This window comes from Lontra canadensis, unplaced genomic scaffold (assembly GCF_010015895.1).
Source record: "Lontra canadensis isolate GAN:19392208 unplaced genomic scaffold, GSC_riverotter_1.0 scaffold94, whole genome shotgun sequence".
Classification (NCBI taxonomy): Eukaryota; Metazoa; Chordata; class Mammalia; order Carnivora; family Mustelidae; genus Lontra; species Lontra canadensis.
Window position 1 is genome coordinate 1,371,333 of NW_022631088.1, and position 71,593 is coordinate 1,442,925.

General features: G+C 47.3%; 1 protein-coding gene across 2 annotated transcripts; it reads right to left on the reverse strand.

Annotated features, from left to right (window-relative positions):
* Window positions 1-29,010: 29,010 nt before the first annotated feature.
* DET1 (DET1 partner of COP1 E3 ubiquitin ligase) lies at window positions 29,011-51,340 on the reverse strand. 2 transcript variants are annotated; one of them, XM_032836825.1, is made up of 5 exons: window positions 51,233-51,340; window positions 43,563-44,655; window positions 40,390-40,577; window positions 32,526-32,717; window positions 29,011-29,314 (listed from the first exon to the last, which is right to left on the reverse strand). In XM_032836825.1, the coding sequence occupies exons 2-5, from the start codon at window positions 44,643-44,645 to the stop codon at window positions 29,125-29,127; spliced, it is 1,653 nt and encodes a 550-aa protein (XP_032692716.1). In that variant the 5' UTR covers window positions 44,646-44,655; window positions 51,233-51,340; the 3' UTR covers window positions 29,011-29,124. The 2 variants fall into 2 exon arrangements, with proteins under 2 accessions (XP_032692716.1, XP_032692718.1); XM_032836827.1 differs by lacking the exons at window positions 29,011-29,314; window positions 32,526-32,717 and adding an exon at window positions 39,609-39,959.
* Window positions 51,341-71,593: the final 20,253 nt, after the last annotated feature.

Sequence of the window (71,593 nt, forward strand, 5' to 3'; positions counted from 1 at the left end):
AAGCCATCCCCTCTAGAACCCCCTACAGGAGCAGGAACAGTTCCCAGAACTGGGCCACGAGGCCAAACCCTGGCCTGGCTGAGAAAGGAGGGAAATGCCCTGACTGTTCCCACCCTCCAGTCACCTGCAGGTGTCCCGGTGGCCGAACCCAGAAGCCAGAAGGGAGGGGAGCAGGCTGGTGTGGTCCTGGAGGGTGAGCCTCCCAGGCCACAGAATGGTGGCCTCTGTCATTCCGGAAACCCTCCATACACTGTAGTGTCAGAAAATGTTCTTTAATTTACAGGAGGGCTTTGAAACAGAAGGGAATGCTCAAGCACGGACAGGACTCTGGGAGCCACACAAGATCAACGGTCTCAGGCCCAGAAGCAGACGGCTGGCACCTCCGCCAGCGCCCACGGTCGAGGTGCTGGAGAACACACACTGCCTTATGGTGAACTCTTGGTGCCACGTCCAGGCTCCGAGCGGCCAGTGAGGCCGGGGCGCTCTGAAACTAGTGCCTCTCCTTCATTAGGTCTTAGTCCGTCCCAGGGAAAACTGAGGTACATTCGCCGGCCCCTGACCCACTAAGGCAGTCATCACTGACTTAAAATGCTGGCCACCCTGCCCCCTGCTGCCACAGACCCTCCCCTCCTCGCAGCCTTGAGAACACAGGGCCATGTGCTTGCACCTGCCCCGGGCAGAGAAGAGGGCAATGAAGAGGCAGAGCTGGGCAGGGGAGCCCGAGTTTGCACAGAGTGTTGGCATCAGCTTGCGTAATACATCCCTCCCTCCCTCCCTCCCCGGCACCCGGGCCTCGGATTATTTCCACGAGTACATGTGCAGCTTTACTCCCACAGGCTCGGAGCTGGTGGCCCAGGACTGGCTACATCAGAGAAGCCTCTACGTAGCCAAAGGACAAATACGGCTTCTCTCCTTTCCGCACAGATGCAGTATTTTCCCTTCTTTGAGCCAAGGTCGTCACCCGACCCGAGAGGTACCGTCACCACCAAAATAAGCCTGCTTACCACTAGAGTCCCTGGATGCACGTACCACTGCACGTAAGGGGAAGCCCTTCTCCAGTCGCCTCTACCTGCGACCGCGCTCTGACATGTCCATTCCAAAAAAATGCATATATCCCTTCCCCCTGGGCTCCTTTATCCTTTCTCTCAATTCCTTTCTTCCTGTACTGGCTAGACACATTGCTTTTTAGATCTGAGTAGTATCCGTGCCAAGTGATGGAGAGCAGTCACCACCAAGGCAGAAATTGTCCACTCAACCAAATTAAGCAAACAGGTTATTTTGCACAAACAGGTCAGGCACTGCTTGACTGTCCTGTATGCAGCTCACAGTCTGAGGAAGCTGGACAGACATGGGGCCGAATTAGAAGTTCCAGGAAAGAAGCACGAATGGCCCCCTCAGCTTAAGGGATGCTGGGAAGGCTTTCTGGAGGAGGTGGCAGGCAAAAGAAGCAACTGGATCTGCGGGCGTCCTTAGGCTTGGAAGCTGGCGAAGCAACACGCCCAGGTGAAGCAGGGAGGGGTTATTGGCTTACAGGGTATGGCTTGGTTGGCATGGAGGGTCCTGGGTTCAGACCAGACAGGGAGACAAATGGAAAGAAAAGCTAACCGAAGGGTGAGAGAACAGGAAGGAGTCAAACACCAAGGATAAAGAGCAGGTTCAGCAGATGTGGAGAAGGGGAAGTGGGTGTGCAGAAGTTTCTAGACAAGAAGGGACGGGAGCGTTAGGGACTTTCAAGCTCACTCCTTTACAGGCGATGAAGTGAGGCATGTAGGCATCTAAAACCAAGTGGGAATAAGAATCCCAGAGGTTTAAGGCAAGAAACCGTGAGCTGGGGAAAAGAAAGCTGTCAGTCTTACTGCTGAAGCTGCAAAGGGAAGTCAGGAAAGGGGACAGAGAAGAAGGATGTGAGGTCAAAGGTCCCCAAGCAAAGCAGAGTGGCCGAGAGACAAGGATGGCGTGATTCCCACCCGTGGCCGCTGCACGTGTGTGGTGCAGAGTTGGGTGAACCGAGCTCTAGGGGCCAGGGCGGGTAGCTAGAATCCTGGGGTGGACACAGGCTGGGGCAGGGCTGCCTGATGCAAAAGGGGGTGCACACAGAAGGGCCCAGTTGTGCCTGGAGGGGGTGGGGACAGGGACCTGCCATAGCTCCAGTCTGCCCAGGAACCTAGGTCCCTGGCCTACACAGGAACCTGTTCTGCTTCTAACCTGCTTTTATAAGGAATACAAAGATCAGAAACCATGAAAACATGCTCGGTCTTGGGGTGCTCAGTCAGTTAAGCTTCTGTCTTCAGTTCGGGTGATCCCAGAGTCCTGGGATCCAGCACTACATCAGACTCTCTGCTCAGGGGGGAGCCTGCTTCTCCCTCTCCCTCTGCCTGCTGCTCTGCCTGCCTGTGCTCTCACTCTTCGTCTCACCCTCTCTCTCTGTCAAATAAATAAAATCTTCTAAAAAAAGAAAAAAAGATGCTCAATCTCACTAGTAACCAAGAAACGGGAATTAAAATGCATGACCATCATTCCCCAAATGATGCCAATTAAAGCCACTGTAGGGGTAAGACTGCCCAGGAAAAGGAGAGGCTGAGTTACAAATGCCAGAGGAAGACAAGGCTGCAAACAAGGTGGGGACAGAGTGATCAGAGAGGCAGCAGGTGGTGTCTTCGAAGTCGAGACACAGAGTGTAGGCTGTGGCTGAGAGCTCTAGCCAGATGAGGACCCGGCAAGGCCACCTGCACTTGGCAACACAGAGGTCACCACCCGCCAACGGGAGAGCGACTGGGAGAGAGTGGGAGGGGAGGAAAGAGACCGCGCGAGTCTTCCTTCCAGTAAAGGCTGTGTCATGGTGACAGGGAACGTGCCAGGACACCAGCACTGTCCCCTGAGACGTGGCAGGGCCGGGACTCAGGGTGGGGAGGTGCCCTGACCTCAGGGAGGAGAGGGAGGTGGCTTGGATCTGGGAAGAGGCAGCCCTCAGCACAGGCAAAGGAAGTCAGGCCTCAGTGGGGAGACTCCCAGTGACAGGCGTGCCCCCTGGAAGCTAGGGACAGCAGGGTTCAACTGGTCACCAACAACAGGAACAGAACATCCTTGCAAACAGCACCCAGGGGACGTTGCTTCCCCCACCCCCTCCACACACACATTGCATAGATGCATAGGTGCCTGAGCTCGGACTGCGGGAAAGAGGCTCGGCAGTGTCTGTCACCATGTCAGATGCAGGGATCCCCTCTCAGAATTTATCCTACAGGGCGCTGCTGTCCCAGAGAACCCCCTGGGCCACAGAAATGAGCCTCCCCACAGCTGCCCCGTAAGCCAGCAGCCCCGGGGGCTCGGGAGCACTGAGCTGTGGCCAGCATGACTGAAGAGCCAAATTTTAAGTTTTCTTCAGTTCACTGAAGCGTAAATAGTAACACGTTGCTGGAGGCTACGATATCGGAGAGTGCAGCTCAGATACTCTTTCCAGTGTGGAGCAAGGATTCGAAGGTGCGTGTTTCCTGGGGCTCCACGAGCAATGGTAAAATACTGCGACCTCAGTGAGCACCCATGGCGGGCCAGTTCAAGACATTAGGGCGCTTCCATATAATGGAACGTTAGCCCTGAAACAGGACAACAGGGATTGCTAAGTGAAAAAGAAAAAGGTTGCGGGGGGTGGGGGTGGCAATGTGCAAAGTACAGCCATTAATTTGTACACAAAGGACAGGATATGAGTCCATAAATATATATGCATTGAGTATCCGAAAAGATATATCCCAAAACGGTAGCATCTCTGCGGGGAAGGAAACCGTAACTGGAGAGCAGACTTCACTTTTTACCTTTTCCATCCTTACAATAGGGTGCCTTGTGACACATTGGTGTTTATGGAGATTAATTAATGAACCATCTAAAATAAAGTAAAAATAGGGGCGCCTGGGTGGCTCAGTGGGTTAAAGCCTCTGCCTTCAGCTCGGGCCATGATTCCAGGGTCCTGGGATCGAGCCCCACATCGGGCTCTCTGCTCAGTGGAGAGCCTGCCTCCCGCCTCTCTCTGCCTGCCTCTCTGCCTACTTGTGATCTGTATCTGTCAAATAAATAAATAAAATCTTTTAAAAAAATAAAATAAAATAAAATAAAGTAAAAATAGAAATGAAGGACTGGCTTGTAAAAAATATTGTACAGAAGCTGCAGAGTTGGACATTGTATAAATTATCTGCTAAAGTATGCACATAACATTTTTCAAAAGATACTTAAAAAGACCCTGTAATGCCCCCCACCCCCATCCTGCTGGTGACTTGGCTTGGAAATTTGTTCTGGTAATTAATCTGGCTTCTCCCCTCTGCCTGCCTGGGTTCAAATTAAATTGTGCCCATGCTCTGCGATTTAGCATCACAAGTCTTGCCAGAGAAGCTGGACTCTTTATTGCTGGGCTGGAAGGAGGGGGCAGACAGCTCACTGCTCCGTTTCCATAGTGCCCCAAGGCAGCATAACCACCTTGGATCTGCGTAATCCCCTTGAGCAGGAAACGAAATGTCAACTAAGGGGCAGCAGAGTGGGGGGTGGGGGTGGCCTGGTCAGCGCAACAAATGTCAACAAGACTGGGGCGCCTCAGTGGCTCAGTGGGTTGAGGCCTCTGCCTTTGGCTTAGGTCATGATCCCAGAGTTCTGGGATCCAGCCCCCCCCACCCCAATCGGGCTGTCTGCTCAGCAGGGAGCCTGCTTCCCTTCCTCTCTCTCTGCCTACCTCTCTGACTAATTGTGGTCTCTGTCTGTCAAATAAAATCTTTAAAAGAAAAAGAAAAAAAAAAAGAAATGGCAATTGGAATGAGTTCAAATAAACTGAAAGGTCTTTAAAAAAAAAAAATGTCAAGACCCAGTTGAGCAAAGACTCCACATGCTGGCAACAGGCCACACTCCCCTTCCCCCATCAGTCCTCATTCTGCCCCTCTAGTCAAAGAGGGGGTGGAGTGGGATGGGGCTCTGGCCTCCCAGGAACGTGCAGGTGGCATATGGCCAGGAGGAAAGCCCAGGTCCTGGGACGCGAGGGACTGCACTTGGGGAGAGCCTCGGGGTGTGACAAAGGCCTGCCCGTGTGTCCCAGAAATGCCACGAGCTCTTCTGCCCCAAGCCGGAGCCTTCCCCAGGGCTCCTCCGGCGGCCCATCCCTTCTAGCCTGGGATGGGGGAACGGGCTTGGTGTTTGGAAACCAGCTCCGCGACTGTCCGAACCTCTGCTTCTTCCCCTCTGGGCGCTATTAGGGGCGTTTGTTAAGATGACCGGGTACTGCGTTCTGCACCACAGGTGCTCACACAGGGGAACGGCTCCCTCGGGCTCCGGGTTATGAGGACACGGCCACCGGCCACCGGGAACATGGTGATGAACGCAAGCGCAGGCCTGTCTTGCCACCCTCATCAGCATTCCTTTTCAAAAGCTTTTTTTTTCCCCTGTGATTTTAATCAGAAAATGTTCCCTAGGAGCCAATCACCTGTCCTCCTACTCCCTTAAATACACTCAACTGTAGATTAAGCCAGATTGTTAAAAATTTGCAGCCAAAAATTAAATCAAAAAGCCAGATGACTCAAGAGTCTATCCCTCAGGGGTCTCTCTTCCCTCCCCTCTTCCTCGAAAATCTACCAACATTCAGATACAATATGTGTGAAACCTGGTCGCTGCCCTAAGCAGCTTAGAGGCTAGTGGGAGAGACAAATTCTAGAAAAGTCCATTGTAATACACCAGTAGTACCACAGAATGGGGGCACCCATGTGTGTTTTGGGAGGTGGGGGTTGGGTGTATATGTGTATCAAGGAGCACTTCCCAGAGGAGGTGACACCTGAGCTGAAAATAAGAGTGCATACGAGAAGGGAGATGTTGGGGGTGAAGAGTGAAGGGGACCGTTTCCAGCAGAGGACGGCATGACCAAACGGCAGAGATGACACAGTCTGGGCAGTGAACCGCACACAGCTCGGAGCATAAAGTGAGGTAGGGAGGCTCTAGCGGGCTGAATCACGGTCCCCAGAGGTCTCAGGGCTTAAGCCTGGAACCGGTACATGTCCGCCTTGGTGCAAACAGGGTCCTTACAGATAGGCTTAACTTAAGGATCTTAATGCAGGGAGATGGCCTTGACTATCCAGATGGGCTCTGAATGAGATCACGCGTGTCCTTTTATAAAATGGGGGCTGTGTCTGGCTGTACCACACACAGAAGAGGGGAGGCCGGGCGACCACAGAGACAGAGAGGGGCGAGGATACAGCCACAGCCAAGGAGCACCTACAGTCACCAAAAGCTGGTAGAGGCCAGGAACTGGCCCCCCCGCTGCCCCCGCCCCCGAAAATGAGATGAGAATGTGGCGGAGAATGGCAGCATTCAGAACTGTGGGCAGGGCCCATCCGAGACAGGTCCAGGGGGCAAAACTGCTATTTCTGGGGGGAAGAGACAGAGAAGCCCCAAGGACGCCCCAGGATGTGTCTCACAGCAGAGGTCTGGGGGGCTGCAGGTGCAGAAGGGCAGAAAGGAGGGCTCCCTTCTTGGTCTCTGCTTCCCCGGCCCCCTGAGAATGGTGGCTCACCACCAGCCCCAGAGCTGTGTGAGCTGAGGACAAAGCTGCTTCTGGCCGAGGACAATCAGGGGATCCTGACAGCCCGTCCCTGGGAGCAGGCACTTTCTTTCTTTTTTTTTTTTTCTTGTCCTGTCAGGATTGGGATAATTGGAGCATTAACGGAAATGCATTTCTCACCTATTTTCTGTCTGATTGGAAAGTACTTTGCCATCCTTTAGAGCCCTCACACCCCCTATAATCAGAGCTCACATCGCTCTGACGGAAGCAGGAAACTGGGTCACCATGTGGGCCCAGGGCCTCCCAGGACACCACCAGCGCAGGGCAGGCCCACCCCCTCCCAGTCCTCCCAAGGACAGAGCCGTCTCTCGGTGCTGCCCCTCGGTGAGGGACAAGTTTCAGGAACGGGCTGAACTTGGATGGAGTCTGACAGGATCCGGTTTTATTTTCCTTTCATCACTGCCTCAAATCAACCATGTCAGGCCTCCCTTTCTACGCTGCTGAGCATCCAGCCCAGGAAGATGCTGTGGCTCTGTGGTTACTTAAAATTTTTCGGATTTTTTTTTTCACATCCAGTGTAATATTAGTGTCAGGTGTACACTGCAGTGATTCAACACTCCCACCCATCGCCTGGCGCTCATAATGACAAGTGCCCTCCTTCATCCCCATCCCCTATGGACTTGTAAGAATAAGGCCCATGTGGATAGTCAGCACTCTCTTTCAGGGATCCAAGGTCCAGCCAAACCCATAACAAGACTTCAATCTCATGGCTGTCCAGCGCTTCTTGATGCCCTTCTGTGGCCTCTCCCAAGCATGGCGGGAAGGCGGGGTAGAGATAAGATGGGGCTCCTTCCCCAGGGCCCACCGAGCCGCAGGAAACTTGGGGATGCCCCCACCCCACTCCAGCCCCATCGAATGCCAGCAGTGTGTCTTACCCAACCCTGGCCCCGCCCCCGCCCCCGCCCCCTTCCACGGGCCTCCCTCCCCAGGGCAGGAAGCAGAAGCAGGCAGCACTGTCTGTCCATGGATGTCCTCCCTGAGCTCCCAACAACTCTGTGTAGAACCTGGCCTGAGAGGGGGCTTGGAGTAGGTTCATAGCTTTCCCGCAGCTGGGCACTCTCCCACGGGCACCCCAACTCTGCCAGCCCCTCCCCCATCACTTGACTTCCAAGCCCAAAGTAGTCTCAGCCCTAAATAAGGTCTTACTAGATAGAAAATTTGGAAGGAAGAAGAGACTATCCCCACCCCGCTGTTTTGGCGGGGGAGATGTTGGTTTTTTTCCAGCTCTGCATGTGTTGCAAGGCGATTGTAGTAAGAACACTGTCCCCAGCCTGGGGTCAAGGAGAAGCAGGGGTCTGAGGTCACCCATGCCCACACTCTGAAAGCCCAGCCTTCCTGATGGGACATGGGCAGCAGCTCCCTAGAGGGTCTGCAGGGATGTTCTGGGCCCTTCTGAATGTTGTAAACACCTAACTTCCAGTAACAAATCCTTCTCAAATGAAAACAGCCAGAGTAGTTTCTGTTTCCTGTTAACTATACACCTTTCCGAATTTCCAGTCTCTTCCTTTCCCTGGATGGGGTGGCAGTTGCCAGATCTGTTTTGCTACCTTTGCTTGACTGTGTACACAGATCCCCAGGAGACCCTTGTTAAAATGCAGGTGTCTGATTCTGTGGGTCTTGGATAAGGCCCAGGAGTCTGCGTTTCTAACAGGTTCCTGGTAGTGCCTTTGCACTATGACAGGCGTCCTAAGGACCACAGCCTCAGACCATGAGGGTACTCAGCACCTACTGCCCTCGGCTGTGGGCCTTAAGCTGCAAAACCGAGGCAGCAGGAAGTGGCCCCCTTACCATCGTGCACAAGCAGGGCTGGGCCAGGTGAGTAGGGGGTACAAAGCTGAGTTAGACCCACTCGGAGCCCTCTAGGATCACAGCATGCAGCGCCTGGAGGGCGAGGGGGACATGGCCTCCTGCCTCCTCCACACCTTGTGACCGAAGTCTCACTTCCCAGACAGAGATCAGCAGTGATGTTGGGGTTTTGGGGAGCAGCACTGCGGAGCACAAGGGAGCAGGCAGGCATTTGGGCTGGGGCTGTGAGGGGGAGGGGCTGTGGCTCTGGGCCTGGTCTTCACACTAGTGACAGGGTGGAGGGCATCGTGGGGGTGGGGGGCAAGGAACAGCAGAATCACTGCTGAGGGGCAGGGAAAGGGGGCTGGCCAGCCACAAGCTCTGGAAACAGCCCCCCCCCCCCCCGAGACAGGGTGGGATGGGGTGAGGTGCAGGCAGGGCAGGGGCAGGCAGAGAATGCGGAGAGGAAGGATTGAAAGGGGCCCGAGGCCACGCTGGGAAAGCCACACAAAGGAGTTTGGGGTGAGCCTAAAGCCCCTGAGCAGAGCTCTGTCAGAGGCATGACAACTGTCCCCGAGCAGAGGGAGGTGGTGGCCTCAGGCACAGGGACACAGGATAAAAAGGTTCTGAGTTCACTTGTCCTCCGCTGGCCCGGGTTACAGGAGCCCGGCCTCATGGGCATTATTATGTATATTTTATAAACAGTCTATTCTACTCAGGTGGCTTTCACCTGTCTTCAAAAGTTAGAATACTAAACGGATTAACAGAAGGACGTGTTGTTGTCCGCTTAGATGACCTCTTAAACGTGTGCCTTTGAGGGGCAGGTGGAAAATACTGAACACAGCACTCAACCAACACGGGTTGTGTGTGTCACGTGAATGAGCGTGTAAGGCTAAAGCAAGCTGCCTGGGGAGGGGGTGTTCCTGGGGGAGTCCGGGTTGCCCCCATCAAGGCAGTGCATCCTGTCCCTTTGGGACCGTCCTCTCTGTCCCCGCACCCCCAGCCTCGAGTCAGCAAAGGCGACCGATCACTAAGAAACTGCAGATCTTCTCCCCGAAATGTCTAACAGCTATCTTGACTAACATGGCCAACATAAAACCCTTTCCCTCTCCCCGTCTCACCCAAGGCAGCTAATTCTTCCAACTGTAGATACATCTTTGATTCCTGTTCCTTACTCCGGTGTCAAATTCCTCAGCTCAACCTGATGGCCTCACCTCCAAATTAGGTCCTATTCTGACCTCTTCTCCCTGTGTCTGCTCCCCCCTCGTCTTGCCCGGCCTGCTGCCCAGCCTCCCCGTGTCCTGCCTGCCCCACCTTCCCTCCGGCACGACCCATTTCCCACCCAGTAGCCAGGGGGGTCTTTCAAAAATGTAAACTAGGGGATATCACTCGTTTGTTGCTTTTCTTGCTTAGCTTCTGCTTGTGAGCAGGAATGTAACTCCACAAAGGCGGGGGCTTGTGGATTTGGGGGGCGCAGGGAGGAAGAGAGAGCGGCAAATGATGAGTGGGGGTACCTCACCTCTGGCCTCAGTTACTCAGGGCTGCCCCCACCGGCTCCACACTGCAGGGGAACCCTACCCAGCTCCTGGCCGAGCCATTTTCCAGAAAAATACCATGAGAGTGTTGGAGGGCATTACATAAAGTGATTTTTACAATGGTTTTCTAGAATATTGCTGGAGAAACATTCCAAAACAATAAGCAGAAAGGCTTTGGATTACCAACAACAGCAACCAATCATAAAATGTTATGTAGGGGCCGATTCTAGAGTGTTACCCGGAATTCAAAACATTAGCCAGTGTCTGGTTCTGGAGGGACCCCACAGCAATGTTTCCCAAATGTGACAAGAGAATTTAGAAATGAAGGTAGGGGATGTTTTTCCTTCTTATCAGGTACTTAATAAATATTTACTGAATGAATCAGCTGCTTGTGTAATATGAAAAAGAAGGTAGGCCCAAAATGTGCTTCTGAGCTTTGCGGTGCAAGACGGATTGGAATGGCTGCAGAAGCCGTTGTTCTGGAAAGGGGTCACTAAGGAACCCTAGCGTTCCATACACACCTCTGGGGGCTCACACATGTATTCTCTGGCCCTGAGTTACACAAATATTTATTTTGTTGGCCTACTGTTTAGAATGTATTTTTGATAGCTGCTTCAAGCCCTCAGTGAAATGAGACAGGAAAGAGAAGGACAGACAAAACAAATGAAATCAGCAGACCCAAATCGAAGGTGACAAAAAGGCCAGGGATAGAGCAGAATTGAGAGCACGTCAGGAGACATGGTCCGCCCTGGTTATGGACTCCGGGCCCATCATCCTAGTTTTACATCTTCCTTTCTGGAAGGGAGAAGAGTCTCCGATCTAAAGCTCCCTGGCCAGCAAGAGGTGGGAGATTCATGGCGGGAGCCACAGCCCTGTCACCTCCTGCTGCCACAGGGACAGAGATTAGCAAGTGCTAAGCTCCCAGGGCTGGGAGGAGCTGGCAGGGCGGGCCAGAAGGGCCGACTGTGCGTCTCCACCTGATGGTCACTGGGCTGTTGGGTACACCTAATCCAGCTGTCACCATGCGCTCGCCCTACTCCACAAACAACACCTGGTCGGGGCTGGGCTCCACGGCTGCCCATCTGCCACTGGCCCTCCCCAGCCTGAGATTCACGGGTGTCTTTTAAGGCCCTCAACCCTTGGAGCATCTATCTCCCCGTGTGTCCCCTGGCTTGGATCTATAGCTCGGATGGGGATTTTCCATCTGTCCCACAGAGCTTTCTGCTGGCAGTGAGTCCCAGATATGCCATCTCCCCTCCTGTGTCCCACGTCCTTCCTCAGGGCCCCTCACCACACAGAGGGGCAAGGCCGTGACTGAGAGGCAGACCCTGCAGGCCACACTGCATTCCGGTTGCGGGTGTGTGACCTTCGGCAAGTTACTTCGTCTCTCTGTGCCTGGGTTCCCGAGAGAAGATGGAGACAGCAGGAGGCCCTCCAGAGAGCTGAGAGGATTAGTTGAGAGGGTTCAGTAAGTTAATACACACAGAGAAGCTTGCACAGTGTCTGGCTCACGTGCGCAAGAAAATGCCAGGTGCCCTTCCAGACATCCCCTTTAACTCAAGCAGGGCCTTCAGCTCTGTCTGTCTGTACTCCAGTGAGGAGAACCACAGCAACAGCTTTATAACCCTCTTCAGCACATGTCCTGAAACCTGGGACGGGGGGGACCTTAAGAATCCAGTGCAGAGACTAGGAAGCAAAAGGCCCGCCCCCTAGTTCTGGCCCTGTCGGGGACCCCCATGCTGTCCTGAGCTGCCCTCCCATTCTCTCAGATGGGTATTATTTTGCCTAAGCCTCATCTCCAGCAGTAGATTCTCAGTAATTGTTGCTCCTTCCAGATGTGAACTGTGTTTAAAAGAGGCACTTCTGACACCAAGACCTCAGTAGCTGGGACTCAGGACTGCCCTAGGAGGGGAGCTGCCCATGCGTCCCTTTTGCAGAGCTGGTCCCACATGTCTGGTGCAGGCGGGCCGGTTAGGAGAGCCTCGGTCGTGACGTCCCCTCACGGGAGCTGGTCCTGGCTCCCCATCAGAGTTCAGAAAATGTAGGATTTCCTCGAACCCAATAAGAGGTTCAAATGCTAGGGGCACCAAACAAATGCCAGTGTCCCCCGATGGTATGAAAAGCAGAGCTGTAGGAGGAACCTACTCACATCACTCAAGAGTGAATGAAGGCCTTGGACTTGAAACTGTCGGGAGGCTCTGAATTAGGAGCTGTATGAGACCACCCTCAGTTCTGTGACACCTGCCGCGCTGAGGGGCTGAGTCCAGCCACAACTTTGTATTTTGTCTGGAGGAGACACAACTTTCCACAGCCTTCCTCTGCAAGGCCACCACGCCCCCCACCAGCCAGGCTTCCTGTTGTCCTGTGGCTCCCAGACACAAAGCAAGCACCTAGACGATGCCCACAGGCTGAGGCAAGCCAGCCTTCGCCTGCACAGTGGGGGAGCCTTGAGGTGGTGGCTTCCTATTTTCACCTCATCAATAAGCAGCAGCTGGAAGGGAAGCCAGAACCAAGAGTTGTCTTCCCCCATGGTCTCTCCAGAAATGGGAAAAGCCAGACCTTTCCTTTCATGGGAGGGAGGACCGGGAAATGCCTGGTTAACCCTTCCAGCACGAGCTCGCTCTCCAGGCCCTCAGAGGCTGTCCGCTCCCTGAGAAGTGCTTTCCGCCACGTGTGTTGGGCATGTGGTCCCTCACTTCATCCTCACGACCCTGAAGTCAGTATTCTTGCGTCTATTTACCGGTGAGGAAACTGAGGCTGAGCAAGGTGACACACCAGGAGGCCAGAGACTGGGAGGGGTGGTGGCAGAATTCTGGAGGCCAAACTCGCTGCCCTCACTAGACTCCATCCCACCTCAGCCTTTCATGGGCAAGGTCCTCACCCCCTTCTCCTTCCCCAGCTGGCCGGGCCCTGCCTGAAAGCAGCTGGGGCATCAGAACCTGAGAGGACTGGATTCACTCGCTGATGTTGCCACGCACGGCGTGTGTTATTTGGAGCAAGTTACGTCTCTGGGCCTTGACGGGCTCATCTGGAAACAGGGATATGTTACTTCCTTCGCAGAGCTATTCAGAAAGGTGGAGGAGCATGGCAAAGCAGGACGGTTCGCAACCGAAGCTTTGGATGCAGGCCACTCGGGCTCACATCTCGACTCTTCCGCCCAGTGACCAAGGGCCAGTGGCTGAGCGACCCAGAAACAGAAACGTCTCCTCATCTCTCCTTCCCGGTCTTCCAGGGGCCGACTGCAATGGTGTCTGCTTTGTGAGGTTGTGGAGAGGATATAAGGAGCTAATGAGAACGCAGTCTAAAATACCATGCTTGGCACACAGTAACTGATTGATTTTCCTTTTCAACAAAGCACTGCCCAGGGTGATCCTGGCCCTTCCTTCCTGACCTCCAGTCCAGAGCTCTGGCCCTCCAGGCTCATTACCCAGCCTGCGTGGATGCCTCACTGGGTGTCCCTTAGCCCACCAGCCGTGTTTGATACCATCCCCTCCATGACAGCCTCTTCCTGGGTCTCCAATCTTGGATCTTACTATGTCCAATCTCCTCTGGAGCCAGAGTGGTCTGAAAACACAACTCTGACCAATGGTCCCTTGGCTGACACTCTGCAGGGCTCTCTAATCCCAAGCCCTCTGCAGGCCACCCCCTTTGGTGCTCTTGGCCCAGGGACAACCCTGGTCTCTGGTCTTGTATGCCAGTCCCCAAAAGGGCCCTCTGGCTGCGGTGTCCTTCTCTTCCCTCTTCCCTCCCCTCCTCAGCAGGCTAATCCCTGTCGTCCTTCGGGATTGGGCTCGGGTGGCATTTCTGCCAGAAGCTAGCCCGGACCCCACGGTGTGCATCCAGCACCCCGGGTTTCTGCTCCCGGGGGCCCTTGTGCACCCATCTCTCAGCTGCCTTCATTGAATCCCCAGCCTATCTCTCCTTGTCTGCCTCCCCACTGGGTCTGGAAATGCAGGACTTCAAAGGTCCCACGTTCCAGGTCCTCTCAGCCCAACGCCTGGTTCAGGCTCTGACATTCGGAAGCGGCTGGAAACGTTTGTGGAACGGATGAGTCACGACAAGGGGACCCATGCAGGTGCAGTCGCCCTCACCACTGTGGCTGCAGGGGGGTGTGGGGTTCCCCTACGCAACAGGCATGAAGTGGGGTTACACAAGCCAGACTAAAGGGGCCCCAACCATGGGCTCTGGGCCTCCTGATGGCGGCATGAAAAAGCAGGCTCTTTCACAAATCCTCAAAATTGTAAGAGTGCCATGTATGCCAAATAAAGCACCTCATCTCAAAACGTCCAGTTGCAGCCTCTACAGAAGAAGCATCTGAAGTCAGGCCCCTGCGCTGCCATCTCTCAGACGCCATGAGGAATGGCAAGTTCAGGTTCAGGGTGGTGGCTGTCACGGACACCTACCTCCCCACGCCCTCTTTCCAGAGCCTCAGGAAACCCAGAGCAGTTAGCAGGCCACTTGGGGTGGAAAGTGGAAAGGTTTTCCTTTTCCCCTTGTCCAAGACAGGGTGCTCCCAGGGTACCCCCAAGTCCATTCGGAAAGGCAGGTGCTGCCTCCTATGGGGGAGATCATTCTCTCCTCCCCAAAGTCTCTCCGCTGCACTTCACAATCCCAGTGGACCTCTCTAGACCATGCTGTTCCTCTGTGTTAAAACTGGTGATGTTCTTTCTGTCTGCTCTAATCATGAACTTGAAAGAGGGAGGGGATGGGCAGTTCAAGGGTCAAGAGGTTTAGGCATCACATCTGGCTCTGCAGGAATACCAGGTTCGAATCACTCACTTCTTTTAGAGAATCAGCCCTTGACCCAGGGACCCCTTGCCCATGTTCCCACCCCAGGCTGTGACAGCAGGTGGACTGGCCACCCCCCTTGTCTGGAGAGAAGCAATACGATGTGAGGGCTGCATGTTGCTAGGGAGCCACTGGCAACAGCTGGCTGCAAAATAAGTCGTGTCCTTGGGAAAGCATGTTCCTGGCCACTCATTAAATGCCGCTGCAGCATCTCCTCCTTCGGGGAACCATGGAAACGTGCTGAATTAATGCAGGCAGGCGCAGGCACGGAGCAGCGGGCGCACAAGCCCAAGAAGCACCCCCCCACCCCCATCTGTACAAAGGAGAGGCGGTGTGGGGGGCAGGAATTAAACTGCTCAGCCCCTGGGGGCTAGTAAACAAGATCCTGGCCTCAGATGACACTGCTCAACAAGCCCACAGCGTGCCCACCTCGGCTGCTACAGTGGAATTCATGGGCTAACTACTTTTTTAAAAACTTCATTAAATCCCACTTCTGGGTCTATATCCAAGAGAACTGAAAGCAGGGTTCTCCAAGATATGTTTGCATACTCATGGTCACAGAAGCACTATTCACAACGGCCAAGAGGTAGAAGCAGCCCAAGTGTCCATGGACGGACGAACAGACAGACAAAGTGTGGGTCACCATATGATGAAATATTATTCAGCCTTGAACAGGAAGGAAATTCTGACACAGTTACAACACGGACAAACCCTGCGGACATTATGCTAAGTGAAATCAGCCAGTCACAAAAAGACCCAGAAAAGGACAAATACTGTATGATCCCACTTACTAAAGTAGTCAGACTCACAGAAAGCACAGTGGCGGTGACCAGGGGTTGGGTGAGGGGGACACGGGCCCCCTGTTTAATCGGTACGGAGTTTCAGATCTGCAAGATAAAAAGCTACAGGGACTGGCCACACAGCAATATGAATACATTTAACAACACTGAACTGTATGTAAAGAGATAAGCTGGGGGCGCCTGAGTGGCTCAGTGGGTTAAAGCCTCTGCCTTTGGCTCAGGTCATGATCCCAGGGTCCTGGGATGGAGCCCCCATCAGGCTCTCTGCTCAGCAAGGAGCCTGCTTCCTCCTCTCTTTGCCTGCTTCTCTGCCTACTTGTGATCTCTGTCAAATAAACAAATAAAATCTTTTTAAAAAAAGAGAGAGATGAGCTGGTACGTTTTATGGTTTGTGCTTTATACCACAATTTTTAAAAAACTCATTAAAAATGTTAAGTAATATGTGACATTAAAGAATTACAAAGATAAAGGAAATTAGCTAAGAAGTAAATGCCCACCTTCCGTGGCTCCCAGGTCTGCTCTCCAGAGGTAACTACTGTTAAAAGCATCTTCAATATGCTTTCCAAAGTGTTCCGCGACTCGACGAGCATGTGTATGTTTCCATCTACACGGACTTCAATTTCAGTACATATTGTAGTTTTGGTTTGTTTTTTAAAATTTTTACAAAAAATGGCATGACACTAAACACAGTTGCTCAATTACTCGTAATGGCTCACAGGGCTTTCCAAATCAGTATGTACAGACCTGCCCTGTTATTTTTAGCAGCTGTATCAGATCCAATATTCTGGACATTTTATTATTTATTTTGTCTGTCCTCTACTGATGCACAGTTAGTAGTTTCTACTTTCTCATAATGAAAAAGCTGCCGTGAAATAGCTTGTCCATAGTCTTGCTCATGTGTGCTTAATACACAGAATTTAACTGGGTTTAAAAAATATGAGGATTTATGAAGACACCGCTCTTTTGTGCTTCAGGAAGTCTGAGTCAGCTTACTCGCCCACCAGCAGAGTGGGGAGAGCACGCTACGTTCTTGACAACATGGAGTCATCAAACATTTTAACCTTCACTGATCTGATGGGTAAAAAATAAATGTCACAAACATTTTCATATAGCTCTGGATCATGTGTATTTCTTTTTTCTGTGAACACCCTGCTATCAAGATTCTTTGCCCATTTTTCACTTGGGATTGTTTGTCTTTTCATTATATATTTTAAAAATGTTTTACACTAAGGTAATCAATCCTTTGGTAAATGTGTTGTCATTTGTGATTTGATTTTTGATAATTTCTGTTATGCACAAGTTTCCTTTTTTTTTTTTTAAGATTGATTTTTTTGTTGTTGTTTTTTTTTTAAGATTGATTGAACAGAGAGCACACAGACGGAGAGGGAGAAGCAGGCTCCCCACTGGGCAGGGAGCCTGATATGGGGCTTAATCCCAGAATTCGGGAGCTGAAGGCAGACATATAACCGACTGAGACGTCCATAAGTTTCCCTTTGTATAGATTCAACTTCATTGACTTATTCCGCCCCCCGTTCTGAAATAAACCAAAATCGAGACAAGAGCACCTCGGCAATCACGGGTTCACTTTGTGAGGGTCCCTGTCTTTCTCTGACCTTGGCCTGCCCCTCCCAGAACCCACTCTTTGCAAGACCCACAGAAATGTACCTAAGTCCCACTTTTCCATCTGCCTTTTCAAAAAAATCACTGTTTTCCTAACCCAACACTTTCAACCTTCTAAAACTCACCCCTCCTATTTGACAACCACGACAATCTCATGTCCCTCCAAGATTTTGAGATGTGTCTCCATTATCAATCTGTGTCTTCTGCATAACCTCATCAGATTTTTTAACTCTCTGCAATTTGTAATGTGAAAACTTACACATTTTTTTCATTCTCCCAATAAAAATATCAACTTGTCTTTTCAAAAGAAACTTCCCTCAAGATTCTAAGATGCCCACTACCTCAATTTTATCTGTAACCTACCCTGAGTTGACAATCATTTTTCAGATAAGCTTTATTCTTAAAAAGTTTAACCAGACTGACATTTAAAGAAAGAATTTTTAACAAGTGACTTTGGAAAACAATCTAGAGGCAATTTATTCTGAGTAATACATTCTTCCTTAAGGACAGATTTAAAACCTCAAAACCACCCCCGCCAAAAAAACCTTTAATGACAAGGGAGAAGAAACTGAGTTTGAAAATCACCTTTACTTTTCCTTCTGCATTCCCCCATTCAGAATCTTTCCAATCCCTTTTCTTCTTCCTTTTCGTAGAAACACAGACCCCTCTCTGTTCTTTCAACAATTAATTAAAGCTAAGTGACAGTCTCCTCTCCTAATCCTGGGAAGTTAATTCCTAACTTTGGAAGAGAAACCGTAGCCGACGACCCGGAGATCTCGGGTCTTGGGAAGACGGAGGGGACGTGCAGCACAGGGCTCCGGAAGCCTGCTGCTGGTGGCAGCCAGGCCTTCATCAGAGTCAGTAAACAAGAAGCAGAGAAGCCGTGGGCTCCCACAGCACAGCTGTCCACCCCTCGGCTCCTCCCTCTGGCTCTGCGCTCGGACACTGGCTACCCGGCAGCATCACTGAGGGAGCGATGGGTGAGCCAGAGTAACGACGGGGCACCTCTCTCTTTCCCAGGGAGAGGTGCGGGCACACCTCCCATTCTGCTACTTCTCAGATACCGCCTTTTCACACGGCAGCCCCAAGTCTAGCAAGTTTATTGGCACCACGGTTCTAACAGCTTTTGCTCACTTTGAGTCTCTGTATCACATTTGGTAATTTGTTCAATATTTTAAGGTTTCTCATTATTATTATATTAGGGTGATCTGGGACCAGTGATCTTTGATGGATGTAACTGTTTTGTGTGTGTTCTGATGGCTCCGCCCACCAGCTGTTCCCCTCTCTCTCCCTCTCCTCAGGCCTCCCTGATCCCTAAGACACACAGATATTGAAAGCAGGCCAGTTAATAACCGGATGATGGCTTCTAAGTGTCCAAGTGAAAGGAAGAGCCGCACATCTCTCGCTTTAAATCAAAAGCTAGAAATGATTAGGCTCCGTGAGAGGAAGGTGTGTTCAAAGTCTAGATAAGCCAAAAGCTGGGCTGCCTGCCCCAAACAGACAAGTTGTGAATGGAGACTAGTAGTTCTGGAAGGACCTTACAAGTGCAACTCCAGTGAACACACGAATGATGAGGAAATGAACCCGCCTTACTGCTGGTAAGGACAAAGTTTCAATGGTCTGGACGGAAGATCTGACAGCCACAACATTCCCTTAAGCCAAAGCCTAAACCGGAGCAAGGCCCTCACGCTCTTCAACTCTGGGAAGGCGGAGAGAGAGGACGAAGCTGCAGAAGGCAAGTCTGAACCTAGCAGGGTTGGTTCGTGAGGTTTAAGGACGGACCCGGTCCCGGTACATCAAACTGCAAGGTCAAGCAGCAAGGGCTGATGGAGAAGCTGCAGCGAGTTCTCCAGAAGATCTAGCGGAGATCATTCACGAAGGGGGCTCCACAGTCCTACACCACGGATCTGCAGTGTGGACGAATCAGCCTTCTCGCAGAGGAAGATGCCATCTAGGACTTTCACAGCTAGAGAGGGAAGGGCAGGGCCTGGCTTCAAAGCTTCGAAGGATTGGCTGGCCGTCTTGTCAGGGGCTCATGCAGCTGCTGACTTTAAGCTGAAGCCTGTGCTCGCTGAAAATCCTAGCGACCTGCAGAATTACACTAAACCCACTCTGCCTGTGCTCTACCCACAGATGACAAAACCCGGACAGTACATATGTTTACAACATGGTGTAATAAATATTTCAAGCTGGCTGTTGAGGCCTACTGCTCAGAAGATTCCCGTCAAAACATTACTGCTCACTGACCATGCACCTGGTCCCCCACGAGCTCTGACAGAGCTGTACAAGGAGACTGCTGTGGTTTGCACACCTGCTGATATGCATCCATTCTGCAGCCCATGCATCTAGAAGTAGTTTCAAGTCTTACTATTTACAAAACACATTTTGTAAGACTACGGCTGCCATAGACAGTAATTCCTCTGGTGCATCTGGACAGAGTAAACTGAAAACCCTCTGGAAAGGATTCACCATTCTGGATGCCATTAAGAACATTCATGATTTATAGAAAGAGATCAAAATACCAATATTATCAATATTAACAGGAATTTGGAAGTTGATTCCTACCCTCATGGATGACTTTGAAGGGTTCCTGACATCAGTGGAGACAGTCACTGCAGATGTGAACGGCAAGAGAATGAGAATTGGAAGTGGAGCCTCCAGATGGGACTGAACTGCCGTGATCTCGTGATCAAACCTGAACGGAGGAGTTGCTTCTTGTGGGTGAGCAAAGAAAGTGGTTTCTTGAGATGGGATTGACCCCTGGTGGAGATGCTGTGGAGACTGTTGGGATGACAACAAAGGATTGAGAATATTACATACACTTAGTTGAAAAAGCGGCTGCAGGGTTTGAGGACAGACTCCAATGCTCAAAGAAGTTCAACTACGGGAAAAAAGACTATCAAATGGCATTGCACGCTACAGAGAAATCGTTCATAACAGGAGGAGTCAAATCGCAGCTCACTTGATTGCCTTATTTTAAGAAATTGCCCCAACCTTCAGCACCCACCAGTCCAAGGCAAGACCCTCCACCAGCAAAAACATTACACCTCACTGAAAGCACAGACGATCGCATTTTTTTTTAGCAATACTTTGCACACTTAACAGACTATAGCATAGTGTAAACATAGCCTGTATAATGCACAGGTAAGCAAAAACATTCATTTGACTTGCTTTTTTGGAACATTCATTTTCTTGCCATGCTGTGGAAGGGATCCCTGAAGGGTAGCTGTATTTGGAAACATTCTCAGAAACTCAAAGGTTGGGGCTTATGACTTACAAATTGTTATGTTCCTAGTTCCTGGCATTTCACAGGTTCTCAATAAATTTGAAATACATAAATGAACAAATAAGCCAACCTACACACTAGTGTGAAAAGGGAGAAATGTGTGGAATATATTTTCAACCTCTAATAAAAGATATCTTTGTTGGTCGTGTCCCCTGTAAAGGAAGGAGTGGCACAAAAACATCAGAATTCCCTACTGTTACTGGTAATCAGTAAAATGCCAGTTGAGACCTATATAAACCCAGGATTCAAATGGCTTCTGACGCAGGCTGGATTACAGTTCTACATGCCATTAACTAATGATGATGAGCAAATCACTTAGTCTCTCTGAGATTAGTTTCCTTATTTATAAAATGAGGATAATATGGCATTTTTTCAAATACAAGGTGTTATATTGCAAAACATACCATCATTTATGTGTGTTAATTATAGATTGGTATATGCAAATGAGCCCCCAAATTCAGCAGCATAAAACAACATCGCCCTCACACAATTTCTGAGAGTCAAAAATCTGGAAGTGTCTTGGCTGGGTGGCTGGTTTTTGTTTCTGTTTTTTGGTTTTTTTTTTTTTTGGTAAGATTTAGTTATTTTAGAGAGCATGCACGTATAAGTGGGAGGAGCAGAGGGAGAAAGGGAAATTTTTTTTCAAGATTTATTTATTTAATTTAAGAGGGGAATGGGGGAGGCACAGAGGGACAGAATCCCAAGCAGACTCCGCTGAGTGCGGCTTGGCTGGGCGGTTCCTCTAGAGGGTTTCCCATGAGACTGCAGTCATCCATCGGCTTGATTGAGGCTGGAGGATCCACTTCCAAATGTGTCTCTCACATGGCTATTAGCAAGAAGCCAAGTGGGTCTCTCCAGAAGGTTACCTGAATGTCCTCATGACAGCTGGTTCCCCCGAGGGAGGGATTCAAGGCAGGGTGGGGTGGGGAGTTGAGTGAATGTAGAAGCCTAGCCCTGAAATGCCTTTAAACTAGGCTTGAAAGGGACCCACTCACACTTCTGCTGTGTTGTATTAGTCATACAGACCAACCCAGATCCAGTGTGGGAGGGAACTGCGTAGCAGCGTGAATCTAGGTGCGACCATGATGGGCCATCTCGGAGGCTGGCTACCAACAATGTGTCACTAACAAACAAAAAAGAACCCAGGTAATGATACCATGACAACACCTCCTTATTACTTAAAATCATGGCTTTTATTTTTTGATGCTTTGACATGTTAGGACCTCATTGACCCTATAGGGACTGCCCCTCCCAGGGTTAGTGAGTTCCTCAAGATAGCAAACAACTTACCTGGGAGTGTGCCTTTATTTGCACATCAACCAATCCAGAGCCGATATCCAACCACCTCCTTCATGGTGCTCTTACACACTGGGCCACTATCTGATTACTCTAATAACCTCAGAGCCAGGTATCAGACAACTAGGGACAGTCCCTATGTTCCAGAGCCCACCAAAATTATTCCCATTAGCCAATCCCAAACCTACTCAGCTTGCCTTGCCTGTTCCTTCTTACAGAAACCACAATAAAAGGAGCCTGGGTGGCTCAGTCTGTTAAGCATCTGCCTTTGGCTCAGGTCATGAACCCAGGGTCCTGGGATCGAGTCCCACATCGGGTTCCCTGCTCAGTTTGGAGCCTGCCTCTCTTTCTCCCTCTACCCCCTCACCTCCCCCTGCTTGTGCTCTTTCTCTCAAATAAGTAAGATTTTTTTTTAAATTTCTTTAAAAAAAAGAAAAAAGAAACCACAATAAAGGCTCTCACCTACATTTTCCCTAGCTCCCCTACCTCCTGAAATACCCAGGTGTTTCCCCATGGAAGCAAGGTACGCCATGGCTCCTGTGTCCAGAGCCCTGTAGGCAAAACAGACTTCTTCCTTCATGACAGTCACTTTCATGTCCGTGGGTCAAATTAAAACAACTCCTAGGACTCTTAAAACATACACTTATCCAAAGAGCATTTAGGCCTTTTTTTGGATTTAGAGGCATTGGGGGCATGCTGAAGAAGAGCCAGTGTCAGCATTTCTCATTTGCCTTCAGCTCGAGTGTCACCTTCTTCCTATTTGCAATCACGTGGCCCCTGGAAGTTAATCAGCTTCTGTTCAAAGTCAGCATGAAGTTTCTGACAAATTGGTTCACACCTTAGTGCTAAGTCCTGTGCTTTGCATGAATTGGTCACACCAGGCCTCTCGTTGCATTAAAACGTCTTCCATTTATTCCAAGGCATGTGATAGCTTTCCCTTCATTCACGGGCCCTGTTTGGTGTTTGACAGGCAATCCCCGTGCACGAATCTCAGCATGCCAATAAAACCTCATTTACCAGCAGTCATCTTGCTTGCCTTCTTAGTTCCAGAAGCCCTTGGTTGCTGCTTTGTAAGAAATATATGGCCCTGCGTTTGTTCCTTCATTGGCAAACCTCTCCTTCAGTGATACCAAAAGTAACCCCACTACTCTGCATCTGTACCTTTCTGTATACCAAATAACCTTTCATTTCAATACCAAATCACAATACAGTCTTTCTGAAGACATTATAAATAGCATGTACATTTAACACACGTGGTATCCCCAATGCATATTACTCAACAGGGCTAACGAGAATGTGAAGAGCACGCCCAGCGTGTACACGCACAGGTGACAAGAGCGGTGACATCACGGTCACTGTCTAGCACCACTGATAAGACATCGATATTAGACACACTCCGATCCTGAAAAACGCATCCCCAAATTGATGTATGAAGGAACACCTTCCAATGTACATGCTCCCATAGCTTCCAGCCCCACAGTAAATGCTTAATACATGTTCAAAATTAACAATAAACTCTCAGCAAACAAGGCTCCTTTTAATCCAATGTGTTTGGCTGCAAAGAGGGTCAGGGATGTTCTGGTCTTCTCAGACGTGGGTATGCCGGGGACAGAGGCTGTGGCAGCAGAATGGCACCACCTCAAAAGCCACCGGTCTCCTGTGCAGGGGTTGGGCCTGGAGAAGGGGCAAGCTCATGTTTCTCGATCAGCTAGGAAGGAAGAGGTACTCTCAGGGCCGGATGCGGGCTCTGTGACATAAAAGAAACATGAGCCTCCCCCATAGACCAAGAAATCTAGAGAAGGGTAAGCTAGCATTGATTAAGTACTTACTGTATTTGGAGCTTTACTTAATACTCATTTAGTGCTTATATCATCCCTGCAAAGTAGACATTAGCCCCATTTTACAGAGAAACTGGAACCAGTTTTACGAAGCCCAGAGTTGTTTAAACTGCTCCCGGAGTTCTGTAGGGACACCTGGGTAAAGAACGAGTCCCACTGCGTATCACTCTCCTGAATTAGTTCGGCCTCTGATAATCAAATATCGTGTGATGGAGAGAGTCTTCAGAATTTGTCTTCTCTCTCTCTCTCTCTCTTTTTTTTTTAAAACAACAGAGGGGTATAGCTGTGAAGGGTATACACCAAGCAGATGAATGTTGTAAATAAAATTGCCCTCTGGAACATCAAAATCACTTAATATGCTCAATTCCTTTTGAAGCACGTAGTGCAGAGACCTGTTATGCTGATTACCAATAATTATAATCCATTCATTAAGGAAAGTCTCTAAGGGCTTCTACAAAGGAACACTTCACGGCTGAGATGGAGTTACTCGGTGTACTTGAAAATAATGAAGCTACCGTTCTTTTAAAAATTATCTAATTTAGGCTTTTCACTGATTTACACCGTGCTTCTCCACAAGGACTCTGAATGAAAGAGGTTTTGCTAAAATTAAATGGAGCCTTTCAAAGGGCCAGAGCAGCTCTGGCACTGATCACTGACATGCCACCCCTGCAGAGCAGGGATGAGAGGAGAGAGTTTCAGGGAAGAATTGAGATCTGAAAGCCATATCCCTGAAAGTCTCTGCTTTTCTTAAACATTTTGGTTCCGAAGAGCTTGTTTCTCTAAAGATTCTTGAGATTCACTGGACATCTGTAGAGAGAAGGCACTAGAATTTACTGAGAGCAGCCTTAAATCCCTTAGAAATAAAGTTAATATGAACACACAGGGGTTGCAAACTTCATATGTCTCAAGTGCTCCATGAGCTGAATGCTTTCTCATTTGAGTTACATCCTTTCAGGTACAAGAGACCATCAGAGGTATGGATGCAGAGGGCTACAGGAGAGCCAGAAATCTTACAGAAATCCAAGAACCGGAATCACAATTGGGCCTTTTCAAACCGAATCTAAGAAGGTACCCAACCAGCAGGAATTTCATGACTCTTTCCACAGGGGACCAGCCTTCCTCTTTACATCCATTACTTTGCTTTCAATAATAAGAAACAAAAAACACAATTCGAAGTGGCTTAAACAGGAGGTAAAACTTTTTGTCTCACGGAACTGGAAATCCAGCTGTAAGCTGGGTTTCAAGCTGTGTGATCCAGTCAACCAAGAGGTCATCTATGATCTGGGTTCTTTCCTCTCCACTCTACCCACGGGTCAGCGTCCTCCTCAGGCTGATTCTTTTTGAATAGGATCATAGGTGGTGGACAGTTGAACTATGGGCTACATAGTTTCTCGGTGACATTCTCTTTTTTTTTAAAGATTTTATTTATTGGACAGAGAGAGAGAAATCACAAGTAGGTAGAGAGGCAGGTAGAGAAAGAAGGAGAAGCAGGCTCCCCACTGAGCAGAGAGCCTGATGTGGGGCTCGATCCCAGGACCCTGAAATCATGACCTGAGCCAAAGGCAGAGGCTTAACACACTGAGCCACCCAGGCGCCCCTCTCAGTGACATTTTCAAAAGAGAAATGTTCCCCCAGAAGTTCCAGAAACCTCACAGTATCAGTGACTTGACGTAAGTCACATGACATTCGTAACTAATCCCTTCAGCTGACTGCTCTTCTCCTAGTTCTAGTTCTGGTCACTAACAAGGAGTATGGGATTACCACGACTGGTAATCGTGGTAATTCACCACTTTACCACTTCACCTACTGGGTGAAGTCAGAGGTGTGTGTGGTGTGGGGAGAGCAAGGGGATGGAAAAAAGGAAAACTGTAAACAGTTCCAAGTTATCGCCTGAAGTAAATGGGTAGACACCGAAGCCATATGGTAATTCTTGAAGGAAAATCAGGTTGGGGGAGGGGCGGTGGGCCCCAAGAGCACTGTTTAGGATGTGCTGGTTTTGAAATGCCTATTAGATATTCAAATGAAGATGCCATGTAAGTCATGGGATATATGAAGTGGGAGATTGAGGAAGGGGTCAGGGCTGAAGTTGTAATTTTGAGACTCATCAGCATATAGCTAGAATTTAAAACCTAGGGAATGGAAGAAATCAATTAAAGAAATTACATAAAGAGGAAATGAAGCGAGGATCCAAAGCCAAGGGTTGGGGCATTTAGTGTCTACACGTAAAATCGAAGAGGAGAACCCAGCAAAGGGACCAAGAAGCAACAATCAGCAAGGCAGGAAGAAAACCAGAAACATGTACTGTCCTGGAAACCAAGAGAAGCGAGTGTTTCTTGATAAGAGAGAGAGGAGTTACACCCAATGTCGGGAGGCTGACAAACAAGAGGGCCAAGAGGTGAGCACACAGCTGGCACCATGGAGGCACCGGAGCCGAGATAAGCAGTTTCAGTGGAGTGGGAGCACTGAGCCCACCCAGAGTGGGAGGAGGAAAAACGGAACATGAAATTTTTCTTAGCACTTAATTTAGACAACTCTCCTGAGACATTTTTCTGTGAAGGGTAACATAGAGATGGGCAGTAATTAACAGGGAAGAGGCCAAAGCAGGAGTTTTTATTTTTTTAAAGGTTTTTATTTATTTATTTGACAGAGAGAGAGACAGTGAGAGAAGGAACACAAGCAGGGGGAGTGGGTGAGGGAGAAGCAGGCTTCCCGATGAGAAGGGAGCCAAAAGCGGGGCTTGATCTCAGCACCCCAGGATCATGACCCGAGCCGAAGGCAGACACTTAACCATCTGAGCCAGCCAGGCGCTCTGAAAGCAGGAGGATTTATTTTATTATTTTTTTTTAAAGATTTTATTTATTTATTTGTTAGAGAGAGAGTGCCCGAGCACAGGCAGACAGAGTGATAGGCAGAGGCAGAAGGAGAAGCAGGCTCCCTGCCGAGCAAGGAGCCCGATGTGGGACTCGATCCCAGGACGCTGGGATCATGACCTGACCCGAAGGCAGCTGCTTAACCAACTGAGCCGGCCAGGTGTCCCAAGCAGGAGATTTTAAAGAAAGATCCTAAAGGGCATCTAACGTGCTGACAGCGTGATTACCAAGAGGAAGATGGCCAAAAGAATCATCGTGGGAGCGAAGACATGGAGAAGTCATGGAAAGAAGAGACAGGATTCAGGGAACAGGTGGAGGAAGTGACCTTCTATGGAACCAGGGCTATTTTACCCAGGAGGAAAGGCCAGGAAGGAGCGCACATGCCAAGTCACGTGGCTGATATGGTGCAAGATAAGGGATTTCCCACCTCATTGTTTTTATTTCTGTCACAGAGTCGGGGGCAAGGTGATCATGAGAAACGAGAAGAGTCATGAAGAGAAATGAAGGTGTCGAGCGGCAATTCTAGGGGGCAGGAGAGGAAACAGACAAGGAAGGTGTATGAGGATTGCTCGGTAGTCAGACGTGATGAAAGACAGGACGAGGGGAGTGGATGAGTAAGGTGGAGGGAAGTATAGACTGAGCTTCAAAAAGGCTAGGAAATGGCCCCAGGGTCACACCACTAATGAGCAGAAAGGCGGGGATTCACACTGAGGTCCGAGTGACTTCACACTCCATGCTCTTTCCATGCTGCGGGTCCCTCAGGAACAATCACTCAACCGGTACAAAGACAAAGCTGCAGGTAAAGCGCGTCTACGAAGATTCATTGAACCCCACAAACGTCTGACTGCATGGGACCCTGACTTTGTGATGACCTATGAGGAATCTAGGAGGACGCTTCAGTATTTCACCCTTCCCAAGGCCCAGGGATGTCATCCCAACCCTCCCTTTCTCCTCTGAATTACCAGCGACTGGCTTGTCAGCCTATCTTCAGTCTCTAGCGCCCCCAACCATCTTCCCGACTGCTCAACTCGGTCTTTGTGAAATTCAGATGAGGTCTTCCACAAAACCCTACACAGCACCACACACAAGACTCTTCCTCGTGGTTCGGCCACATTCCCCTGGCCTCCCCCACAGCTGGCGCCTCAGCCCTGTTAGTGACCATTCCACAACCCTGACAGCCCTTTCCATGCTTCTACGCCTTTAGGCATGCCAGGGCTCTCCTCGAAATGACTGTCCTCGGCCCTGGTTCACACAACACTCTCCCATTTATCCAGTTCCAGTCCCTTCCCCAGGAGAGCTTTCCTTCTCTACCTCTCCTTCATCCTCCTCCACCATTCTCAGACAACCGCTACAGGGGTTTTGGCCGTTCTGCGTTAGAATTCTCTTTGCCTATTTCTCTCCTTATCTTCCACGTCGTAGCACATCTCCCTCTCGTACTAGGTGCTCAAATCCTGTGTTGAATGCTGAATGAGAATGAATTTAGCTATTTAATACTGAAGGTGATGAAGTGAGCTGAACTGCTTTGAGTGGGGTTCAGTATCTCACACTGCATTTGTCATGTTCCCAAGGGATGTCAGAGGGATACAGAATTCAACTGTTTGCTTCCATAGCATCTTGCACAACCTGCTCTGAAACCCAACATTTCGAGGTGGCTTTCAAAGTCAGACATTACTGAACAAGCTTACTACATAAACGGTTTATACGTTATGCAGATGAAACCTAAACAGCCTGACGGGGCCGCTGGAGATCACAGGCTGAGACCATACGGAAGGAGGTTGGCTGGGGGCCAGAAGGTGTCTGTAGGAGCTGTGATGGCTTAGCCGTCCAAGAACAACCCGTCTGATCTCTTTAGAGACGCCAGGAGCCTGCCAGCTCTCACTCCCCAACGCTGTACGTGCTACACAGTGTTTGTATCTGCTGCGGCCAAAGAGAACTACTCACTCCTCCACCCGCATGACACAGATGGTACAGATGGGAGCATGCTTCCTCATGACAATGTGCAATTATGCCCAGTTCTCCAGCTATAACAATTACCAGGAGAGAACCCCAGGGAAGGAAACAGTCGTGGCCGAGAACACCCTTGCACGCTGGCACACACTGCTAAGTTCTCCCAAGGGTGGCCACTGGAGTCATGGCCCCTGACCCCTTTCACAGACCCTCCTAGAACCCATAAGGTGAAAAGCATTTGGTGAGGTAAGGACATAAGGCAATCAACAAATGGGATACATTTAAGTAAGAAAATACCAAGGCTTTATTCTTCTTCTTCTTCTTCTTCTTCTTTTTTTTTTTTAATAAAGACAGCCCCGTTGTCGGCCACACGAAAAGGATATACACAGTTCCCATGAGTCAGTAAGACATCCCTGCTTCAGACTGCCATAATGCCAAAACAGACCATAATGCCAAAGAACAAACAGCAAAGGGAACAGGGTAATGCTTTCATCTTCAAAGCAGTAAAATGCAAAATAAGACAAAAATTAAATGGATGCAATTAATGCTGGATATTCCCACTGGGGAAAGACCAGGGGACTTTCAATCCATCAGTATTTCAATACGATAACAATTCCGCTAGGCTGAGCCATCCTCGCATCTCTCTCTGGCTCTTCCGCCTTGGGTACAACAGTCTGGATCCGACAAAGCTGCAGCCAGGAGCTTCTGCTTCGGAGTCCACCAAGACAAACAGGGGGCAATGTCTTGGAAGACCAGATAACTGGGCTTTGGTGAGGCACCTACGTGCAGCAGTGTCGCATATGGAAGTTGACAACATACTCAGCATTAGTCCTCTGCACTGAAATAGCAAAAGGCTCAAAAGGGTGAAAGGTGAAGGCAACAAGGCGTCGCACGGTGTGGTTGATGGGGCGACCCAGTAAGCCTGCCTGGATCTCAAACTTGAGCAGACCAGAGTCCCGGGCATAAAACCTACACGGAAGAAGGAGAGAAAGAGAAGATGGTACAGATAGTCACTACCATCTTGTAATCTGCACAGCACAAGGACGCGGCAACTCATTATTTAATCCTACGATATCGCCTTTTACATCGGCCCCATGTTATCAGAAATGCAAAACCACCTTTGTCTGAGCAGCTCGTTTTATGGCCAGGGTGACTATGAATTTTCCTGAGCTGTCCTGAGTCACTGGGTCATCCCTTTCCCAATATGACCCTCAGTTAAAGCCTTAACTACAGCCACACCTTTTCCAGAAAAACTGCCCCAAGACTGCCTAGGCTAGGGCTAGAAATGAAATGCAAGCCACATGAATACTTTTAAATTTCCAGGTAGTCACATTAAAAAAGGTAAGAAGAGAAAGGTGAAATTAATTTTAGAGATATATTTTTTATTTAACCCAATACTGGTATCCAAGATATTATCATTTCCACCTCTAATCCAGATAAAAAAAAATTAATGAGGTATTTCACATTCCTTTTTTTGTATTAAGCCTTTGAAATCGGATGTGTGACACATGAGCACGTCTCAGCATGGACTAGTCACATTTTAAGTGCTCAACCACATGTAGTGAGTGGCTATTACCCAGGACAGCGCAGATCTTGGCCCGTATTTGAGTTTTTCATTTTTAAGAAAAAATTCTCTCGGAAGGTTCTTTTTCACACACAAAAACAAAATACTAAGTAGTTTTTCATTTTTCAGCTAATACTTCCATTCATCCCCATAATTAAAGACATGTTCCCATACGCATGATAAATGTCCTCGGGTATCAGGAACTAGAGATGTTCAGTGGGGCTGGGGCTGAACTAGGTAGGGGAAGTCCTAGAAAATGAAGTGCTCTCTGGGGCGCCTGGGTGGCTCAGTGGGTTAAAGCCTCTGCCTTCGGCTCAGGTCATGATCCCAGGGTCCTGGGATTGAGCCCCACATCGGGCTCTCTGCTTAGCAGGGAGCCTGCTTCCTCCTCTCTCTCTCTCCGCCTGCCTCTCTGCCTACTTGTGATCTCTGTCTGTCAAATAAATAAAATCTTTATAAAAAAAAGAAAGAAAAGAAAGAAAATGCAGTGCTCTGAATTACAAGCTCTTTAACTTCCCTTTTGGAAAGCAAACATATGGTAGACATAAAGATATTCATAGCCTCTGACTCAATAATCCCACTTCCACGAATTTGTATCCTCAGAACTTAATTTAAAGGGAGGACATAGTGATGTGAATAAAGATGGCAACTCTAGCACAGCTCCAATGTAAAAATGCAAGACAGAATAAAGGCTCAGTGACGGGATTAGTTCAGTCAACTGTGGTACATCTAACTGAGGGATTGACAGGCCATCATTGGACGGTAACTCTGAGGACTATGGAACATCAAGAAACGTTTCTAAAATAAAAGCAGGCTACACAGGACAATGTAACCAGGACTACAACAACATACATGTGAACATGCGTACTGACAAAGACTAGAATGGAACACACAGTACAGGTGTTCAAGTCATGGCATCTCCTCTTCTAATGCCTTTCATATCCTCACATTTCTCACTTTAAATTAAAAGTAAGTGAAAAGCCCCTTTGGTCAGAGGCAATAGCCATTTCCAAATTGTAACTTAGGTTAGTCTCTTTTCATTTTAGAAAAGCAAGTCAGAAAGGAGAGGAATGTATCTCATATTACCTTGACAATATCAAATGAGGCCCGTGATACAATTTTTTGTGTGAAAACCACATTCACTTCACCCACACAGTCTCCAACACACAAAGGGCTTGTAAGGTAAAGTGAGTTGTTTGAGCTTCTAAATCGAACTACCAGTTCCCAGGAAATGTACACGAATGAGAAAAATCGTAAACACTACTCCGGGGATGCACGAGCAGACTCCAAATGTGGGCAACACTACAGGACAATTTCACTGCAAGGAAGGTAAGAGGGAAGCAGAACCTTCAGAATAAAATGGATTTAAGGGAGTAGCAACTAATGCAATGTGTGAACGTTATTCAGATCCTGATAGGAACAAATGGAACCATAAAAAGAACATTTACAAGACAACAGGAAAATGTGAAAACTAGGTACTTGGTGGTCGTCACAAAATTTTAAGAATTTTCTTAGGACAGAGTAATGGTATGGAGGATATATTTTTCTAAGTCTTTATCTTTTAGAAATTCATGCCGAAATATATATGAGTAAAAACTGCTATAAAATCTGGGATCTGCTTCAGAATAATCAAGAGTGGCAGTTTGGTGGGGCGGGGGTGGGGGGGCGAGGGGGGTAGAAAGAGATGACAACATTGACCATGACCTTATAACTGTTAAAACTGGGTGGTAGGTATGTGCAGGTTCATTATACTCTTCCACATTTTATATGTTTAAAGCTTTCTAGAATTTAAAAAAAAAAAGGCAACTGGTTTTTGGAACTTGACTACAATTTCCCAAAGGAAATACTATGAGCGATGATTAACTGTTCAGAATGTGTTACACAAGTCTATTTAGCACACAATGAAGCTGGACAGTGAAACACTACCTAACACTGCTTCGATGTGCAAAAGGCCTTCCACTCTCTAGCTAAGGGTTCCAGGAACACACCCCCGCTGAAATCACCCCACGGGTGGTGATGGTACCCGTTTCTCTCCCTAGTATCTAACACAGCACACAAAACACAAGCTCCCAACACGGAGAAAACGGGGGGGGGGGTGGTCTGTGGAGTGGACATCTGTGAGGGAAGGACTGGCTTAGTTTTCCAGGTTCTAGCAGTAACACAGTAGTCCACATTCTAAAATTTCTCATGTGAGGACGCATGTGTTTCTCCAAAACATGCCTATTTCCCAAATTATCTCTGCTATCTTTTCTACTAGGTAACATGAGGGGATAAAATAATTTGAGTGAAATAAAATTAGAAAGTCTCAACTATAAACACTATTATGAAACAGTATGTGGTTTCCTACCCTGGGTACCTTTAAAAGGGAATAACACTTACCTGAATCGGATGTTTTGATGAAAACCAAAGAGCAGAACTACTTAATGTATGAGACTAGTACTACATGATCAAAAGCACTCGTCACATTATAAAAACAGCCTGTCCTTCCAATCAACCCATGAGTCCCAGTGGGCACAGTCACAGTGGAATGAGGTTCAAGGGGAGACAGAGAGAGAGAGAGAGAGAAGGCCATCTTTAGCCCGTGGGCAGTTAGCCGCTAGAGCAGTGATCGTGTACCTGATAGGATGATCTCCGCAAGTCTTGGGTCGCTCCATGACAGATACCCACTTGTCATCGTAGCTGAAGAGAGACAAATCAAGGTAGGGGCTCCCGCTGTAAGACTGGGCACTGATGGGTAGCTGACCCAGCAGCCGGCGCACTGCCTCCGTGTGGCCTCCATACTTGGCATTTACAATAGTGTCTTTAAACCTAAAACAAAGCACCAGGGAGGAAGGCTGCATTAGCAGGCACACAAAGCTGCCTTGGATCTCAGGTCGATAAAAGATGTCTAAAAACAACTCATTCTGTAAACAGAAATCCAGATAATGAAGGACATCAGGACTCCCACACATCACAAGTCTGCCTGGCTACAAACATTCTCAAAAACCAGAAAACAGAACTTGAAGTAAGAACACTGAATCACTTTAGAAAAGTTAACACAGACTCTCTAAACAAGTTTCCAATGAGTGTAACTATTCTATGACAACACTTCTACTCAAATCTACTTCCCCAAATGGCAGTCTCAGCTTGCATGAGAAAGGAGTTACAGAGGGACGCCTGGGTGGCTCAGTTGGTTAAGTGACTGCCTTCGGCTCAGGTCATGATCCCGGCGTCCTGGGATCAAGTCCCACATCGGGCTCCTTGCTCAGCGGGGAGCCTGCTTCTCCCTCTGCCTCTGCCTGCCGTTCTGTCTGCCTGTGCTCACTCTCTCTCTCTGACAAATAAATAAAATCTAAAAAAAAAAAAAAAAAAGAAGGAGTTACAGAGAGCAGGGAATGTGTGGAGAAGAGGAGCCTCTCTCCGACTTCTTGGGATCAGTTGTAAGTCAACTTTCATCAAAACTTTCGAAAAAACACTCATCCCTTGTTTCAATCTGGGAGCTCGCTGCCTGTACTCCCACAAAAACATCAGTACCTAAAGAATAGTAACATGGACACAGAGTCACAAATCTCATTTACTTTGAGTAATAGTAACAACGGAGCAATTATTTCTCACAACTGTCAAGAATACTAAATTTAATACCATTTGACCAAGTACTTCTACTCTTCTAGAAATTTACCCTAAGGAAGCAATCCCACACGCAGAAAAATCTCTGTGCACATTCAATACAGCATTGTTTATGATAATGATAAATTGACAGAAAATTAAAAACCTAATGGAAAACTACAATATCCAAAGATTACATGGTTACAGAGGAAATGTTTACCATAATGGTAAGTAAAAGCAACAGGCTAAGTCTGTACACACAGTATGATTTAAAAAAAAAACAAAGAAAAAGGGGTGCCTAGGTGGCTCAATCAGTTAAGCATCTGCCTTTGGCTCAGGGCATGATCTTAAAAAAAAAAAAAATTAGGCCTAAAAAAAGACTGGTAGAAATGTATCTAAATGATAATTGCATTTTTGTGATCACATTTTGATTTTTTTCTTCTTTTTCACTGTCCCATTGTTTCTTAGAAAGAACGTCAACTATCAGTAATACAGTTTTTAAAATCTCTGTATCAAAGCATATCATATATTTTTTAAAGATTTTATTTATTTGACAGAAAGACAGCAAGAGAGGGAACACAAACAGGGAGAGTGGGAGAGGGAGAAGCAAGCTTCCCGCTGAGCCAGGAACCCCATGTGGGGCTCGATCCCAGGATGCTGGGATCACCACCTAAGCCGAAGGGAGACGCTTAACAACTGAGCAACCCAGGCAGACACCCCTATTATACGGTTTAAAACTTAAAGGGAAATAATTTTTTTTAGTCCAGGGAGAAAACAGAACATCCCATCCCTGAAATTAATGGAATGAAAACTAATGAAATAAATTTAAAAACTTGAACATTCCCAACTTTGTGGAGACCAGAAAGCTCGCGGAAATGGGTTTGGATTTTTGCCTTCACCGTTAACCTGTGATGCTGGACGGACATCAACAGATCTCAGTTTCCCCCGAAGAAAGCTTAGCTCGCAATACTGCTTTTCCGTTACTCCTCTTGACAGTAATTTTCACAGCCTCAGTGTAAATCACAAAATTAAATCTTGGGCCAAAGAGAACTTCTTTCTTTCCCTTTTGAATGGGCTAAAATCATAGACTCTGGGCTCTCGGGTTTGCAGCGCCTTTCCAGCCAAGATCTAGTACTACCTCTCATAATCCACACTCTGCCTTGCCTGGCTCACTGGCTTCAGATGCTGGGGGCTGGCCCACGGCTGCATGATGATGTCATCATGTCATACGTCACATCATAAGTCACAGCCTCCATGACGGTCTCTTGGCTGAAGCAGCTCGTTTTCCCCAGCGGCACCACCGGCTCCACTCTCTGGGCCATCCACTGACAAAAAGATGAAGCAGTTATCCCTGGGACGTCTTCTGGCATCTAACTCCTGGTTCACTGTCACTCTGCCCAGTTATGCCTCTCCCAGTTCACGGGGACTTCTAAATTCACAGAGATTATCCTTCCAGCACCATGGCTCCTAGTTCCTGAACCTTCAGTACTAGGTCCCACAACCTCTCCTGCTCTTAATCAATTCTTCCCCACCTTTTCCTAAACCATCAGTTCCCCCCAAACTACAATTTAAGACTATTTCCTGTACCATACTTTTGTGGTTTATGTGGAAAATATAATTTCCAGAGGCTTCCTTAGAAAAGATACACGAGAGGCAATTTTTTTGAGAACTTTCATGTCTGAAAATGTCTTATTCCATCTTATTGGATATAAAGTTCTAGACTGGAAATCATTTTTTTCACAGAATTCTGAAGGCATAATTTTACTGGCTTCAAGGTTTCAGTGTTATTACTGGTAGGCCCAATACTATTCTGATGACTTATTTTTTACCATGTGAAATGTATGTTCTTTCTGCAAGTTTTTACCATCTTCTCTTTATCCCCAATGTTCCCAAACCTCATTTTAAAAGATTTATTTGTTTGCGAGAAAGAGGGAAAGCGTGAGTGGAGAGGGGCAGAGGGAGAAAGAGAATCCTAACAGGTTCCACATGGAACCCAATGTGGGGCTTGATCCCATTACCCCGAGACCATGACTTGAGCCAAAATCAAGAGTCGGACACCCAATTGACTGAGTTGTCTAGGTGCCCCCTCAATGTTCCAAAATTTTATGATGATATGCCTCAATATGGGTCTTTTTTTATTAGTTACTTGATGGAGCTAGATAATTATTTATGTGGGGGCATAAGGCATGTTTTGCAACACTTGGCCAGTTTCTGTGCTGTAAATCCTCCTGCTGTAGAAGGTACTTCTAGGTACCTTTTAGGTCAACTTCAAGGTACCAAGGTGACACTGCTGAATGTGGAGCTGCCGCAAGATGAGCAGTAGCACATCACCGGGTAATATTTTCACCATGCAGATAAAACAGATACAAATATACTCAAAAGCCTAAGTAGTAAAATAACTACAAAATATTTTTAAGTTAAAGATAAGATTTTTTTTAAAAGATTTTATTTATTTGAGAGAGAGCGAAAGAGAGAGAACACGAGCAGGAGAGGAAGAGAGGGAGAGGGAGAAGCAGACTCCCCACTGAGCAGGGCGCCCGACACAGGGCTCAATTCTAGGACTCCAGGATCATGACCTGAGCCAAGGGCAGATGCTTAACCAACTGAGCCACCCAGGCACCCCCAAAATAATTAGTTTTCAATAAGGACCACATTTAGCAATAGCTTGCAAAAATTCCTAAAAGCTTAACAAACGGGCTCTCGTGAGCCAGCATGAGCCAGTCCTAGCACACCACTGAAAGGTCCTGCCAGTCTCGAAATTGATGTTCTTCAGGCCTGGAAAACTAGATTTACATTATTTCCTCCCTATCATTTTCTCTACTGCACCTTGTGGAAATGACCAGATAATGGATGTCCTCGGCAAGTTCTCTAATTTCTTTTCAGCATTTCTCTCCCATTTTCCTATTTTTTATCAGTTTACTCTATTTTTTTGGAGAATTCCTCAACTATACCTAACAAAGTTTAAGTTTCTGTTCTAGGAATGTTTCTTTTTTATAGCATCAATTATTTCAGTGATTGCAGTGTTATTCCTTTATTCTTTCTACTGTTTGTTTTATTTTGGTCTCTTTCAAAATAAAGATTTTCCTTAAGTAACTCACGATCCTTGGTGCCCCTTTTTTACTTGAACATTTACTCTAACCTATAATAGATCCACATTCATTTATTTTTACTAAAAGATGACTGGAGACTGTAAAATTAAGCATTTTAGAGCCCTGTGTTCACAAGAAATAAAAAATAATTCCAACTTATATAAACATTATATTTTCAATGCAGCAAATCATGACAAGATGCTTAATGAAATGTTACATTATGATACAGTTCTGTGGGGGGAGATAAAACAGATATATGAATTTGAACGTAAGAAAAAACCATGTAGGGGCGCCTGGATGGCTCAGTGGGTCGAGCCTCTGCTTTGGGCTCGGATCATGATCTCAGGGTCCTGGAATTGAGCCCCGCATTGGGCTCTCTGCTCAGCAGGGAGCCTGCTTCCCCCTCTCTCTGCCTACTTGTGATCTCTGTCTGTCAAATAAATAAATAAAGTCTTTAAAAAAAAACAAAAAAGAGGAAACAATGTAAAATTTCAGAGTACTGGTATAATTTGCTCCCTCTTTTATATCAAATACTGAATACCAAACTACTATGGCATCTGGATTCCCCAGGTTATGTTTAAAAGCGCTGAATTGGGGCACCTGGGTGGCTCAGTGGGTTAAGCATCTGCCTTCAGCTCAGGTCATGATCCCAGGGTCCTGAGATGGAGCCCTACATCCGCCTCCTTGCCCAGCAGGGAGCATGCTTCTCCCTCCTCCCTCTGCCTGCCTCTTCCCCTGCTTGTGTTCATGCTTTCTCTGTCAAACGAATAAATAAAACTTTTAATTAATTAATTAATTAATTAATTAAAATAAAAGTGCTGGGTTATACATCATCAACTTATGCAATGTTATATGCCAGTTATATCTCAATATAATTGGCTGGGGGAAAAAAGGCCTGTAATAATTTTATTTTTAAAAACCAATTTTTGTTTTTAAGATTTTATTTATTTATTTGACAGAGAAAGACATAGCGAGAGAGAGAACACAAGCAGGGGGAGTGGGAGAGGGAGAAGCAGGCTTCCCGTGGAGCAGGGAGCCTGATGTGGGGCTCGATCCCAGGACTCCGGGATCATGACCTGAGCCGAAGGCAGACGCTTAACAACTGAGCCACCCAGGCGCCCCTAAAAACCAATATTAAATATGCACTGAAAATTGCAATTTCTGCAATTATTACAACTTAACAGCAGAAGAATTTAAGATCAACTAAAAAATTAAAGCATGAGGGTATCTACAGTTGTCAAAATCTTCCGGTGGTATGATACCAAATTCTGAGGATCACAAAGCTGGAACTCCACCTTTCTTTTCAACTTTTACTTTCTCCTCCTGAGACTTCCTACAATTTCACTTAATTCTAGATGCATTCTGAAAGAACTCTCAAAAAAACAGCCTCCTCTAATTACTGGGGGAGTTCACTCCTTCAACAAACACCTAATGAGCTTCTTCCACATGAAAGACACTAGCCTGGGTGCTACGGGTACAGCAGTGAATACAACAGACTAAAATCTCTACCCGCGTGGGAGTTTACCTTCCGGTGACTTCTTTGATACTTTCTCTCAGCCAGCTGTACCCATCTTTGTAATTAGTCGATAATGATCTGCCTGATTTTAAAACTCACTTAGAAGAAAATTCAGGGATGCCTGGGTGGCTCAGTCAGTTCAATGTCTGCTGTCGCCACGGGTCAAGAACTCAAGAGTTCTGAGATCGAGTCCTGGGTCGTCGGGCTCCTTGCTTGGCGGGGAGACTGCTTCTCCCTCTCTACCTCCTCTGCCTGCTCTGCCTGCCACTTCCCCTGCTTGGCTCTCTCTCTGACAAATAAGTAGATAAAATCTTTTTAAAAAAGAAAAAGAAAAAAAGTCAGGAGCATCTTGGTTTTGGCTCAGGTCCTGATCTCAGGGTTGCAGGATCCAGCCCCTCACTGGGCTCCACACTCAGTGTAAAGTCTGCTTAAGAGTCTCTCTGTCCCTTTGGCCCTCCACCACCCGCAAATTAAATACATCTTTAAAAAAATAATAAAAATAAAAGAAAAGGGGCACCTGGGTGGCTCAGTGGGTTAAAGCCTCTGCCTTCGGCTCAGGTCATGATCTCAGGGTCCTGGGATCGAGCCCCGCATAGGGCTCTCTGCTCTGCGGGGAGCCTGCTTCCCTCTCTCTCTGCCTGCCTGTCTGCCTACTTGTGATCTCTCTCTGTCAAATAAATAAATAAAATATTTAAAAAAAAAAAAAAAGAAAAGAAAAGAAAAAAATACACTCCAAGATGAAAAAAGCGAATTCTGATCCAGGTCCTGCCTCCAAAAATCCTTCTATACCGAAAAGGAAAGCTTGTAAGGCAGAAAATTTGTGTGAACCAGAGAAAAAGGAAAAGGCAAGTAACTTGTCTGAAAACCAATATCCATCTATTTCTAACTGAGTACTACCCTTTTATATAAAGATGAGGTCATACATTAGTGTATTTTTGTTCATTTTTTCCAGTGGCAGTAATGCTTACTCTGAGTCATCTGTTCACTCTGGTCTGACCTATCTTGAAACCTAAAGCAGATATTTTCCCTAACTGGCTAGAGTTGGGGGAGCAATTTAGTATGCGGCATCCAATAAGGCACTGACTGACTAGAGTAGGATTCAGCTTGGGCCAACGGCCCAAGGTAACCATTCATTTCACAATAATGTTCTCAGATAATTACATTTGAAACTGGTTCACGGGAAGACCTGGCTGATGGGGGGTATTAATTTAGGGTGACCCAGCTGTTGGTGGAGTATGAGTATCTGAAGGTCTCTTCTTTAGTTGGTCAGTTTCCTGAAGAAAAAATCTCGAACGTCCTCCCTGAGGTGTATAAGCCTGGCTGTCCAATCTGATAAAGGGGATAGGAATCTCACCTTCAGTTTTGTTGGTTTTCACTTAATTCTTGTTTTTATCATGACGAGTTTCGTCCCTACCTCAACTGTGCCTCATGAACATGAAACCAGAGCCTACATGGTTCAGTTTCTCCAGTGAATAAAGCTCCAGCCTTCTGACGAGGTGGTGAAGACAGGCTTAGAGAAGCGGGCTAGAGGGCCTGATTACTCCTTTCCAGACCCTCACCCAATCCTCCTATTGAAGCCTACCCATCAGAGGTATCTTCAGACGTACCTAAGGCTTCCAATTCCCCAACCCCTTCCAGATTTCTCTGGCAAGGCAAGTTGTTTCTTGATGGCTAAGCTCTTTAGTCTTAAGCTTTTGTTCTCTGAAGTGTGCCAAGTTGGTGTCAAGTTACTGGTGATCAATTAGCTTCTCAGCTCCCAGAACCGATTCAGATCTCTCTCCCGTTGATAATCATCTCCTGTCTCCAGTGCCTTTCCTCTCCCATTTTCTTTGGCTCTTGTGATATCTGTACCTCTTCCTCCTTTACTGTCATTTTGGTAGGGTGACAGGATGGAGCAGAGATAAATGCACATGTCCAACACATCATGTTTAACCAAAAGTTCTAACATTATTTCCCTGGTCATTCACTCAAAAAATACTTAAATGCTTGACAGTACATCATGAGAATACAGCAATAAATAATAAAGTCGTGGTCTCTCTTTCTGCAGCTCTCACACAGCTCTCCTTCCTCTAGGACGAATCAGAGATAACGCACAAGTAATTCCACAGGTGCTGACAGACAGACAGAAGTTCAGGATGACCCAAGGGGTTACAACAGGCAGACCAAACCAAAGCGAGAAGGGCACAGAGAATACAGGAATGGTTTTTTTGGAGGACATGACTACTGGCCTAACACCAGTGAATTGGCTAAAGAAAAATTAAGGCCTGTTAAGCCTGGTGGAAGAGCTTACCGGCGCTGGATCTGCCTTGCAAAATTGTTGCTGGAAGCTGAGCAGGGAAATTGGACTTCACTATGGAGGGTAGCATTACGGAAGAGGTCACAGAAGTTCTCAAAGAGCTCTAGAAGCTCATCTGATGTATTCTCAAACACGGCAATCACCTCTGTTGTCACCATATTGTATACCACGAAGAAAGATGCCTGCAGAAGAACAGAGAACTATGAGACAGCTGGATATACTGCCATGCCTTGGAAACGTACCACTTGGTTGAAAATTCCAACAAGTAAAACAAGCAAACACTTCTGCTCCCACACTAGCTTAAAACACGGCTCCAGGTGGTTCTGGGAGAGGAGGAAGCCTCGGTGCACTTTATCAATCAAGGGCCATCAGTCATGGCCAATACTGCTGGGTCTCCCACCACATCTGTGCTGTTAGGATTACTGAGCTAGCCTGCGTGTATGTGTAGAAAGGTTTCCAATCTTCCATTTCTGACTCTGCAAATTCAACACTTTTTCTTCCTAGTATTTATTCCTGACTTGTTCCCTAACCCAACCTGAAATAAAAAGCACTTTTTTAAAATGCCAGATTTAATTTTCCTCCCTGCTGAGAAAGTGATTGGTAACTGTAGCTGCCTGTTGACAAATTATTTTCTCTTGTATATGTACAGTTGAAAGTTCAATGTAGGGACATTTATTTTTCCTCTTAAGATTTCTATCATGCAGAGAGACACCTGAAGTACACCGTGTCCTAAAACTGCCCAGGCAAGTTGCAACCAAGCAGGGAACTGCTGCTTAACAAATGAAAAATCAAGGAGGCTTTTTCCTTTTCTTCCTTCGTAAATATTCTTTCGGCCAAGAGCATTTGGAAGATACATTCGAGATTTGTAGCAATTAAGATCAGAGGGGGAAGCTGAAAAGCATTCAAATGCCATAGGTGGCAGAGTCACTACTTTCTCTGAATTGGCCCCCGGGCGACCAGCCCTCTACACCACCAGTGTTCCGCCCCTGCCTAACAAGAAAGCTGCGGGAACCCCTGGTTTTTGTCCCAATGAATGTGGCAACGTGAACCAATCTGCAAGCTTTCAACAGGACTCCAGAAGTTTTCAGAACATTAGGATTAGTACTTCCCCCTCCTACAACGGAGTTGAAGTCATCAGTTCCTGGAGCCACATGGCCCACCTGTTTTACTACTCATTAGTCCTTCCCAGAGCTTTCATTACATGACTTTTACGGTCACCTGGAAATTAAATATGGTTGTAAATTAAAGAGGCCGCAGAGTAACCTGAGATTAAGACCCATAATATTAGCAAGGCTTTGTGTGTAGATGCACTTTTTCTCATTAACCTTATTGGAACCTATCATATTAAACTGGGGAAGGGGGTGGGAGGACAACTAGGGCAAACTGGGTTTAAAGTTACAAGCTCTGTAAGCAAAACACTGAGCACCAGTACTGCGTCTAGCCACAATTTATTAGAACTACCAGAAATAAGTGGGTCATGTTTTAGCAAAGGGAAGGATAATCTCAAATGTGGCTATCAGAGACAATTTATCCCCTCCAAATGACAAAGGTAATTATAGCTCAAACCTAAATAAAAGATTGACTCATGTCCTTTCTATAGACCTGGACAACATTTTGACCCTATCAGGGCTCCACCAGGATGCACCATAATTACGTGAATATAAAATTACACAAACGTTACTAGCCTTCCCTCCAGGGCAGACTGGCAAACACAGAAGGGGACAGAAGTCAAGGGTGTCACTGCCAATCTTCTATGACACATAAGATGGACTAGATTCCCATATGTGATGGCTCAATGGGCAATTTCATCATTAATAGGAAAGAAAATAACCCAGAAAAACTAATCCCCAACCACATTATTCCCCACCACCCACCTTTTTTAGAATATACAACCTATGATTCGGAAGATACTGGAAAGCCTTTTACTGTGGACGGCTGGTAAGGTCTTAGGAACAGTGTCCTGCACAGTGTCTCTTAGAACCAAATGCAAGTCAGTGAGAGATACAAGACAGCCTTCTTTGTGGCTGACTGGTTTGCTGTCTATTCTGAATCCTCAAACTCCTATCTAAGGAGACATTCTGGAAACAGGAGAACAGGGGGCAAGAGTAGAGAAAGGTAGGTCTCTTACTCGACCAACACTAAAGTGGAGAGCTTCTCAAAGAGAAATGCCCCAAAACAGCCTGAATTTCAACATGGTGTTCCAACCCAAGAGTCTTGGGAGCTTTCTGTGCCCTTAACACCACTTGATTCCCATTTGTGGAACAGCTCTCTCCTCTCCAAGATCTTTCATCCAAACTGAAATACCCTAGGATCTGCAGTCCTGATGATTCACTTGGGGGATCAGAAGTTTGGGCTTTCTTTTAATCTTTTCACTGCTCTACAGCCTATGGTCCAGCACATGGGCAAGGTCAGTGTAAAGTCATAAAACTTAACTGCCAGATGAACTTAACTATTAGTTACCTCCTAAGGATTCTGTGAAGAAGTATAATGAAATTAACCACTTAAGCAGGGAAGGCCAAATTTTTAGAAAATTTTTTGGCAGGGGAGGCCCCTGGATGGCTCAGTCATTAAGCGTCTGTCTTCAGCTCAGGTCATGATCCCAGGGTCCTGGGATCAAGCCCTGCATCAGGCTCCCTGCTCAGCGGAGAGCCTGCTTCTCCCTCTCCCACTCCCCCTGCTTGTGTTCCCTCTCTCGCTGTGTCTCTCTCTGTCAAATAAATAAATAAAATCTTTAAAAAAAAAAAAAGAAAAAGAAAAGTTTTTTTTGGTATGGTGGGCTCATTCTCATTCCTAGAACTAAAGCAGACCAACAAGCACAGTATCACAAAGTCAAGGCCGGATTACCCACCGGTAGTCCAAACTTTGACTTTGTAGCACTTGGGCTTCTTTCTCAAGGGAAGGGAAAATGCTCTGCAGGAGAGTTAATGTACTAATCACAGAGCTGACCACTCTCGTGTCAATGACTTGAGATTTAGCTTCCATTTTGTCCAAACACATACATGTGGCCAGAGAAAGTTGGAGCTATTTTAAGACTGAGGCCTAGGCTAACAAAAACTCAAGAGCATGGAAAATGGGAATTCCTGAGAGGCTGGCCATAGGCAAAGAGAGAAACCCTCCCACTTTCCCGAGGGGCCGGGGGCAATAAAGGGCCTGAGAGCACTTCACACCTGTGATGGGTCTGTGACCCGCAGGGTTACCACGTCCTCACTGGTGTACTTGATAAACAGATGGTTTTCATCCAGAAGCTGCATTTTCCACATGCGCAGCTGTCGCAGCTGGTCAAAATATTGGAAGAAGCGCCTCTTGGCCATCGCGCTCCCATCCTGCTCTGCCCGGCGCCACAGGTACACGAGCAGCCGGTGTTTCAGGGAGTTGATGAAGGGGTCTCTGAAAGGATTGGCCATGCCCGTCTGACTGTCCCGCTGCACCTCCGGGAAAACGGCCGACACCGTGAGGAGGTCATCCTCATAGCAGAAGCGGCCGATGGTCCTCACATCAATGAAAGTGCCTTCAGGAGTCACCTGGAAGACGTGGATGGTCTGCTGCTGCACCGACAAGATGGCCAGGATGTTTTTGTACAAGTACAGCCCTTGGTTGTGCGACAGGACCACCTTGTCACACTTGAAGGTGCGGGTGTCACACAGGCGGCCCGTGTGAAGGTCGATGATGTGAAGGGAATAGTCCTCCAGGGGGGACCGGGGGTTGGGGGTCACAGACTCGCTGTTCCGGTAAACCTCGTAAAAAGGGGGGTGCGGCTCATCCGGGAGGTAGGCAGCTGAGCCCACGATGACACAGCGGCAGTCGTCGGTGAAGAGGCTGCACTCCCGGTTCAGGTGCTCCCCGTTGGCGGCCACGTTGGTAATATGCAGCAGGACAAAAAAGCGTTCGAAGAGCCGGCCGCGGATGTTGACCGACCGCTGGTCGTTGCCATTGGACAGGATCTCCCCCTCAGAGCCCTGCAGTAAGTCCTCAGCTGCCTGGCAGCCCTGGTACTCGTAGATCTCAAGAGAGGTCTGGTCTGAAGAGAAAGCAATAAAGTAGCGCCCATCAGGCGAGAATTTACGCAAGAAACACGGCGGCTTTTCCACATTGACGACCGTGAAGTTGGGGAAGACATTCTGGTGGAACACTCGGACCTGATGCCAGTGGGTGCCGGCCTTGCCTGAGCCGATTCGCCGCCGTTCCAAGCGGTGAATGACATTTTGGTTCTGGATTCTTCGAGGTTTGATAGTGGAAACATGATGATCCATTATCACATCTCTGCGTGGAAAAGTGAAGAAGTCGAGAAAGCAAAACAAAGTTGACCAAAACATAAATATACAGAAGTCAAAGAGATTTTCCTCCTGATAACCTGGACCTAAGAGCTCGCGGGGTGACAGTGAGCAGCATTTCTCCTTCCCAGATCACAGTCAGAAAACAGTCCTGACATTTCTGATTCTAAAAACGGGTTTGAGGGAAGGACCTAATTGACTAGGAACACCTTCAAAGCACTCTTAGCTGTTGGAATAGTCAACAAAATAAACATAGAATTATATCAAATTTGTTCAGTATAAGAGTAACATCTCGTGCACATGCATTAAAGAAATATATTTACTAGCTGTTAAGATGTCCATACTACCTGGGGCACCTGCGTGGCTCAGTCAGTCAAGTGGTTGCCTTCGGCTCAGGTTACGATCTCGGGGTCCTGGAGTCGAGCCCCACATTGGGCTCTCTGCTCAGTCAGCAGTGAGTCTGCTTCTCCCTCTCCCCCTCTCTGATCTCCCTTTCTCTCTCAAATAAATAAATAAAATCTTCAAAAAAAAGGCGGGGGAGATGTCCATACTACCTATAGCAATCTATAAACTCAATGCAATCCCTAACAAAACCCCAATGGCGGTTTTTGATAAAATAGAAAAATTTATCCTAAAATGCACATGTAATCTCAAGGAACCCCAAACAGCCAAAACAATTTTGTAAAAGAAGAAAGTTGGAAGACTCAGACCTTCTGATTTCAAAACATGTAACAAAGCCAAAGTAATTAAAAAAAAAATTGTGGTACTGGCATAAAAACAAATATACCAATGGAATAGAGTAGAGAATCCAGAAACAAACCCTCACAGATGTAAACAACCCAAGATTCAGGAAGTTCAGAGAACCCCAAATGTGATAAACCCAAAGAAATCCATGCCCAGACACACTACAGTCAAACTTAAAAACTAAAACACAAAGTAGAAATCTTACAAGCAGCCAGGTAAATGATATATTACCTTGAGGGGAACAATTCAAATGTCTGGATTTCTTGAGAAACCATGGAGACCAGAAGGAAGCACAACGTTTTTGAACTGTTGCCTCTGGGTCAACAGTAAAATCTCAGCTAAAAAGGCAACTCTTCAGATTTTTCCCTATCTTCCCATTCATATCAACTCTCATTCTACCCTATTTTCTTTTCTTTAGCCCTCAGCGTGTTTTGAAATTATCTTGATTACAAGTATCTGTCACCACACACCAGCCCCAGGGGCCCTGCCCAACTCCAAGTGAATCCCATCATCTGGGGCAGTACCTGAGGCACAGTAAGGGCTCAGCAACATGGTAAATGAATGAATGGAGCAACATTCCAACATGGGCCTCCAAGGATCAAGAATTCACTAGGCAAAGTAAAAGAGGAGCATTTCAGAAAGAAGGAAGCCTAAAAAATACACTGGGAAAGAGTGTGGCATGATACATTTGGGAAACAGAGTAATCCCAAGTGGTTAGAGCCCAGGAAGCACAGAGTGAGTGATAAAAGAGAAGTCCAGAAAAGCAGATTGGAGCCAGACTGGAAAACACTTCACACACCACTCCACGCCACACCAGCTATTAGACATTTTAGCATGCAGTAACTTCCCCATATATATATATAGATAGATAGATAGATAGATAGATAGATCGATCTCGATATATCTATATATATTTTTGGCTTATAATAACAGAAATTTATTACCGTACAGATCCAGAAGATAGAAGACCCAAATCTACGCATTAAGAGGTCCATGTTCCCCCTGAAGTCTCTAGGGAAGTATCCGTCCTTGCCTCTGCCACCTTCTGGTGGCTCCTAGCAGCCTTGGTAGTAGCAGCAAAACTCAGTCTCTGGCTCCATCTTCACAAGGCTCCCCGCGCCCCCAGCCCCCAGCTCCCTGCCGGCCCTGTGCCTTCTTGTCCCTCTCTGCTGTGTACAAGGAATCAGTTATACAATTTAAGGGCCACTTTAAATCCAAGATGATTTCATCCTGAAGTCCTTAGTTACAATTTTGAAGGCTCTGTTTTTTCTTTCTTTTTTTTTCTTTTGTTCTTTCTTTGCTGTACTCCAATAAAATTTTCTTTATCTTTCTTTTTTTAATTAATTTTATTTTTTTATAAACATATAATGTATTATTAGCCCCAGGGGTACAGGTCTGTGAATTGCCAGGTTTACACACTTCACAGCACTCACCATAGCACATACCCTCCCCAATGTCCATAACCCCACCACCCTCTCCCTACCCCCAACCCCCCAGCAGCCCTCAGTTTGTTTTGTGAGATTAAGAGTCTCTTATGGTTTGTCTCCTTCCCTCTCCAACTATATTTTAGAAATAAAAACGTAACACACAATGTGGTATTTGTTTATACTGTCTCCTTCTAAAAGGGATTCGAAGTGTTTATGCATAGATACTGTCCAATCAAGTTAAAGATGTGCATACCTCCATGACTGACCACACTAAATTTCTCAAACTGCTAGTCACACGTCATTAATGAGGCCTTGAAATCAATTTAGTGGATATAATTGACTTTTTAAAAAGTGGAATAAAATAAAAAATATGAGCAAATACTATTTCATGACACATGTTTCAATTATATATATGAATTATAGGTACTGGGTGAAGATATAAAATGTATTTCCTACTGATCTAGACTGCAGCAAGAGAGTGCTTACTGCCTATCCCCAGGCCAAATCTTGTCTGCCTGGCTATTTACTTGGAAATAAAGTTTTATTGGAACACAGCCATTACCATTCATTTATATATTACCTGTGCTTTGCTTTTGTCCTACAAAGGCACACAGATGGTTAGTTGAGACCAAAGACCACATGGCCCACAAGCCTGAAATACTTAGTGTCTTGCCCCTCACATCAGCCTCTCTTGAGCACTGGTTCCTAACTGGAGCAATTCTGTAACATCTGGAGACAATGTTTGGTTGTCCTAACTTGGAAAGGAGGGATGTTATGAGTGTCCAGCAAACAGAAGCCAGGGGTGCTGCCCAACATCCTACAGTGAACAGGGCAGCCCTCCACGTTTACACCAAGATGTCAATGGTGCTAAGGATGAGAAACTCTGATCTAGAGAAAAGTCTGCACATGAGCCGGACTGTTAGCAACAGCAAAAACTGACCACACTCCAAATGCCCATGAACAGAAGCCCAGATCGACTCTTCCCAGCATATTCATGCAGTGCAATCTTACGAAGCAACCAATCAGTGCGCTACAATTATACATAACGACGAAGTCAACCTCAGAACACAACAATGCCTGAAGCAAGCAAGCAGCAGAATCGTTTTGTGTGACTCCCTTTATATAAGCTTCAAACGATTTCTAGTTTAAAGCTATCAATATATGTGGTATACAATTACAGAAAACAGAGGAATTATAAACATAAAATTCAGAACAGTGGTTACCTGTAAGAAGTAAGAAATGGGATGGGGACTGGGACACACTGGCAGCTCTGATGTCATATTTTTTCTTAAATCAGCATTCACTGTACTATCATACTTTAAAGACTACATATACTTTTAAAGTATTATTTGAACTTACTCAGAGTTGGTTTTTTTTTATTTTATTAGGAAACAATCACCGTGAAGACAATACTAAGGCAGGAGAGTAAGATGAAGCCAGATGTACAGAGAAATGCGTACCATGTAGACTTGAAGAACTGCCAAGCTTCTAATTTGGCCTTGATTTTTCCAAGCAAAGCAAAAAGGAAAAACCAATCAGTTACAGAATCTGCACAGCCAATAAGATAGAAACTTAACCGAGGCCTGGAAGAAGCACAGCTCTTCCCGGCACTGGAGTTTAAAAGCAATCCCTCTCCTAAGTTTTCTCAAAGGACCTTGGCATGATACAGTGAGCAATGTCCTCCATATCTGAACAACAAATCCTGAATTTCACACAGCTACTCAGTGTCAACAGTGACATTGTTGCTGTGGCTATTGTAACACAGCCTAAAAAACACACTATTAAGGTTTAAGCATTTCAAAATACCAAACAGCATACAAAACTGCCTCACTCAATCCCGGCCAAGGGCACCTCTGCCAACCTAAGATGAGGGCTGGAGTCAGGGTGACCGGAATGGGAAGACAGAAGCAGATAAGGCCCAGGCATGGAAGGACGAAGCATGAGACACCACCTAGCAGACAAACTGCTGAGTGGGATCGAGTATACTACAGCCGTTCAACTTAGAAAGAGCCACTGATCATACTAAGCAAAATAGATGCTTAATTCTAAGAAAACTGATGCACATTGTGTATAGCCCAATCTTAAATTCTCTGATTTGTCTTCTTAAGGGAAAGACAACAGGGGCGCCTGGGTGGCTCAGCTGGTTAAGCGACTGCCTTCGGCTCAGGTCATGATCCCAGAGTCCCAGAATCAAGTCCCCTATCGGGCTCCCAGCTTCATGGGGAGTCTGCTTCTCCCTCTGACCTCCTCCTGTCTTGTGCTCTCTCTCTCTCTCAAATAAATAAATAAAATCTTTAAAAAAAAAAAAAAAAGGCAAAGACACCAGACACTGGTGTGAAAGGTGTGAGGGGTAGGGTAAGTGGAGTTGAGGACCTGTTAACTTCAGCTCCAAATTATACAGAAAATCCTCACTGAATTTCCCAACATTTCTCTCAGCATGCACGCTCTCTGTCCCTCCACACACACACTCTATTTCATATCACACAACTGTGATTTTTAGAGATATGGTGAAGTTATTTAAGGCTTTTTCAACTTGTTCTCTTATTGTTCTGATTAAAAAATAATACACGCTCATAAAAATTCAAACACTATAGAAAAAAAGTATGAAATGAAACGCCCTTTAGGGTGCCTGGGTGGCTCAGTCAGTTAAGCACCTGCCTTTGGCTCAGGTCATAATCCTGGGGTCCTGAGATCGAGCCCCTCATCGGGCTCCCTGCTCAGTGCGGAGTCTGCTTCTCCCTCTGCCTCTGCACCTTGCTTGTGCTCTCTCTCTTATTCTCTCTCTCTCTCTCTCTCTCTCTCTCCAAAACAGAAATAAAGTTATTTCCAGAAACAAAGAAAGTCAGTCCCTTCTAATCAGGGTGAGAATCATTATAAAAAGAGTCAGAGTAACTGATGTTATTTTCCCAAAAGCTGGCCCTCTCCCAGCTCCCCTAGACCAGTGAATGGCCCAGCTACTCTCCTGCTTATCAGAAACCAGACACCTGACCGTCTTCCTTGACACCTCTTTCCCTCGGGCCCCCATCAGTCATCAAACTCTGGAGGTTTTCTCTCCTACTAAATAGCCCTCTCATCTTCCACTTACCTCTATCACAACCTGCCATACCCTTATCCCAACTTTTATAATTTCACGCCTGCGATACCGCATCAGCTTCCTACTAAACCCACTCCTTGCAACAGCCAATGATCTTTCCAAAAATGCTTTTGTGACCACGCCCTCTCCACTACGGATTAAAACAGGAAAGTATCTTCCCACTGCTCTTTAAGATCAGAATCAAAATTTTTTAACACGCCAGCCAGGTGCTCAAAGGTCTCAGCTCTGCCTCTCCAACCCCATCTTTTCCCACTAACTCGAACCACTTCATCAACAGGGATCCCACCTCCTGCCTCAGAAGCTTGGCACTTGCTATTAACTGAAACCTAAAAAAGCTCTTCTGCTCCCTTTGCTAACTCCAATTTCAGACATCAACCTAATTATCTCCTCCTAGAGAAGTCTTCCTTCACCTCCCCCTTAGCTCAAATACCAACTTAAGGGCCACATCTCGCCTTCACAACACTCGTCATCCTTCAACTCTGTCTCTGCACGTCACTCCTACCTGTGGCACTAATGGTGAGCTCCTGACCAGTACGCATATTCTGTGCGCCTCCTGGACACATCTTAAGCCTCCTTTCCTGTACGCTGGACCTGCCTCACGCCAAGGTCTTTGCCAACTCAGACATCCACAGGAGCTGTTCCCTCTGCCTAGGACGTCTTTCCCCGGGCCCCTGCATAGTTTCTCAAGTTGCAGCTCAAGTGTCCTCTCCTCTCTGATCTTTCTCTCTACAGCAGGCCTCCCCATTCCTTCTCCGTCTGTCTTCTCCACAGAAACGGCCACAGTGCGCGCATCTGCCTTTACTTGCACGGTTGTGTGACTCCCCACTACACCGTACTCCCTCTACAGAAAGCAACCATGTCTGCTTCGGTCACCTCAGTGTTCTCAGTGCCCAGCAAGGGGGCTGGCCCCTCGTATGCCTTCGGTACGTTATTTATGAATGAAAGAAGAAAGCCTGGCGGAACGGGGCCACTCGCTCCTCGTGTGGCACTATGAGTCCTTTTCCCCTTGCTGCGTCTCAGCTTCCCCACAAGGGCTGGCGCACACACCCCTCAAGTCGCAGTGACGGCTTCCAAAGCGGTAAGGGGATACCAAGGGGGCGGGCACACACCCCCAAGGGGGCGCCCCCGGAAAGAGAAGCCCGGGGCGGGGCCTCCAAGGGAAGGGAACGCTCAGGGAGGGCGGGAGCCGCGGGGCCTCGGCGTGTTGCGGGGAGGGGGCCGCCCCACAGCGGGAACGCGGGAAGGCCTCGGGGAAGGCCTGACGGGTTTGGAAGCTGGGCCAAGAAAGGAGAAGTCCTCACCTGTACGGTCCTCGTTCAAAGGGCCGGGGAGAAGAACCCCCCGGCCTGCTCGGCACGCGCCTCCCCCAGCCCCGCCCCCGCCATGCCTCCGGCCCCGGCACCCGCGGCTGCGAGCCCCCGCTTCCGCTTGCCACCGGAAGTGCGGTGCAGCGAGAAGGTGTGGGGAGAGCGCGGCGGCGTCAGCGGACACTGAGAGTATTCTAGCGCACCCTGGTGTCCGGAGGGGGAATCGAAGCCACAAGGAGCTCAGTAGCTGTGAGGGAAAAAAATTAACCCAGAGCCCTAACGTGGGCTTGTCAGTGATCTCTTAAGGTAATGTCTCTGAGCCTGCTGGACACGTTTGCGAAAACACAGATAAAAATTGTTTCACCTCTTGATTATATGCGCCCTTTCATCGGCGGAGGATCGATTTGCCCTGTGTTGTCCGCTCCTGCACAGTGAGCCCTTGGACCACCGGAATGTAACCCCCACCCCCCGCGCCCCCCCGAACATTCTGCCCAATACAGTTACTGGCCCATAGTGGAAGTGCAGAAAAGCTTCTTGCGTTAATCTAGTCCCATTACCTTTACTTGGACCGCCTGCCCCCAAATTTCCCCCCGTCGGCCTCCTTCGGATCATTCAGTTCTCAGCGCCTGTGACTGCTTCGGATTGTTCTCATTCCACTGCCACTTCATGCTACTTTTTGTTTTTTGGTTGCTTCTTTTTTTTTTTTTTAAGATTTTATCTATCTACTTGTCAGAGAGCGAGACAGAGAACACAGCAGGGGGAGCAGCAGGTAGAAGGAGAAGCAGGCTCCCTGCGGAGCAAGGGAGCCCAATGGGGGACTCCATCCCCGAACCCTGGGATCCTGACCCCAGGTGAAAGCAGGCAGACGCTTAACCAACTGAGCTACCTAGGCATCCCTCACGCTATTTTCTGTTAGCATTCATCACTATATGATATTACCCGGTGTGTGTGTGCGTAGGCATACGCGCAAGTGTCTTTGTGCTGTTTCCCTTCCCCCTTCTAGAAAGTCAACTCCGTGAGGGCAGGGATTTTGTCTTGCCCTCTATCTTCGCCTACAATAGGGTTTGGCATCTTGTCGGTGCTCTACAGTAAGGATTCCGTCCACGAGTGAGGGTCTCTGTCCACATTGTTCACAGCAATCCTAGGAGGAAGGAATGCTGATTAGCCTTTACAGATGAGGACACAGACTCAGGAAGGGTACGTGGCTAAGAAGAAACAGGGTGGGTTCTTGGAACGGTCTTGACATTTCCAGGCTGATTATCTCAGGTACTGACTGCAGAGTCTTCATTTTCTCTTCTGGGAAATGAAGATTTGCTGCCTAGTGAGGTTATTGAAAAAAATTTGAGCTGTTATCCTTAAAGCGCCTGGCACAGCCTGGAATGCTGTAGATGCTCAGTAAAGTGTTACTGCAGTTACTCAAGATCAAATCCCTTAACCCACCCATGATGAAATTGAGAGCCTGAGAGGGATATGACTAGGACAACTTCATAGGAACACAAGCAGCAGAATCGAGACTGTGACCAGGACTTCCATCTCCCCTTTTCAAGGGTTCTCTCCCACAGTATCAAGTTCTGACTCTGCCATTTGCGTTCCTACATGATGTTAGGCAGCTCACTCACCCTCTCCAAGTCTGTTTTCTTATATCGGAAATTGGGTAATTATCTGACTTGATAATTAGAGAGAAATCATTAATAATTAGATAATTAGAGAGAGATAACTAGAGAGATCACACAAGAGAATATTGTTTAAATTATCAAATGCTACCCAGATGGAAATGTTTGGGGACTGCGATCTCTGTGCTGAGCCTGGTAATTAAAATCGGGAGCTTTACTGGTACCAGAAGAATAACTGAGAAGAAACTCTACCCCGAAATCACACCATGTACAATTCCAGGGGTGCCTGGGTGGCTCAGTCGTTAAGCATCTGCCTTCAGCTCAGGTCATGATCCCAGGGTCCTGGGATCAAGCCCCACATCAGGCTCCCGGCTCAGCAGGAAGCCTGCTTCTCCCTCTCCCACTCCCCCTGCTTGTATTCCCTCTATTGCTGTCTGACTGTCTCTCTCCATCAAATAAATAAATAAAATCTTTTTACAAAAACCAATTCCAAATAGACTGGGGGCACCTGTGTAGGCCAGCTGGTTAAGTGTCCAACTCTTAACCTTGGCTCAAGTCATAATCTCAGCGGTGTGCAACTGAGTCCCACCTCAGGCTCTGCGTTGGGCATGGAGACTACTTAAGATTCTCTCTCTCTCTCTCTCTCTCTCAGGTGCCTGGGTGGCTCAGTCGCTAAGCATCTGCCTTCAGCTCAGATCATGATCCCAAGGTCCTGGGATTGAGCCCCACATTGGGCTCCCTGCTAGGTGGGGAGCCTGCTTCTCCCTCTCCCTCTGCCCGCTATTCCCCCCGCCTCTGTCAAATGAACAAATAAAATCTTAAAAAAAAAAATTCTCTCTCTCTCTTTCTCTCCCTCTGCCACTCCCCCCTCTAAAAAAACAGACCAAAGGCCTAAATGTAAAAGGCCAACCTATGACACTCTTAGGAAGAAACATAAGCATAATTCTTTCTGACCTTGGATTAGGCAACAGTTTCTTAGATATGACACTAAAAGTACAAGCAACCAAAAGGAAAAATAGATTAAACTGAACTTCATTAAAATTTAAAAATGTTGGGGCACCTGGGTGGTTCAGTCAGTGAAGTGTCTGTCTTTGGCTCAGGTCATGATCTCAGGGTCCTGGGATCCAGCTCCATGTTGGGCTCCCCACTCAGCAGGGAGTCTGCTTCTCCCTGTCCCTCTGTTCCCTCCCCACTGCTTGTGTTCTCTCTTGCAGTCTCTCTTAAATAAATAAATAAATATGTTTGTGCTTCAAAAGACATGAGAAAGTGAAAAGACAACCCACAGAATGGGAGAAAATATTTGCAAATCATATATCTGATAAGGGTCTAATATCAAGAATATTTTTTTTAAACTCCTGCAACTCAACAACAAAAAGACCAACTGAAAACTTGGCAGAGGATCATATATATACATGGCCAATAAACCACGAAAAGGGTTCAACATCATCAGTCATCAGGGAAACAAATTCAAAAGCATAGTGAGATGCCCTTTCACAGCCACTAGGACAGCTATGACTTTCAAAAAGGAACATAATAAATATTAGTGAAGATGTAGAAAATTGGGGTTTTCCTGCATTGCTGGTGGGCATGGCATAGTCATTGTGGAACATAGTTTAGCAGGTTTTGTCTGCTTTTTTTTTTTTAAGAGGGAGGAGGGAGGACAGAGGGAGAGGGGAGAGAGAGAAAGAAAGAGAGAGAGAGAGAGTCTTAAGCAGGCTCGATGCCCAGTGCAGAGACTGATGGAGGGGTTTAGACTCACGACCCTGAGATCAAGAGCTGAGCTGAGATCAAGAGTTGGAAGCTTAGCTGACTGAGCCACCCAGGTGCCCCCTTCATGTTTAACTTCTATTTAACTTACATTTATAAGGATGTCTTTAAAATCCTCTGACTTGCCATATTGTTCTTGCTATTTGTAGATTTACTGCAGAGTCCAGCATGGGGAGGCTGTCATACTGTGTCACACTGTGCTTCCTGGAAAATCTGCTAGCTATGGAGGAGGCCTGGGGTTGTCTTTTCTCCAGCCATTCCCAGGAAGTGGATTTCAATTCATTGCTCACAGAGTCTGATGTTATAGAGGTGACCAGAGGCAAGACTATGACTGCCTGGGAGGTCTTTACAAGAACTTTGCCTTCAATTCAGAATAAAATAAGGGGCGACAGGAAGGCTCTGAGCAGAGGAATAGCATAGGCAGACTTATGTTTTAGAAACTTCACTCTGGCTGTCACGGAGAGAGGGAACTCTTGAGAGTCCAGCCGGGAGGCTACTGCAATAGTCCAGGCAAAAGGTGATGGTCACCCGGATTTGAATAATAAAGGTAAAGGTGGTAAGAAGTGGTCAGATTTGAAACATACATTAAAGGTGTATCACCAATGGCTTGGATAAGCAGTGTGAGAGAGAGAAAGAGAAGAGGCAAGCATGTTCCAAAGTATTTGGTCTAAGTAACTATGAATGCTTCAACTCAGAAAGTAATTGTATCTTGAATTGGGCGATGTTTAAAGTCATCTCCCGGGGCGCCTGGGTGGCTCAGTGGGTTAAGCCTCTGCCTTTGGCTCAGGTCATGATCTCAGGGTCCTGGGATCGAGCCCCACATGGGGCTCTCTGCTCAGCGGGAAGCCTGCTTCCCCCTCTCTCGCTGCCTGCCTCTCTGCCTACTTGTGATCTCTGTCAAATAAATAAATAAAATCTTAAAAAAATAAAGTCATCTCCACAAGAACAGGTGCCCCTTCGGTTTTGCAGCTGCTGATCCCAGAGGCCTAACGCCATGCCAGGGACAGAGGCATCAAATAAAGATTTGCTGAATGCTGATACCAGCCTCCTGTGCATGCAGGGTAGCACCTCAGGTGAGACCTGTGATTCCAGAACTCATCAGCCTGCCTCTCCCAGATGTCCCAACTTTTAATTGCCCACCGCCCCCCCTTTCCACTGTGCTCCTAGCCCTGGGAAGAACATTGAGTCCTCACCCCCACTGCAGCTCGTGCTCCTCTGTCCCTCTCAGGAGTCCCAGGGCACACTGGGTCCCCAAGTGACTGGGCTGATGGAGTGGTAGGGAGGGGGACCTGGAGGCTCTGAGAGCTTTCTCTCCTCTCATTCCGTCTTCCTGTGGCTCTTCTGCCAAGGCTTTTAGCAACTCTGCTCTGTATGTGCATTAGCCACGAGAGGAGAAGATGGGAACAAAAGCAGGATGAGAGGCTCTTGTTCCTTCTCCCATTCTAGAAGAGGCTGGCTGAGCTCTTTTCACCTCTGCATTCACTGGCAGACATTTCTTACCCTAAGTAATACACCACCGCTGCCCCACCATCCCCATCCTCCCCAGCACCAACATCATCATCATCACCATCATCACCATCATCACCAACACCATGGCCAGCGTCATCACCAATCCTTCTGTGAAAATCATCACAATCACCATTTAGTACCTATTTCCTGTACACCAGACCCTGTGCTGATCATTTCAGCTACATTATGTCATTTAATCCCGTGAGTTCGGCATTGTTATCCCACTTTACAGATGCTGAACTGAGGCTCAGTTTCCCTTGGCCCTCATTGAGATCCCCCCACTCTACTCCGGTTCTACAAGGCTCATTTCCTTAGAGTAAGTCCTGCATGGCTAATTGCAGGAAATGCTCAGTTTCTGCTTGTAGTTGCTCAGCCTTCAGATTCCGAATCCAAATCCTTACCAACTGTTTGAAGATGTACCTTCCCACCATTCTCTCGGCTAAAGGCTTCCTGCCCCCAAAATGGTTTTTCTTTGTCTTTGGTGATCCTGCAGCCGCTAATCTTTCTTAAACAATCTTCCCACTGCCCTGGGCACCTATGCTCAGTCAACAGAGTGAGGTTTGCTCTCGCCAAAAAGCATGGGTGCACGCACGCGTTTTCTTTGAACTTGGAAATGTTTCGGGAGAATTGCTCCTGTTCACGTGGCAAAGAAAAAGAGTACGGGCTTCAGAATGAGGACTGACCTGGGTTTAAACAGGCCATCCCTTGCTGTGTCTGAGCTGGGATGCCCGGGCAGCATGCACAGGGCTGGAATCTCATCCTTGCTGGCTTGGCCAAGCTGGGACCTTGGCTCAGTGCTCCACCAGCCAGCACTTTGCCTTAATGGGAAAAAGAGTGCTTTTCCCTGCAGCTAAGATTTTTCATGTTCTCTGGACTTTGCCTCCTTGGAGACAAAGGAGGGTCTTTTTCTCACTTGTCCACACAGAAGACTTGCATTTTTTGCAGTCAATCCACCCAGAGGGGGAGCTTTGTTCTAATGGACACGAAGGTACCTTAGGGTAGTAGCAACCAAGGTTCCAATCTCATTTTTCCCCTATGCTCAGTGCAGCTTCAGACAAGGGACTTCACTTGTCTGTTATTTTCGGCCAATTCTAAAAGAAAACGCTGGCTCTATGCCAAGCTCTGTGCTGGGTGTGGCAGGACAAAGGTGAGTAAGTCATGATTTCCTGCATCTAGTTGGAAAGACACTCAGGAACAGCTAATTCTATCAGAAGTGGTGAGCCCTCAATTAGAGGTCTGTGGGAGGTGGGGAGACCAGCACCCAGCTCAGCACTCAAAGAGCAAACGCTACAGAAGGTGCCGAAGGGAAGGTCAGCATGCTGTTCCAGGCAGCAGGGACCAGGGGCCAAGGTACAGAGAACCAAGTGCCGTCCGGCATTACCGAATCGCAAAGGGTAAAGCAGGCAGGGACAGCACAGAGGGAGGGCTAAAGGCTCTGAGGCGGGTGGCGCCTGGGTAGCTCAGTGGGTTAAAGCCTCTGCCTTCTGCTCAGGTCATGATCTTAGGGTCCTAGGATTGAGCCCTGCGCCTGCGGGCATCAAGCTCCGCTCAGCGGGGAGCCTGCTTCCCCCACCCCCACCCCTGCCTGCCTCTCTGCCTACTTGTGATCTCTCTCTCTGTCAAATAAATAAATAAAATCTTTGAAAAATAAAGGCTCTGAGGTTCACTTAGCTCCTCTTTAAAACGGGAATAACAGTATTACCTCAAACAGTGCTGGATCCGATTAGGTATCCAATCAACGATCACGTCTATGCCCAGGCAGATTTGAAACATCTCGAAGGCAGCTACCATGTCTTAAAATTATGTCTATGGCCTCATCAATCTGCATTAAATAACTAGTTTTTGATTGTCTAGTGCTTAGTACCTGTTAGAGGCCTGACAAGGATTTGTTAAAATACTGAATGAATGAATGAATGAATGAGTTAAGCCAAACTTGAAGTCTCCTCCTTCTAGAGGTGCCTGAGATCTGGGGTCAGAAGAAGGTGTCTGGGCCGGGGGAGGGGAGGGGGGAAGAGAAGTAGGAAACCATTAGCACCTTCTTTCCTGGGGCGGTAGCTGTTTTAACCACAGAGCAGTGCCCCCTGGAGGGTTTCCCTTAAACTGGGGGACCCGGAGGTGACTGAGGGCCATCCTGTTCCACCCTCCTCTATCCGGGCAGGATGAGGGGGAACAGCTGAGATGTGAGCGGCCGGGGTAGGGGTGCAGGCAGAGCTCTGGAGGAAAGGAATGCTCTTGCTGCTTGCTGGAAATGAAAAGAGGCTGGGGGCCAAGAAGGCAAAGTCCAGAGAACATGAAAAATCTTAGCTGCAGGGAAAAGCACTCTTTCTCCCATGAAGGCAATGAAATTACAGGCAATTGTGAGACACAGAGATTCGATAAAACCTGGGGAGGTTATCAGGTGAGGGGACAGGACTGGCTGCGGAGATGGAACAGCTGGTCCTCCCCTCAAGCGCCAATAATCACCCCTCTGTTATGCAGACTGAACAAACAGTCCTTCCGGGCCCCTGTCATGGGGGCCACTGGGAAGGCTGGAAGAGCGTGGGGGGCGGGGCTGGCTTCCTCCCAACCACCACCCGAGGACGCTGGGGGTCTGGCCACCCAAGCACTATGGAGCGGGGGGACCTGTTCTGAGGGTAAGAATGACAGGGGTGGCTGAGTACAATGACCTCCTGTCCCACAGACCACCAGAGGGCCGTCTGTGGGAGAGGGACTGGGCGTCCCTTTTTTTCCTATGCATCCCCCAACCCCTGTGGTCCTCCCTGTCATCCACAGAGGACCCAGTAGTGAGTAACTCCCACTGTAAAACGGAATGGGTGTGGAACATGTTTTTGAGGGAAGCACAGGGCCGGGTGGACACACACAGCGGTGACAGCCAGCCCAGGTGCTCCATCGTTAGGGAAGGTCTTCAAGAAGAAGGAATCTCTAACTAGGTCTGGTGCACAGTGGTTTGGGGAGAAAGCCACAGAAGGGGAGAGTGGGTGAGAAAGCACACAGTGAGAGACACCTTCTAGAACACGTACTGCACTCTGAGAGGCAGGTTTTAAAGACAGGTTACGGAAGGAATAGAACAAGCCGTCACTCTGTCCAGGAATTATAATTCCAGTTCTTAGGGGAGTAGAACCATCCATGCCAGACTGTTCGTTATAACCGAAATGTCCCCGCAACGGGGCAACAGCTGCGAAACCAAACGGCCCCCCTCCAGGACTAGAAAGCAGCTTCCAAAGCCAACAGTAAGGACAGCTGACTCATAACATTGTGTAAGTTTATGGTGAAGTAAGCGTCAGAGTAGGACCCAAACTCTGTATACGCCAAGTCTAAAATGTTTTAGCAAAACCATGCGGGAAGAACAACGCTGGGACATAACCATGGCATGATGGGTGGTCTTGGGTGAGAGACGGAATGCTCTTTCTTTTGTTCCCATTTTTTTCATGAGTCAATTCGATAATTTACTTTTCCACAAACAAAAATGTTACAGCGCTAGTTGGGAATGACGTAGCCCATCTACCGAGAGGGGACCCTGGTTCAACAAATGGAGGGGGCCCTATGAGCCAGTGTAGCCTGGAGAGCACAGTCATGACTACGGTTCATGGAGAAAGCAGTATGTGGGGGAGAAAAGTTTACCCAGGTAATAAAAAGTCAGCAAGTTTCAACACTGATCTGTTGACAATGGCTACTCCTGGGAAGGGTCACGGAGAGATTCACTTTCTACTTCATACACTTCTCTGGTGTTTTTCATTTGTAATGAGCATGTTTTATTTTAATGATTGGCAACCTCAGTACAGATTTTTATATTGTAAGTATTCAAAATAAAACACCAGCAATGGCATAAGATGGTAGGTTTCGGGAAATGCTGAGTTTTCAAGCTGCTTGTAATCCCCCTTGGGCCCTCAGAACAGGCCATCCATGGCCAGAGCAGCTCAGCGAGGACAAATGAGGTTTCCTTCATTCTACGGCCCAGAGACACTGCACTTGGCTAAGCTCAGTTCAGCAAAACAAGTCCTCCCTGTGCACATCTCTTATACACAGATCACCTGGCTATAGCCGGCACTGGGGGTGGTGAGGGGACACAAGAAGACTAAAGTGGGCCCTTCATTGGATCAGAGTATAGGGCCAAGGGAGGAAATTCAGCTAGAAGGAAAAGCATGGGAATCTTCTGGAGAGTCTCCACAGCCTGGGCTTGGTCTGCAGCGGAGGGCAGCGATCTGATGGGATTTGCATCAAACCCTAGGAAGATCATCTGGGGACTGTGGAAGACAGAGACAGGGACATGGAGGAGGGAGACACGGGATCACCTTTCCAGGGAATGAGGGCCTAGGCTAAGAGGTGTATCCAGGGAGCCCCCCACTAGCGACCAGCAGGCTTCTCTTTGGGGTAGCAGGCAGTGAATGGGGTGACTTACCCCCTCCCCCCAATTCCTAAACCAAGTGTGTCCTCTTGACCAGCAGTTCCCAGCCGTGGGTGCCAGTGAATGCCATAGGGAGCTTTAGAGCTGCTGAATCCTAATTGACCAGGATTAACTGACCAGCCGTACACCCTGGGCCTGGTGTATTCCAGAACTTTCTGAGGATTCTAGAAGATAGTGGGGTTTGAGAGCCAACCCTCCAGAACACTCTCAAACTCAGCAGGAGCCCCAGGGGCCTGGGCCCAGAGAAGCTCTCCCACCTCCTCCCAGAACAGATGTCAAGCAGCTGGCCACTCTTTTTGGCAGACTTTGGCAGAGTTTGGAGCTTTCCTGGGGAAGAGACGGCCTTTTCCTCTGCGGCACTGAGGGTGTTCAGCTACTTCTGCTTAGTACTACCCATTACGATCTTCCTTCTGGAAATCTGCTAATCATTTAATGCACAGTTGACCCCTCTTCCTGTTTCCCACATCATTACGGGGCTATACATTTGGACCATGGGTCCTTCTGTACATCAATGACTTTGCCATTTTGGGAAGGCAGGTGGAGAACACATGTGTCCAGGGAGCCACCTTGACCCTTTCTTTTTTTTTTTTTTTAATATTTTATTTATTTGACAGAGAGAGAGAGATCACCAGTAGTCAGAGGGGAAGGTGGAAGCAGGCAGAGGAGGCCGGGGAAGCAGACTCCCGGCTGAGCAGAGAGCCCAATGTGGGGCTCAATTCTAGGACTCTGAGATCACGACCTGAGCCGAAGGCAGAGGCTCAACCCACTGAGCCACCCAGGTGTCCCTGTATACTCCTTTCTATCTTTTGTAGGAGCTGGGGTGCTGGGAAGGATTGTGATCCTGGGGACATCCAGCCTCCCTTGTCTCCAAAGGACTATAGGAATATAGGAAAAGGACATCATGTTAAGTATCATCATAAAGAACTGGGATCTGTCCCAAGATGCTGGGGGTGGGCATTTGCAATTGAAAACTGACATTTGCGATATGGGACCGATAACCACAGTAGCTGGGAGGTGAAGCTTGGCCACTTCTTCCACGGTGAGGTCACCCAGTGTTCCTCTCTCCTCCCATCCACCACATTGGAAACTAAAGGCTGCAAGCCCAGGGTGCACAGGAGGGCAGAGCAACTAGGATGTGGGTGTCCAGGGATGCCAAAACCTTCCACATGACCGTAGTAGGATAAGTCACCTTCCACTCCAACAGGAATCTTACCTCACAGCCCGCCAGGGCATGATTTTTCCCCATTTGCCAGTCCATGATTGGTGAGTCTGGGAGACAGCCAAGTTCCCTCTAGGGACCTGGCCCACAGCCTCTGCCAGGGATCTGGTATAAGGGGGACAGAGTGACAGTGAGCTTCTAAGAACCAATGGGTGGCCTTCTGACTAATATGGGACAGGTTCAAGAGATGGGAAGAGGGAAGGGAGAAGTGGGGATACCTTCCCCTGCTGCCTTCACAAAACATTAAGCTCCACTGAGGGCTGGGCCCCTCGGGACATCTGATAAGGTTGTTAAGTCAGCTGGAACACCTGCCCAGCCATCTGGCACTTTCATCCTCCACACAGGGCCATCCAGGCCTCCTTGTTCACCTCCTCAAAACCAGGGGGCTGAGGGATCCCCCACACCTGCCAGGGAGAATGAAACCCCCCCCTGCCCCAAGGGCTAGGAGGCAGAGTTCTGGCTTCCCAGGTGACACCTGAGAAATTCCTCTTTGACTTTGTTAAGAGATGGGTTTCTATCAATGACCCACTTTCTCTAAGGCTCCCAGTAGCTTAAACAAGGGTTAATTCTGACTTTGCTGAGATAACAGAGAAGCATGGTTGGGGGGGGGGGGGGTGGGAGGAGGGCTGGAACAGGGAGAATTTAAACAAGGCTGCCCTCTGTCCATATCAGACTGGAAGAGAGCTGTAGCCCAGGGACCATTAATCATCTCAAATGCTGGGCTTCCGGATCTTATCTGCTGTACCATCACCTCATCCCTCCACTTCTGGGCTCTGGAAACCATAGCATTTGCAGAGAAAACACAGTACCTATGTTAGCAAATCTTGTTAGGCTCTATCATGTGGCACATGACCCATTAATGTATATATTTAGCTGTTCCAATAGCGTTCTGATTTGTGTGGAGGAAAGCATCGGGGCTGCTGGGAATGTTCTGTATCCTGGCCTGGGCAATGATTGTACAGGCGCATGCATTTGTAAAACGTCACGCAGCTGTCCACCCAAGGGCCCTTTATGCACCTACTCGCTCTATGTTAGCCCTCTACTTATATTTTTAAAAGAAAAATCTATTAAAAAAAAAAAAAGGAATGCACAACCGAGAGATGTTAAACTCTCAGGTGTAACACTCCCACCACCAAGGGACCCAGGCTGTGTGTGCGCAGCTCTCGCCTTGGTCCCTGGATCTCCACCCATTGTGGGGTGGGGGCGGGAGGCAGCAGCAAGGCAGAAAGAGGGCGAATTTGAAGAAGACACATCTGTATTTGACTGCTGACTCTGCCGTTTCCTAAGTCACTCAGGGCAAGTCACTTGGCTGCTCTGTGCCTCAGTTTCCTCACCTATAAAGTGGGGATAATATTCTCTGCCTTACTGATGATGATTGGAGACAGTAAAATGGAAAGCACATGGCTCATCCCAGACACACACCAAATCCGGTGAAATAGCAGGTCCCTCGAGATCCTGCTTCTCCTGCTTCCTTGTCCTTACCTTAGCTTGACACACTCAAAGTCTGAATTGAGCTTTGATCACTTGGCATCAACTCCTCCCTTTCCCACCTCCTCTCAAGCACTCCATGATCTTCCCATCCCCCTTCCAACAGCAAAGTCCCACTTATAACCCTTGCCCTGTCCTCTGCTCACACTGCCACCTGCTTCAGCAAGCATGGGCCAATCCTTTCCACCATCCGTTCCATGAGATCGCCCCGCCCCTCACTCCGTGTTCAGCGCTCCCCAGCAGCAATCGGGGCTATAGCAGCTATGGCTGCAACCTTATCTATGGATTCAGGAGACCTTGGGCTGAAATGCCCACCGTGTGTGAAGAGGATGTCCACAACATGCCCACCACTGGCTAACGGAACCTGGAGGATGGCCAGTTCTCCAGACTCAAGGTACAGGGAGGGGAGACTCAGAGCCCGCACGCAGAGCCACCTGCGTCCACTCAGGAATGGAGACCTGTCCAAGACGAGATGTCACAGAAGCGTCAGTGCTCACCTGTGCACACCCTCTCCCCAGCACGCATGCCTGTGCTGCTGGGAATTCGCTCCCCTCCCCCCAAAACAAACCCACTCCTCTATGGACCACTTACAGTTTTCAAAACCACCCCGTCAAATGGGCCCACATATACTTCCCTCTCATGCCAACTAGAACCAGACTAATCCCTTTCCTGTACTGTCAGCATCCAAACTGTTTTTTAACATTTTATTTATTTTAGAGAGAGCACAAGCAGGGGGCAGGGGCAGAGATAAAGGCAGAAGCAGACTCCCCACTGAGCAGGGAGCCCAACGTGGGGCTTGATCCCAGGACCCTGAGATCATGACCTGAGCCCAAGGCAGATGTTTAACCCACTGAGCCACTCTGGCGCCCCTTGCTTACAAATATTTAAAGACGTCCATGTCTCTGGTCCTTGAAATGATACTTCTCCAGATGAAAGGTGGCCCATTCCATCAGCCATAGTTCAGACTCGAGCCAGAGGAGTGCCCCCTTGCTAAGCCTGCCCTGGGTTCCATCCCGCAGGCAGCAAGAAGTAAAATTAGGAAATGGTGGCTCTTTTCACCCCGGCTTCCAAGCCCTCCTCTGAGCTTTTCACACCCTTTTACCATCCCGCACCATGGCTCCCAAGCCCTCCGTGATTGATTCCCTGTTCACAGTAATTAGGTCTTGCTTGTACTGTGACAGGAGAGAGAGCTCTGCCATTTTCTTTAAGGAAACCATGTGTGAGGCCAACCTGCTGGTGGTTGCCAGGCAACCTTGATGATCCTGCAGGAGAGGCGAACTGGGGAGAGACCACGCTGGACAGCCTAGTTAGCAGATCCGCTGAGAGGTGTGAGGAAGGCCTCGGTGGTGCCCATTGCTCCAGCTGTCTTTTTAAATGGAGCTGTGTGCGTGCGTGCGTGTGTGTGGGTGTGGGTGCGTGCGCGTGGGTGTGTGCGTGCGTGTGTGTGCATGTGCACGTATGTGCATGTGTGTGTGTGGGTGTGCTGGGGTGCACAGGCAAAGTGAGCTGGGACAATGAAGTAGCGTCAGTCTTTCAGGGGAATCATAATGACAGATACCGTGGTTGGATAATTTATGAAACATCGCACTATCTCTTTACGCTTAAATGTTCCTTCCTGTCTCCTCACCTCTGGGAGACAAGCAGGACTTGGAATTTCTGAATATGACAGAAAGCAGACAGAGCCCATAGGCAAAGGCCTTTCTGCTTTTATAAACTATGAAGCAGCAGACTAAGGGATAAGGTGAGGAGTCTTGGAAGGGGCAAGGGAAGAGGTGTGATGTTGGGAAGGGGGATTTCCTGGGGTCTGGGAAGGAGACAGGCCCACGACCCTTCTTCGATTCAAGGACCTGACACACTCCTCGGGTGATGGTAAAACTTCGGGTGGGTCGGGGCACCTGAAAGCCCAACCTCACAAGGGGTTCCTTAACCTACACCTGGCACAGGCCTCCAGACTAGAAGGAAGCACTCAGGTGCCATGGGCACGATGCAGGGCTCCCGGGAAACCCATGCGAGCCAGAAGCCGATGCCTTCGAGTCTCCAACAACCCAGAACCTTCACAGGGCCCTGATGGAGGCAGAGGACACCCTGGCTTGGACTGCAGCTCCCTCCCTCTGAGCGGGGGTGGGGGCTAGGGAGTGCGGTGCTCAGAGCACAGCGCTTTTGACACAGAGTGATTAAAACTCTTTGGGTAAAGGAGGTCCCTGTTGGCTGAGTCAGAAGAGCATCTGACTCCCAACCTCTGGGTCCGAGTTCAGGCCCCATGCTGGCTGTAGAGGTTATTTAGTGAATAAATAAACTTAAAAAAAGAAAACAAAACACCTTTCCAAGTGAACAACTTGGTTAACATCTACCAAACTTTGAAATGTCACAACCAATACCTGAACCTGTTTTGTTTTTTTTTTAAGATTTTATTTATTTGACAGACAGAGGCTACAAGTAGGCAGAGAGGGAGGCAGAGAGAGAGGAAGGGAAGTAGGTTCCCTGCTGAGCAGAGAGCCCGCTGTGGGGCTCGATCCCAGAAATCCGAGTTCATGACCTGAGCTGAAGGCAGAGGCTTTAACCCACTGAGCCACCCAGGCACCCCCAGTAACTGAACTTGTAACAAGTCACATTTCTTGTATCTCTACCGCTCCCCAGACCATGCTCTAGGACCTGTCCCAGGGGCACTCTCACCCATGACAGGGCTCGCTATGGGCTGTTACCAATCTTTTTTTTTTTTTTAAGGTTCTATTTCTTTATTTGAGAGAGAGTGAGGGAGAAGCAGGCTCCCCGCTGAGTGGGGAGCCCAATGCGGGGGGCTCGATCTGAAGATCGTGACCTGAGCCAAAGGCAGACACTTAACTGAACAAGCCATCCAGGCACCCTGGAATGTTACCAATCTTTTAAAACTGTTGCCGATCTGGTTTTTAAAAATTATTTTTATTTATTTGACAGACAGAGATCACAAGTAGGCAGAGAGAGAGGAGGAAGCAGGCTCCCCACGGAGCAGAGAGCCCAATGTGGGACTCGTTCCCAGGACCCTGGGATCACATCCCCAGCCGAAGGCAGAGGCTTTAACCCACTGAGCCACCCAGGCGCCCCTGCAGATCTGTTGTTGAGAAAATGGTACCTCATTGCTGCTTTAATGTAATAACGCTGAGTAGTGATTTTCAACTCGACTTCTGTTTGTTTGCATTTTAACAATGAGACACATCTGTGTATTAACTAGTGGTAAAATTAAAGTAAATAAAAATCATGATTCTTTAGGCTTTTCAGAGCATGGCTTTGGAAGATAGAGAGCAACAGTGGATAGAAAAACAAGGCGAAACTGATAAAACCACGTGGTGGAAGGTTTGGGCCACATCCTTTAGATATTAGGTAAAAGTAAATGATTTGATAACATAATTAAACTTGATCATATGTAAATATATATTACATATGTGCATACATAATACACATAAACACACAAATACGTACAAAATCTAATGAAATTACGTGCACATAAAGCATACAGGTAACAATCTCCAAAGAATGACCCTGCCTTGAGCTACAAAGGAAAACTAGACAAATTCTAAAAATCAAAAATCATAAAGAGGACACGGTCTCTGAACACAATGAAACAATATTCAAGATTTATAATTTTAAAAGGATAACCAAAATATTATCTGCCCAGAAAAATCATTAAAATATTCTCTTAAATACTCTGAGGTTAAGAAAAAAGAAAAAAAATCAAATTACAATGTGTTTAGAAATGAAAGAACAAATTGGTTTAAAAATATGGTGAGTGCTGTGAAGTTTGTAAACGTGGAGATTCACAGACCTGTACCCCTGGGGGGAAAAATATATATATGTTTATAAAAAATAAAATTATTAAAAAAAAGATTTAAATTTAAACAAAAACTAGACAATTTGTGAGTAATTAAGAACTAATCTTGGGACACCTGGGTGGCTCTGTGGGTTAAGCTTCTGCCTTTGGCTTAGGTCATGATCTCAGGGTCCTGGGATCAAGCCCCACATTAGGCTCTCTGCTCAGCAGGGAGCCTGCTCCCCTCCCCCAGCCCCCACCTGCCTCTCTGCCTACTTATGATCTCTGTCTGTCAAATAAATAAATAAAATCTTAAAAAAAAAAAAAAACAACTAATCTTGGGATAGGAAAGGCCCTTCTAAATTTGATAACAAGGGGCATCTGGGTGGCTCAGTTGCTTAAACCTCTGCCTTCAGCTCAAGTCATGATCCATGTGGCGCTGAGATCGAGGCCCACACTAGGCTCCTCCCTCAGCAGGAAGCCTACTTCTTCTCCCTTTGCCTGCTGCTCCCCCTGCTTGTGCACTCTCTCTTTCTCTCTCTCTCTCATCAAATAAAATAAACAGAATCTTCCTTAAAAAAAAAAAATGACAACAAGCTTCAGAAACCCCAAAAGACTAATACATTCAACCACCTCAGATTTAAAAAAAAAACCTATGTGCTAAACACAATGGGCAAAATAAAATGATGAACTAGGAAAGAATATTTGCAACTTAAATCACAAAGAGCTAATTTCCTAATATATAAAGATCTTCCATAAACCAGTAAGAATAATTACTAATTGGGGCACCTGGATGACTCAGGCCATTAAATGCTTGCCTTTGGCTCGGGTCATGATCCCAGCCTGGGTTCTGAGTCAGAGTCCTCCATCAGGCTCCCAAATCAGCGAGGAATCTGTTTCTCACTCTCCCTCTGCCCCTCTCCCCACTTGTGCGCTCTTTCTTGTTCTCTCTCCCTCTCTCCCAAATAAATAAATTAAATTAAATTTAAAAAAGAATAAGGACTAATAGCCCAAGAGAAAAATGCCCAAAGGATATGAATCAAGAGTTCACAGAAAAAGGAATTTAAGAAATGGCTTTTAAAACATACAATGTGATATTCCATTGCGCGTACAATAAATTTAATTGCAAAATAAGACTACATTGAGATATCGAGTTAAAGAAAAGGACACAGTAGATAATGACCGTTACATTGTTACACGAAGTTCAAAAACAGGCAAAACTAATTGAAGGTGTTAGAAGCTAGTGGTTGTCTTAAGCGGTAGGGAGCTGGAGATATGATGGGGGCTGCTGGAATTCTATTTCTTGATCTGGGTGCTATTATACAGATGAATTCACTTTGTGAACCTGAATGGAGCTGTACATTTATGATTTCCACATACGTCTGCATGTATGTTAAATGTCAATAAAATTTACTTGGAAATACTACATTGAATATAACATTTTACTTATGAGTTTGGCCAAGACCAAATCATTTGATGATGCATTATGTTAATAAGGGTGAGGAAAAGGGGGAGCTCCTATGTATTGCTAATAGGAATACAGACTCACAAAGCTTTGACGGGAAGATGATTTATTAATATCTGTGGAAATTATCAATGCACGTGCCCTCTACCTAGCATTTGCACCTCTAAGAATTTACCTTATGGATAATACTTGCATCAATATGAAGATGAAATGCATTGCCACATTCCTGAGAGATCAAAAGATTGAAGGCTCCCTAAAGAGCCATCAACAGGGGATTAATTAAATAGTCCTTACAATGGAATCCTTACAACGAAATGCTCTACCATCATTAGCTCTAAGGAGGAGATTTTTTTTTTAAGATTTTATTTATTTGACAGACAGAGTTCACAAGTAGGCAGAGAGGCAGGCACAGAGAGAGGGAGGAAAGCAGGCTCCCCGCTGAGCAGAGAATCCAATATGGGGCTCGATCCCAGAACCCTGAGATCATGACCCTGAGATCATGACCCGAGCCGAAGGCAGAGGCTTAACCCACTGAGCCGCCCAGGCGCCCCATAAGGAGGAGATTTTTTTTTTATGTACCAATATAGAATGATCTCCAAGGTGAATTTTTTTTTTTTTAGATTTTATTTATTTATTTATTTATTATTTTTTTTTTTAGATTTTTTTTTTAATTTATTTGACAGATGGAGATCACAAGTAGGCAGAGAAGGAGGCAGAGAGAGAGGAGGAAGCAGGCTACTGCTGAGCAGAGAGCCTGATGTGGGGCTCGATCCCAGGACCCTGGGATCATGACCTGAGCCGAAGGCAGAGGCTTAACCCACTGAGCCACCCAGGCGCCCCTATTTATTTATTTGACAGACAGAGATCACAAGTAGGCAGAGAGGCAGGCGGGGAGTGTGGGGGAAGCAGGCTCCCCACTGAGCAGAGAGCCCAACGTGGGACTCAATCCCAGGACCAGCAGAGAGCCCGATGCGGGGCTCGATCCCAGGACCCTGGGATCATGACCTGAGCTGAAGGCAGAGGTTTTAACCCACTGAGCCACCCAGGTGCCCCTCCAAGGTGCATTTTAAGTAAAGATATAAATTAAGGAGCAGATCTGCATCTATTTATATAAAAAGGGGAACAATATAAATATAAATAGTACTCACATGTGCATAAATATCCCTGGATAAATGGTGAAGGGACTGATAACATTTGTTGCCTTCAGAAAGAACAAGGAGTGGCTGAGGAACGGGAATAGGGGACATTTTTCTTGATGTGCATAGAAAAAGCACAGGACTGACACTATTGGATAGACATTATCTGTGGGCTGGAAGTGGTATTGAGTGGCAAGGGTCAAGAAGAACTTTAAGAGTTATGTCCTGCAGACTGAGTATGAGAATATATCCATGTATCACAAGATATATCTATGCAATTTTTTTTTACTTATTTATTTGACAGAGAGAGAGAGAGAGATCACAAGTAGGCAGACACAGGCAGAGAGAGAGGAGGAAGCAGGTTCCCCGCTGAGCAGAGAGCCCGATTCGGGGCTTGATCCCAGGACCCTGAGATCATGACCTGAGCCAAAGGCAGAGGCTTAACCCACTGAGCCACCCAGGCGCCCCATCTATGTAATTTTTAAAAATGTTTTAAGAAACAATGTGTCTGCCGTATTACTTGTTGCAGACAAGATACAGGCTAAAATCGGGACAAAACTTTGGGAAGAAGCAAGTAGAAGCATCATTTCAGAATAGCTCCCCTAAGATATTTATCAATTACAAAGGGAAAAATAACATTATAGTGGCAAAACCTGGCAGCCACCACTTCATTAACATCACCAGGAGTAAGATAACATCATGTACCCTCAGATACAATGCACTGGGAAGGACACAATATCTCTTCTGTAGTATTCTCCCCAGTAATGCATGACCTCCATCCCATCAGAGAGAAAACACCACATAAAGCCAAACTGAGAGATTTTCTACAAAGTTACTGAACACTGTTCTTCAAAAGTGTCAAGGATGTGAAAGTCAAGTAAAAAATGAGGAACTGCTATAGATCGGAGAAGACTAGGGAGTGATGTCAACCAAACAAGGTGTGAGATCCTAGAACAAGAAAAAGGGGCATTAGGAGGAAAACTGGTGAAACTCAAACCAAGTCTGTAGTTTCATTAGTAATATTGTAAAGATGTTAATTTTCTGGACTTGATAATTGCCCTGCAGTTATAAAAGTAGTTGACATTAGGGGAAGCTGAGTAAGAGAGATGCATTCTTTTTTTTTTTTTAATTTATTTTCAGAGTAACAGTATTCATTGTTTTTGCACCACACCCAGTGCTCCATGCAATCCGTGCCCTCTCTAATACCCACCACCTGGTTCCCCCAACCTCCCATCCCCCGCCCCTTCAAAACCCTCAAATTGTTTTTCAGAGTCCATAGTCTCTCATGGTTCATCTCCCCTTCCAATTTCCCTCAACTCCCTTCTCTCCATCTCCCCTTGTCCTCCATGCTATTTGTTATGCTCCACAAATAAGTGAAACCATATGATAATTGACTCTCTCTGCTTGACTTATTTCACTCAGCATAATCTCTTCCAGTCCCGTCCATGTTGCTACAAAAGTTGTCATCCTTTCTGATGGAGGCATAATACTCCATAGTGTATATGGACCACATCTTCGTTATCCATTTGTCCGTTGAAGGGCATCTTGGCTCTTTCCACAGTCTGGCAACCATGGCCATTGCTGCTATAAACATTGGGGTACAGCTGGCCCTTCTTTTCACTACATCTGAATCTTTGGGGTAAATACCCAGTAGTGCAATGAGATGCATTAATTCTATTATTTTTGCAACTTTTCTGTAAGTCTAAAATTCTTTAAAAATGGAATGAAGGAAGGAAGGAAATGGAATGGAAGAGAGAGGGAAGGAAGGAGAAAGGAAGGAGGAGTACAAAGAAGGGAGATTGGGGAAACTGAAAAGAAAAGGAAAAGACCTGGAAAAGCAGAATTTGACAGTGGCTTAGGTACCTGTTGTTTGGTAAGCAATGTTCTAATTTCAGGAAATGACTCAGCCTGCTGGGAATTTTATTCAATTTTAGAGATAGAAATAGTTTTTTTAGCAAATGGTGCTGGA

What these genes read in the sequence shown, in the direction of transcription:
- DET1 (XM_032836825.1), bottom strand. Translation starts at nt 44,645, where the DNA reads ATGGATCATCATGTTTCCACTATCAAACCTCGAAGAATCCAGAACCAA. An exon ending in GCAAGGCAGATCCAGCGCCG is followed by an intron (nt 32,718 to 40,389) that starts GTAAGCTCTTCC and finishes GCTTTGTTTTAG; the next exon opens with GTTTAAAGACACTATTGTAA. An exon ending in TGCGGAGATCATCCTATCAG is followed by an intron (nt 29,315 to 32,525) that starts GTACACGATCAC and finishes TCTTCCGTGTAG; the next exon opens with GTTTTATGCCCGGGACTCTG.